This window comes from Lactuca saligna, chromosome 7 (assembly GCF_052625555.1).
Source record: "Lactuca saligna cultivar CGN05327 chromosome 7, ASM5262555v1, whole genome shotgun sequence".
Lineage (NCBI taxonomy): Eukaryota > Viridiplantae > Streptophyta > Magnoliopsida > Asterales > Asteraceae > Lactuca > Lactuca saligna.
This window is the reverse complement of record NC_136423.1, coordinates 182956280-183028368: the sequence shown is the minus strand read 5'-3', so window position 1 is coordinate 183028368 and position 72089 is coordinate 182956280. Positions and strand designations below refer to the sequence as shown.

Sequence of the window (72089 nt, the reverse complement as noted above, 5' to 3'; positions counted from 1 at the left end):
TGTGATTAAAAGTTTAATTTAGACAATTTAAATTTCAAACCCTAGAATTTTACAAGTTTAAAATACAACCCTATACTAATATAATATTACAAGATTAATATATATATATATATGTATAACTTAAATGCTAGTCTTACCGTTAGTAGGCCTCATTCACAAAGTCGGTCTATAAGGTGGGTATAAGGTTGCGGCCTATAAAATGACGCTTAATGGGTGTACACTCACACCCACCGCTCGCTTGATTGGTGGGGGGTCGTTAGCCGAACGGGTAGGATAGGGCAACCTCATCCTCTCATTAAAAGTATAATAAGAAATACAAAGTAACTACATGTTTTATTAAAATTTCCCAATCTTAGTTACTTTAGGAAAAGTGAATTGATGCAATCCCATGAAATTACACTTTGCACCTTGCTAAGAAGTTAGTGGAGCGTGTGTGGTTTACCGACACACTAATTGGTTCTAAGCGAAGGTGGCAAAGGGTGATTCATTGTTTATCATAGTTCGATGGAGCGTGTGTGGTTTACCGACACATTGAATAGGTGATCGTTACAATGAAGGCACCATGTGAATTTGCATGGTAATTCACACCCGCTTTGTGATCCTCGGTATCCCAATCACAAACAAGAGGGGCATATCGAGATTTAAACATGCCATTGAAAAGTTTCAATGAATCTCATCCGAACCTAGGAATTCTCAATACATTTAGGACTTAAAGTTATGTTTTTCATGGTGGAGAATTAGTGAATCGTCATTCACTTACCTTCAAATTGTTTGCATGTTAGATTACGACATCCCTTTTCTAATGTGTAAATATTGTTGTTGGATCCTAGCCCTAATTTTTCTTATTGGGTGATAATTAGGGATTCATATTCTAATATATCTTTGTCGTTTCTATTTATAAATGTCGAACGCCAACAATGCTGTTGCGAGTTCTTTCACTTTGATCAGCCTTTGTCAAAAGGTCACCTTTGATGGAACGAACTTTAGCGAATGGATAAGATACATTCGCACGATTGCTCGCTATGAGGATAAGGAGTATTTCCTCGATGAGAAGCTCGCAAAAATCAACCCCGAAATTGCTACTCCCATCGAAATCACCGCTTTCGAAACTCACGAGCGTGATGCAACGAAAGTACATTGCATCATGATCGCGACTATGAACTCCGAATTCCAAAAGTCCTATGAGGACATGTATCCGTACGAAATGCACCAAGACTTATTGGAGAGATACCATCAAAACGCGAGACAATAGCGTTATGAGATTTTCACGAACATGATTTCCGCTAAGATGGGTCATGGAGAATCTCTTACCGTGCACTTGCAAAAGATGCAAAGGTATGTCGACCACCTTCGCAAGTTAAATTTTGACTTTGGGGAAGACTTGGCAATCAACATGGTGCTTCACTATTTGCCTCCGAGCTACAATCAATTTAGGATGACCTATCACATGAACAAAGAAGAGGTCACCCTAAGAAAACTCCAAGGTCTCTTGAGGGTCGCTGAGAGTAACTTCAAGGACAAGTCTGTTGCACCAACTCCCAATCCACCCGCTGCTCCTGTTTTGGCAATTGGACAAGGAAAGGGAAAGAAGAGGAAGGCTTCGTCTAAGAACTATCGCAAGGTTAAAGCCCGAGATGGTGCCTCTTCTAGTGGGACCAAAGTTGATCCTGCTAAACCCTGCCCTAACCTAAAGGAGGCAGAGTGCCACCACTGCCACAAGATAGGACATTGGAAGAGAAGCTGCCCAGAGTACCTGCAAGCCATCAAGGAAGGAAAGATCAAGCCGTCTTTCGCAGGTATATACACAATTAAATCTAACGATTCATCTCATGATATTTCTTGGGTTCTTGATACCGGTTGTGGTTACCACATTTGTTCTAATGTGCAGGGACTAAGAAGAAGTAGAGACGTGGAGCATGGAAGAATAAATCTAATCATGGGGAATAGAAGATCGTCGGCTGTGACCAAGATTGGAGTGTATTCTTTAGTGCTTAGGAATAGTTTATCTTTAGATTTGAACAATTGTTGCTATTCGCCAGAAATGGCTAGAAACATCATTTCTTTTCATGGTTTGTTTAGACAAGGTTTTAGATTTTCTTTTAATAATGAGAATGGTTTTATTTTAGTTTATCTAAATGGCGTCTTTTACTTTGAAGCTATACCATGTAATGGAATTTATGAAACTGCTATGATTGTTGATAACTTAGGAAATGATGTTTTGTACTTGGATTCTTCCAATAGCATGGATAAGGCATCCTTATGGCATTGTCGTCTTGGACATGTCAACAAGAAACGCATAGCCCAACTCCAAAAGGATGGAGTGTTGGAGTCATTCGACATTAGGGAAGATGACACATGCGAGTCTTGTTTACTTAGAAAGATGACTAAGTCACCCTTCGCTGGTACGTACGAAAGGGGTGAGGGTCTAGTGGACCTCATACATACCGATGTGTATGGACCGTTTAGATCTACAACGAAGGATGGTAACTGCTTCTACGTGACTTTTACTGATGACTATAGTAGATATGGGTATATCTACTTAATCAAGCAAAAGTCAGACTTTTGAAAAGTTCAAAGAGTTCAAGAATGAAGTGGAGAATCAATTGGGCAGGAAGATCAAGATGCTTTGATCCGATCGAGGAGGAGAGTACCTAAGTCTTGAATTCCACGATTATCTCAAGAGTGTGGAATAGTTTCACAATTGACGCCACCTAGGACACCACAATTGAATGGTGTGGCAGAAAGGCGTAATCAAACCTTGTTGGACATGGTTCGCTATATGATGAGTCGTGCTTCAGTATTTATCTCCTTTTGGGGGTATGCCTTAGAGACAGCCGCCCATGTCCTTAACCGAGTCCCTACTAAGAAGATTGCCAAAACACCTCACGAGATGTAGATGGGGAAAGCTCCTTCGTTAGCACATATCAAGGTTTGGGGTTGCGAGGCTTTCGTAAGACGAGATACTCACGACAAGCTCGAACCTCGTAGTGAGCGATGTATTTTCATCAGCTACCCGCATAAATCCTTTGGATATCTCTTCTATAGACCGAAGGACAATGTTGTCTTTATTGCGAGGAGAGGAGTTTTCCGAGAGCGAGAACTCATAGGCCAAGGAGACAGTGGGATGCAAATCGATCTTGAAGAGATTCAAGAGTCGATAGATGAAGGAACCTCAACCGCTGGCGCTCAGCCCGAGGAGGAAACTCCGGTTGAACTGATTGACATATCATTACCTCTTAGACGTTCCGAAAGAGTTAGGTTTCAACCCCAGTTATATGGTTTTCATATTACTACTGAAGGGGACACGTATATTAGTGATAGTACACTAATAAATCTTGATGAACCTAATAGCTATAAGGAAGCCATGGCAGGCTCGGAGTCTGCAAAATGGAAAAAGGCAATGGATAGCGAGATCCAATCCATGTATGATAACCAAGTTTGGAATTTGGTTGATAATGTGCCCAGACGTAAGACCGTTGGGTGCAAATGGATCTTCAAGAAGAAGACCGACGTGGATGGAAAGGTACACACGTATAAAGCGCGATTAGTTGCAAAGGGCTTTACTCAAACTCCCGAAGTTGACTATGAAGAGACCTTCTCACCAGTTGCGAAGATAAAATCTATTAGAGCGATGCTAGCTATTGCCGCATTTCATGATTATGAGATTTGGCAAATGGATGTCAAGACCGCTTTCCTTAATGGAAAGTTGGCTGAGGATGTTTACATGGCTCAGCCAGAGGGGTTTGTGGATCCGAAGCATCCGAATAGAGTGTGTAACCTTGAGAAGTCCATTTATGGACTAAAGCAAGCATCTCGCAGATGGAATCTTTGCTTCGATGAGAAAGTCAAAGAGTTTGGATTTGTACGAAACGAAGATGAATCGTGTGTATATGCCAAAGCTAGTGGGAGTGTAGTAAGCTTTCTCATTCTATATGTCGATGAGATATTACTCATAGGAAACGACGTCCCGACTCTGCAGGAAGTTAAGTCCTGGCTCGGGAAGTGTTTCGCTATGAAGGACCTCGGTGAGGCTTCCTATATTTTGGGAATAAGGATAGTAAGAGAAATAAGTAAGAGGCTAATAGGACTTAGTCAGAACACTTACTTAAAGAAGGTACTAAAACGTTTTAGTATGGAAAACTCGAAGAAGGGAGGATTACCGATACAAAGCAATGCCAAGTTGAGTAAGACTCAAAGTTCGAGTACCGAAGCTGAGATAGCTGAAATGAACCGAGTTCCATACGCTTCCACAGTAGGCTCAATCATGTACGTTATGACTTGTACTCGCCCTGATGTAGCCTTTGCTTTGAGCATGGTTAGTAGATATCAAGGGAATCTAGGCAGAGCCCACTGGGTTGTGGTGAAGAATATCCTTAAGTACCTTGGGAGGACGAAGGAATGGTTCTTAGTCCTTGGAGGGAGTGATGACTTGAAGGTGCGATGGTATAGTGACGCCAGTTTTCAGACCGACAGGGACAACTACCGTTCGCAGTCGGGCTGGGTCTTTACCCTGAATGGAGGAGCAGTAACTTGGAAGAGTTCCACGCAGGAAACCATAGCTGATTCAACGTGCGAATCAGAGTACATCGCAACGAGCGAAGCGTCGAAGGAGGCAATATGGCTAAAGAACTTCATTGGTGATCTTGGAGTTGTACCTGCCATAAAGGAGCTTATGGAGATTTTCTGTGATAATGAGGGAGCGGTTGCCTTGACCAAGGAACCGAGAGATCATGGTAGATCACGACATATCGATAGAAAATATCACTTTATTAGACATCATGTAGGAGAAGGACAACTCGTAGTGAAGAGAATATCATCGGAAGATAACCCAGCAGATCCGCTTACGAAGGGACTAAGTAGGGTTAAGCATTTGCAGCATGCTAGGAGTATTGGGCTGAAGGATGATATTAGCATAGATTAGATAGTATTAGAAACGTGTAATAGATAAATGTAATTAACATTTGATGATTAAACAAAGGAGTTTTATTTATAAGTAATGTTACTGTCTTATGTTAATTGTTTAACTATTGTTTCACTTTGCATGTTTTGACTTCCAGAATAATTGAGTTTATTAAGAATAATCGAATTGTTCAAATAGTCCACAATCGTTCATATGTCGGAAGTAGATATGAATGAAGATTGTCATGAATAGGTATGTAGAGTGTCTAAATGGTGTTAGACATAGCAAAAGATTGTTGCAATGTTCATGAGTGCTTATGAACTAGGTTTGAGCATTGGAACAAACCCGCACTTGATGGAATCACCTTATGGAATGTGATAGTAAATGGGTGATCACAAGACGATAATATCATATAGTCTTAAAACCTAGATATATGGTTTGTCGTTGGTTAATTGATTGTACATTGATAATGTGAAAAACGCATTGGTAACTCGATGTTATAAAACGCATTGTTGTGTGTAGTTGGTTAATGAATAAGTAAATGCATATAAGTCGAAATTTATTTGTAACTTTTATCCTTGAAGGAAAAAGTGATATCTCGGCCGCTCGATGATTTGATTTGACTTGTGTGTCGGGCGGCCCGGTCAGAACTGAATTGATGTGTTCGATTAAGTTCTATGTCAAATAAATCGGAAATCGAGAAACCAAATGCTAGACTAACTATTCCATAGTATTGTTAGCATGATATCTAACAGAGGACTGTACGATCCCTTATCTAAAGGATAAGATTGATTAGATCAGAGTTTGACAGCGTCTTTGAGAGCTACGATTGCGAATCAGAGTGTACCTGCGCATATAGTTACTAGACTTATCCAAGTGGGAGACTGTTGGAATAGTGTCTAAGGCTGCAACTATATTAGGCAAGTATTTGACCCGATTGTGCATGGTCCTTTTGGGTTGCCTTCACGATAGCAACTTGGTAGGATGATTTATTATGAGAGAATAGATATTATTAATATATTATGAGAATAATATAAGGAATAATAATATAGTTATTTGATTAATATAAGTCATAGATTAATTAGTATTAATTTGGTGACTTAAGGAGATTAATTAAATAAGAGGGTATAAACTGTCAATTGTTTGATAGTTACACTTTAGACTGTAAATCCTTATGGGAAATAGGGTGGACGATTTCTAGGGCTTGGATAAGCCAAAATCGTCCAAAGGATATCTAAGGTAAGGATATGGATTAACTTAAAGTCTAAGTTATCCAACTAGGGTTTAAGTTGTAACCCTTAAGGAGTCTACAAGTATAAATAGGCCCTATGGCTGAAGGAATTCGATATATCTTCTAAAGTAAGGATACTCTGGTCGAATTCCATCCCCTCTCCTCTCTCTCAAATCATCCTCTTTGCTAGTTGGTGTTTGTAAGCCATTAGAGGAGTGACAATTGTGACTCTAGAGCTCCAAGACAACAAGATCAAACAAGAGAATCAAAGGTATGTTTCTAGATCTGTTTTTGTGTTGTTCTTACACCTAATAAGTCATTAGAAGCCTTGGATTCAAAGCATGTTTAATAGAGAAACCTAGATCCAAGCATTAGGGTTTGTATGCGCACTTAGGAATGTTCTTATGTACAAAACCCATCAATTGGAAAAATACTATTTTACATATTATGAAAACAAAATTTTTGGGACCATATTTTTGGATGTTTCAATTAGATTGCATGTACACTTAAGTGTTAAGTGATTTTTCGTATGTACATTGATTTTATAACATACAAATTCCATTAGCTTCATATTTTCGTTAGATTTCTTTCTAAAAATTTGATGAAAATTTGGAACAATTGAACTATGATATGGTAATTTATGTGTTCTACTCATCTTTACTGTCTTATTGATATTCTTAGCAGGCCCATCATACTAGTTGTTATTGATAGAGGTAGGTCTTTTATAAGAATATTGTTTGACATAAATCTATGTATTCACATTGAGGCCTAAAGAGTAGGATTTTTGGATGTTACATCTATAAAATTTTCAGGTGTAACATCTAACGTTCTATATGTGCCTTAACGTAATCATGTTCACCAGTTGTACTTATTCTTGAATCATACGGTAGTGATATTTTTAGAGAGGTTGCTAGTTTTGATCAGGCAAATCAACCAAATCATACTTGTGTTGCCGCTGAGCGACCGAGTTCTGTCTCTGACGTTCCGATAGTGAGCGAGTTTCCAGATGTGTTCCCCGAGGAGTTACCGGGAGTTCCTCCCGAGAGGCAGGTGGAGTTCCGTGTTGATTTAATTCTGGGAGCGACACCTATTTCCAAGGAACCTTATCGTCTTGCGCCGCCAGAGATGCAGGAGTTATCCTCACAACTTCAGGAATTGTTGGGGAAGGGTTTTATCAGGCCAAGTAGCTCACCATGAGGAGCACTGATTCTTTTTGTCAAGAAGAATGATGGATCTCACCGGATGTGTATTTGTTGGAATAGTGTCTAAGGCTGCAACTATATTAGGCAAGTAATGGACCCGATTGTGTATGGTCCTTTTGGGTTGCCTTCACCATAGCAACTTGACAAGATGATTTATTATGAGAGAATATATATTATTAATATATTATGAGAATAATATAAGGAATAATAATATTGTTATTTGATTAATATAAGTCATAGATTAATTAGTATTAATTTGGTGACTTAAAGAGGTTAATTAAATAAGAGGGTATAAATTGTCAATTGTTTGATAGTTACACTTTGGGCTGTAAATCCTTAAGGGATGAGGGTTGGACGATTTATAGGGCTAGGATAAGCCTCAAATTCATCCAAGGCCTATCTAAGGAAAGGATTAGGATTGCTTAGAGTTTAAGTTATCCAATTAGGGTTTAAGGGTGAAACCTTAGGAGCCTTACAAGTATAAATAGACCCCTTGGGATAGGGAAATCGGCACCTCTTCTACAGCAAGGAAACCCTGGCCGATTTCCTCCTCTCTCCTCTCTTCCAAATCATTCTCTTTGCTAGTTGGTGTTTGTAAGCCATTAGAGGAGTGACAATTGTGACTCTAAAGCTCTGAGAACAAGAAGATCAAACAAGTGTTTCAAGGTAAGCTTCTAACTCTGGTTTTGTATTGTTCTTATACCTAATTAGCCATTAGAAGTCTTGGATTCAATGCATGTTTAATTAGAGAAACCTAGATCCAATCATTAGGGTTTGTATGTGCACATATGTGACAACCCAAGTTGTTTCATTACATTTCCCCGTTACCATTAACGAAATATTCCACTGTATAAAAGTTCCGTTACTTAGAGGGCGTCAACTTAGTAAACATTCCATTTGGTTGCAATAAGCATGCCGTTAAGTCGTGATAAAAGGAAATAAAAACACAGGACACACATTTCCATTTATTTGGAAAATGTCAAGTTTTATTATTACGATCATTAAATCGGGTGCGACCAAAAGCCCCGTTTAACGGCAGTATCGGGTAAAATCCCACTGAGCCCCGACTCAAAACCCTATATAAGAGTGAGTAGAGTCTATTGGAGACTTTTTACACTCTCTCTCTATACTCTCTCTCTAGACCCGTTTTCGCCCCGAAACCGCAACCAAACGCTTCCAAATTGTAAATCCGCTTACCCTAGTTTGTTCTAAACATTACTAGTTGTAATTATAGCCCAAAAACCATCCAAGAAGGCATGGAATAAGGAGTTTACGGCCCAGGAACACTCTAGGGCCGTAAACCCCTAAAATGGTGCCAAACATGCCTTTAAACTTGCCCTTAAGCTTGGAAACTAAATAGGGATCTAGCCTAGGAGTGTTTAAATATCAAAACTCAATGAATTGGGGCATAAATGTGAGTTTACGGCCCAAGCACATGCTTAGGCCGTAAACCCCTCAAAACATTGTCTAAATGCCCCCAAAACACTCCCAAACCACACTAGGGCTTAATACATAAATTAAGAGCTTATTCCTTTGAGTTTAGAGCACTTAAACACATCAAAATGAAGGATAAAAATGAGTTTATGGCCCAAGTCTATACTAAGGCCGTAAACTCCCCAAATCAAGCCAAAATGTTGGTTTTTGTCCCCCAAATGACCTTAGACTATTTTTATAAAATGCTAGGAAGGATTTAAGGGTTTAAACACAAGAAATAGAGGGAATAAAAGGAGTTTACAGCCCAAGAAATTGTCTAGGCCGTAAACTCCCCAAAACTCATTCAAATGATAGATTTAATCCTCCAAAATAGCATCACACTTCATTAGAAATCACTAGAAAGGCATTAGGGGCTTGAAACTTCCCAAAACTCTAAAGGTGAGATTTTACGGCCGCAAACTCCCTTAGGAGTGTCCCTAGGCCGTAAACTCCCATATAGAGCCCTTAGAAGCCTCAAACCCATTCATGCCTTTTATGAAAAATACTTAGAATAATTCAATGAACAAGTAGAAGCCTTAAAAACACCCTAGAACCCATCACCATGAGTTTACGGCCGTAAACTCATGGTGAGAAGTCCCTGGGCCGTAAACTATGTATTAAGGGGGTATTCTTGGATAGCAAACTCCATTCCTTAGCCATTCACACCCTTAAACGCTACCCGGGACACCCAAACACTTAGCCAAAGTGTTTTCCGCTCCTGTGAGCGCGTATATTTGTTTAAGTAGTATTGAATGTGCTAATTACATGTAAACATATGTTATCATATGTTAAATAGGTCATTGTGTGTGTTCAAGTCCTTGCGGGACACCGAACGCCCAAACGACACCTTCGTCGGACCTACTTATACCAGGTGAGTTCATACCCCTGAATGAACCTTTTTAATGTTTTTAAATGTTTTATAGGGGGGGATACAAGTTAAACATGCCAGTTATCATGTCAATCACATGTGATTAATAACCCGCATGCACAAGATTTTACGACACTGTACACTGTTTTACCGAGTAGGACACTATAATGGTTTTCAAAAAGGTTTTCATTTGTTTCAAAACTTTTACTTGTACTGTTTTATCTAAATTCATTCTAAACTAGTTTATGAAGGATTTCCAAAGGCTTTCAAACATGTTTTTACAAAAGAATACAAATTGTGATTTTCCCGAGTATAAAGGTTTTTCATCAAAATTTACTTTCACGACGTATACATTTACTTGCTTGTTACTGCTGCTTCACTTTTACTTATTTTAAATTCCTACTCGATAACGCTTTCACTTAGCGATACGCTTATACCGGATTTTGTCTCTATATCGCTTATACTTGTAGCCTCTTATACTTGATAGACGTTCTTACTTCACTTATTGTCGTCTCTGCTTCGTGATACACTTATACTTCACGATTCGATTATCCCACCCTGTACGTTTATACTTCACATCTCGGATGATCCACTGTACACCTATACTTCACAACTCGGATGTTCCACTGTACGCTTATATTTCACGACTCAGATGTTCCACTGTACGCTTATACTTCACGACTCAGATGTTCCACTGTACGCTTATACTTCACGACTCAGATGTTCCACTGTACGCTTATACTTCACGACTCAGATGTTCCACTGTACACTTATACTTCACTGTATGATACACACTCAAGAGTAGTTAGATGTATGTTTATGCTTGTATAGATGCATATAAATAATGCTAGTTAGGAAATAATCTTGAAAAAGAAATTTGCATGTATATAGAGAAAACATAGATTCAAAGTTATTAGGGTTGCATGTACACTTAGGAAGTGTTAGAATGCCCAAAACCCATCAGTTGAAAGTATGAATTTGTACCTATTTTCGTATGATTAGTAAATCTCATGAAAATAGGGTTTTTTACCCTCTTTTAGTTGAAGATATTAAGTATAAGAGGTCCCCTTGAGGCTTACACTACAAATCTAGACCCTAAGAGGTCCAAAGAGTCCTATAATTCAAGCTTTATGCAGTCACATAAGAGTATTGAGCCTAAAACACCATTTTGAGGGTTATTTTGACAAATAAAGCTAGATGGGCGATGCATGGACGTAAAGATCGAACCTTTACGTGATTATTGGATGTTAGGAGGTTGGATCTATAAGTTAGAGCTAAGGATCTGACCTTAAATGGCAGAATGAGGATTCAATGGGATGAACTCGCTGAGTCTGTTGGATGACTCGATGAGTCGTAGCGGGTTTGTCCCGATATCTTTGACCCAGTATGAACTCGTTGAGTCGAGGGGCAACTCGACGGGCTAAGTGGACTCTAAGACGGAACTCGAAGAAATGCGACTGGACTCGTCAAGTCACAGGAGTGCACTCGGCGAGTCAGGTCGGCCTGGACAGATATTAAGTAGACTTCGGTTAGCTTATGAGATGGGTTAATAAGGGGCATATGAGACCATGGAGGGGTAAAATGGTCTTTTACCCAATTCCAAGAGACAAAAAGAGAAAAAGGGCTTTAGGAGTAAAAAGGATAAAAGGATGGACAATGATTAAGATGTTTGTCTATTATGATAGGCTGAGGCTAGTTTAGGATTCTGAGAGCTTGTCTGCTATCTTCTAGTTACGAGGTGAGTCTTCTCACTATACTTTACCTAGAATGGTAACTATGTGTGACCGGAAGGTATTATGTGCTTGTATGAGTTATATGATTTGATATGATATGTATATGATGTATGAGTTGGACCGAAAGGTCAAGCAGGATTGGACCGGAAGGTCAACAGGGTTAGGACCGGAAGGTCAGTATGGTAGGACCGGAAGGTCAGTATGGTAGGACCGAAAGGTCTACCAAGATTATGGGATCGGAAGATCCAACTGAGACACAATGATCGGAAGGTCTTGTAGCTTAAGGTGGCTAGTATGTGTATGTGGTATTTTGGGGAGCTCACTAAGCACTTATGCTTACCGTGTTATGTGTTATGTGTTTCAGGTACTTCCGAGGATCGCGGGAAGGCTCCGACACGATTGTACACCTGCATAGAGATAGAATGGTGGTCCTGGATGAATAAATTGTTTTGAAAAACTTATTGATTGATTTTGATAATTAATGTTATGACATTTGTTTTTTTGAAATTAAAAGTGAAATTTTGGTTGAAAATTTTTGGTTGTTACATTATCGCTGCATAAATTACCAACCGACTCATTTCCACTCTGACCTCCCTCCGTAACCGCATCACCTTCATCAACCACCACAAACACTTTCACAACCCTTCCTCCAATCGATTTGATTACATTAATAAACATTCTAACATCCATGTCTTCAACCATGGCTATGTAATGATTAAATTCAGGATGATGGAAACGAAGACTAATTTTATATATGTCTAACAAACCGGTTTTCTTTCTCACCAAAGATATAGACTCACTGTAAGTAATATACTCAGAAAATATCAAAGTAAATCCAGAAATACCTCCCTGTGGACATACGTATTCAAGATTTGTGTAACGACCCGTTCCCGGTATGTTGATTTATTGGTAATTATAGTGAGTTTTTCAAGAGGGACTCGGCGAGTTCTAGCCTGACTCGCCGAGTAGGGTCGCGCCTGAGGGCACGCGTGAGCCGGGGACTCGGCGAGTCCATCTGTCTGGGTGAAACCCTAAATTCCCCGGGTTGCCCACTATTTAAACCACCTTATAGCCCCCATTCTCGCCTCCCTCACCCTGAGAACGCAGTGTTAGAACCCTAAACCTCCCTTGAAGAGCTTATATGTGTTTTGGTGCCATTTTGTGAAGGTGTGAAGAAGGAGAAGAAGGAAGAAGCAAGGAGAAGTGTTGTAGTGCAAAGATCCAAGGCCAAATCAGGGTTAATTGAGGTATTTTCGGAGTTCCATCTTGTTATATGCTTTAAACTTCCATTAGAGCTCTCCTAAGAGCTAGTTGATGCTTGTTCCAAGCCTTACACTTGCATGAACGTCTTATTAAGTCGGAATATCTATGGATCTGAATGTTGGGGTGTTGTAGAGCCCAGATCTACTGTCTTTTTGGAGTTATATTGCATGATAACCATAGATCTACCCATTTTATGCATCTTTTAGCCTTATTTCCCTTATTCATGAGGTTGTACACGTAAAGTTGGAAACTTTACGTGGTAAAACAGCTTATTGGACTCAGATCTATCAATTGTATGCATTGGATTCAAACAAAATCGAGTAAAAATCAGTTGCATGGCGGCAACTCGGCGAGTCGGAAGAACGACTCAACGAGTTGGGTCGCGAGTCCCGAAGTCCTTCAGTTTTATCAGTGTCGAGTGGACGAGGTGAGTTAGAGAGTGGACTCAGCGAGTTGAGGGTGAACTCAGTGATGGAGGGACTCGGCGAGTTGTTCATCAACTCGGCGAGTCCAAGGCAATCTTCTTGGGATCAAGAATAACTCGTCGAGTCTGTTCATCCGACTCGGCGAATCGGATGAAGATTGTCTGAGTTCTTGGATCAAGAGGGTACTCGTCGAGTCGATGCCAGACTCGACGAGTAGCAGTGAGTAAGAGTGAAAAGTGAGAGTGGGACTTGGCGAGTTGGGTGGCCCAACTCGGCGAGTCAGCCCAAAAGAGAATTGACTTTGACCGAGGTTAAAAGAGTCATTTTACCCCAAGCGCAGTGTTTAGTATTTGATTGAGTGTGTTTATGGACTTGTAGCCGAGGAGGTTCAGGAGCAGCCGCCGTTAGCTTTCTGAGCCACACACTCAGCAGCCAGCTTACGAGGTGAGTTTCCTTCCAGTAGGAACGGGTCTAAGGCCACAATGTCGGCCCGTTCAGTTAGCAGTAGTTTCCGGATTTAGGTCCGATGCAGTAGTTAGTATGTTCGATGCCTTCGTGGCTCGAACAGGATTTGTGTGCTATGTTTTATGTGTTAAGTATTATGTGTTCCGGGCCACGGCCCGATGTAGCATGTCGTATATGTGTTATGCTAGTTGATGTGTATTGCTATGCCATGTTCAGTCAGTCAGTTCCGGACTTCGGTCCGATGCAGTTAGTTCCGGACTTCGGTCCGATGCAGGGGACAAGGTCCCAGTCAGTTCCGGACTTCGGTCCGATGCAGTTAGTTCCGGACTTCGGTCCGATGCAGGGGACAAGGTCCCAGTCAGTTCCGGACTTCGGTTCGATGCAGTTTCCGGGCTTCGGTCCGATGCAGTGGGCAAGGCCCAATATGTGTTTATATGTTATTGTATGGTATGTGGTAGTTTGGGAGAGCTCACTAAGCTTCGTGCTTACAGTTTCAGTTTGGTTTCAGGTACTTCCGCAAGCAAAGGGAAGAGCTCGGGGTGACAGCATCGCACACACCACAACATAGCTTTTATCCTGGGGATGTCTTTTGATGTTTTGGATTGATGTTGTATGATACAGTTTTCCACACAATGTTTTATTATGTTTTGGGGATACATCGCGTATGTTTTATGTTATGATACTTATATTATGGTTTTGATTATATTGAAAAACGAAAATTTTTGGGTCGTGTTTTTGGGTCGTTTCAATTTGCTTCAGAAACTTTCCACCTCCCACCAGTTACAACGCAAACCAAATATTCATACATTTTTTAGAGAGGGTTTCAACAAATTTTCCAAAAAAATAATAACAAAAATGAAAATTTCTTGAAAAGGTTTATATTTAATAAGGTTGTTTCGTAGTCGAACCATATCAATTTCGTAGTCAAACCCTATCAATTTCATAGTAAAAAAAAAAAACAACTAAAATCGCAGATGGTAATCAGAGGAAACCGCAGATGGACATAGTCCATTTGCGATTTTAGGGTGCAAAATGTCCTATATATACAACGAAATTAAAAAAAAAAAAAACAAACAAACCACCTGCGAATGTACAAGTGCCTAAAGCACAACCGTGCTTCAAACACTTGTACATTCGCAAATAGGGTAGGAAAATTGCAGGTGGCTTCTTTCCATCTTTGATTTTGACGGATAAAATTGCAATTTTGGTTTTTTTTTTGGCAATTTTCCATAAAGTATTTAGTGTATTTGGCTAAATTTGAATTTTTTTTTTTTAGTTTTTTTTTCATACCACTAAATAAATAGAGCACAAAGGTAAAATATTCATTTTTAATAGTCAACACAACCTATCAGACGCATAATTAAACAACATGGTTTCAGTCAGATATAGATATAGTCAGACTTTGACTCAATCATAAACTATAAAAGAGTTGAATTAAAAAAATCATATTAGAAACCATCACATTTTTATAAGCACATCATAAAGATATTCTAACATCTCAACAATCCGTGAAAACAAACCAACCGGTAACAATAGTTTTTTTAAGATAGAACTTCAAAAATGGTCCATGTGGTTTCTGAAAATATCAAGTTTAGTCCCTAAGTTCAAAAAACCTCACAGATGGTCCCTGTGGTTTCAAAACTTGTACCAAATGATCATTTTCGCTAACTCCGTTATCTTTTGACCGTTAAGTGAAGGACATTTATGTATTTTCACTATTATAGGGACAGTTTCAGTTTTGCGTTAGTGGTCTTCATCGACGATCAATATGGGTGGTGGTAACTAATCTTCATCATTAAGTGGTTCAAGATTGTTTAATGGCACCTTACAGTTTATCCAGATGATTTGATTATAAACTCATACATAAGAAACTTTGTAGATCCCCTTATGATGAAACCATGTAAGCCAACCTAGTTTCGATGATGGAATTGTGCAATAGATGTAACTTATGCTCTTAACCACCCTTTTCCTTCAAACATCATTTTCAATCGATAATTCACCGCCAGTGTAGGTTACCGAGTGAAAAAGAGAATCAAGAGAGAGAGAGAGAGGGGAATTAGAACCATAAAATATAGACATGGTTGATGCAAAATAGAAGAGGTAGAAGCCGATTTAGAGATGGGTTTGTGAGTTGATTCAACCACCATAAAGGTAGCCAACCAAGTTTCGAGATATATTTTGCGGTATAACATACGTTGTGTTTCTTGATCTTGTTGATTGGTTGCAGAATAAAGATGAATAGAAAGTGATGAACGGAAAAGATCATTTTCTCGTCGGAGGAAGAATCACTTTGGGATTTCAGGGGATTAAGCAACAAAGACACTGATTGGGGAAACAAGTTATTATTCTTACCAACTTCCAGGATCATGTAAGTTATTCTCATATAATCAATTCCATTTAATTCAGACGATTTCCCCATTCTATACCCTACTTACTTCCATCCATCAAAAGATTATGATGTTTTCACTTGGCAAAACCGAATGATGAAACTTGACCAGAAATGGCTGTTCTGTTTAGCCGGAGCTCTACATCCAGGTAACCCAAAATCAATTCGAAGTCTTTTAATCGATCAATGCAATAATTCGAACTTCGGGAAGCTTTTAGACTATGGAAATGGTGGTGATAGTTAGTTTTGTTTACTTCTTTTTTTTATAGTTTATTTTAGCATATTTCATTCATAATTTAGATAATTTCCATGCATATTTTTCTTTTTGTTATTTTATGACTATTTCGGGTACTTTCGAATCTTGTGAGCATAATTGCAGGTTTTCGGGTCTAGCGGAGCGAGAGTGTTCGGGGCGTATGGGAGGCGATGAGATTTGGTAGACAAAAATGATGTTGGGCTTGATGGGTAGTGGAGATGATGCATGGAGTGATCTTGATGATTATTTGAAGGCTTGGAGAGAAATAAACTTTAAATTTGCAAGATGCGGGGGAATATTCAAGCGTACGTAGATTATTAATCGGGCGAGTTCACGAGCTTTGGAGGATTTGGAGAGGTCAAATTGGGCTTAAAATGAAGAAAATGGGCTAGGAGGTGATTGGATTCGATCTGGGCTAGTGGGATATGCTTCGGAGGCCCAAAATCTCAAAGAAGCCCATGTCAGGCACCACCCGCGCAGCAGCACGCGGGTCGCGCAAGGCTCTGCAAGGGTAATTTCGGAAATCCATTTGGAAGGATATTTGAGGAAGGTTGGTGCCCATCTTTTGAAGACTCTTAGACATCCGAATTTTAGAGATTCTCTCTGGAGTTTTGAAGACTTTTGAAGGCCAAGAACCCTTGAAGAACATTATATTTTTACCTCTTGATTCTTGCTTAATGTTTGGTACAATTTTCTCTAACTTTGTTTCTTTGGGTTTAGCCATGCTTGGCTAAGCTAATCTTGGTTGACTTTTGGTTAATCCTTTGAACTTTTGTTGAATGTTGAAGAATCCATCAACATGTTCTTGAATCTTTATGGGAATGTTTTGTGTTTTAACATCTTATCGTTACTTGTATGTTTTAGCTCATGAGTTTAAATGTGTTTGTGGTGATTAGTTGGCTAATTTCTTGATTAAGTAAAGGATCCTCAAATTAGCAAGCAACAAATGATTTTTGTGTTGTTTTTGCTTCACACAATCATAAAAACATTTCCTCCAACATGGTGGTGAAAGCATTTGACCCCTCTTGGATTTGGTGACTTTTTAGTTCTTAATGCTAGTTGACTTTCACTAATTACATGTTATTTGGAATTAGTGACTTTGACTAAGGAAATTGTTATGAGCTTCTCTAGCCATTTCAACAATTAAGAAAAGTCTAGGTAATATCAAACTCCTTGGATTACTATAGCCAAATTAAGGATTTAAATCAAAGTATTGCACCATTGGATTATAATGATATGTTCATCAAAAGTCAAAGTGAGAAAACTTTAAGTCAACCTTCTCTCCCTTATTGATTTTACATCAAACTCTTATTTTTGTTGCATTTGTCTATTTAAATCATAGTTAATTATAGTTTGTTTCAAGTGTTTCAAAACACCAACCCCCCCCCCCCCCCCCCCATTTTATATTTATTGTCATTGTACATGTATTTTTACAAAGAGATTTTTTTTCATAGAGTTATAAATTGAACCAATCTCCGTGGATTCGATCCCTTTACCACTATACACTATTTTAGTGTGTAATATTTAGGGTTATTATTTGTGTTGGCCTCGACAACCACCAAATTTTTGGCGCCGTTGCCGGGGATTGGTTTTGATTTAATCAGTTTGTTTCTCTACGCCTACATCTCATTGTGCAGGTACTCTAATTTAAAACCCGGAAATTAAAAAAAAGTATGATTTGGAAATGAACACTCCTTGCACTGAAGACCAACTTTCTGAGCTAGCTCAGTTAGTTATGATGATTGAAAGTGACCAAAGTGTGCAGTCCACACCTCTTCTTTGCGATTTTTGTGCCCAAAATGGACATCATTCCGACACGTGTCCATATTTACAAGGAGAATAGGAAGAATTTCAAGATAAGGGAAGCTACTACCGGTCAAACCAATGGAGTTATGATAAGCCTCAACATGATCAATGGTGGGACAACAACCAAGTTTGGGAAAATAACCATTACCAAAATCCATACCAAACATGGGGAAATAACCAATACCAACCAACTCCACTGTTCCTAGCACCCTATCCTTACCCTCCTCAACAAACTGAAACGCCAAGCATGTCCTTAGAGGACATTGTGAAAAGCATTGTCACTTCTACCCAAAATTTCCAAGAAACAACTCAAGCTAGCCTCAAAAGCTTAGAGCAACAAATAACACAAATTGCTCAATCATTGAGTACAGTGGAAGCTCAACACAAATTACCATCTGAAGAGAGCCCATGTCATAACGCATGTTGCATTCCTTTGAAAGATGAGAAAACTTTTGATGGCTCAAGAGTGTTATATGAAGAAGAGGAAGAAGAAGTAGAAGTGGAAGAAGTTGTCAAAGAGGAAGAAGAAATTGAGAATGTTGTCAATGAAACTATAAACGAAGTAATAAGGGTTAACGGAAGAGAGATTGAGCCACCCACTACGAATGAGAAACTAACTCTAGTGGTAGAACAACCACAAGGTCCGGAAACGATAAATCTGCCAGACCCTTCAAAGGATACCTATTCCGAGAAAGAAGACGCCCAACCGGTCACCTACTCAACCACCATGTCAAAGAGGGAAGAGTTGGTCACCTTACTAAACAAGTACAAGAAAGAATATGGTTGGATGATTGCTATTATCAAAGGTCTGAGTCAGGTATGGTTCTCCCATAAAAAGAAAGTCAAATACAAGAAAAGAGTCTCAATGGAGGCGCGGAAATTAAAAAATGTCGACACGGGGAAAATTTACAAGGTTAATGGACATCGATTGAAGCCATTAAATGAATTTTTTGATTCAAATGTCCAAGATGTTGTCCATTTGGACGCCCCAAAGTGTTAAAGTGAAGTTTGGAGGCGTCTCGCCAAAGACGTTAAAGAAGGGCATTTTTGGAAAGCATTGTGTTTTCGTGTTTTTAATTTGAATAAATGAGTTTGGAAGATATTTTTGGGATTCAAAAGAGTTGTTTTTGAAGAAATCAAGAGTTTCTAGGTGTTTGGGGCCTTCCAAAGCAAGAACGGGTGAAAAACGAAGAAAAATGAAGCAAAAATGAAGATCAGGATCAGGGGGTTGCGCGACCCGCGTGCTGTTGCGCCGGTGGGTTGCGCGGCCAGGTGTGATGAAGCGACATTGGCCCAAGACTTAACTGCAAGGTCTGCGCGACCCGCGTGCTACACTGCGCGACCCGTGCACTGTGCTGGGCAATTTGGGTTATTTTTTGCTATTATTTGACCAGGTGTTGACCAAAGGTTTTAATGAGTTGACCTTTTGACTTTTCTTGACCAACATTGACCGAAATTGGCCCTTTTTGACCCATAGATTAAAATGTTCAGCTTCCCTTCTTCTTCATTTAATCATCTTGACCTCCCACTCCATTCCTCTCATATAACCTTCCAGCACCCACCTCACCGGAAAATTCAAGATTAACGGAGTTCTATCGGTCATAATTTCAAGAAACCACCGCCACAAACATCTCCTGTCATCCAATCCTCCGATTTAGGTCATTTTTGCCCTTACCTTAAGCATTGAGGACAATGCTTGTTCTTAAGCTTGGGGTGGGGCATTTTATTTTCCTTTTATTTTTTCATGCATTTTTAATTAGGTTGCATAACATTTTAGTTTTAAGCTAATTTTCATTCATTTTTTTTAATTCCAAAAAGATTTTATTTTCTTCTTTTTCACCTTTTATATTTTTGCATAACATTTAGATTAGGGCATTAACATTCATGCATTTTTGTTGTCTGTTTATTCTCATCTCCTTGGATGCCATGGAACAGGTTCATAGTTATTGTATCATTATTGGTCCAGGATCTTGTTGCTATCTCACCCATCGAACTGAGACCACTAGCTGTAGTTTGGGATTTCATACTTGGGATCAGATGTTGGTAACTTAAATGGGTAAGTGATCATGGCCAGGTAGTTTTCATGAAGAATTATGCATACAATACTAATGACTGTAGGATATACTATAGCAATGGATGTCTTAGCCTTGCGGTCACTACCGCCGAGAGGATCACACTTGATCATGTTTGAACCGTTAGGATGAAGCACTAGTGCTTGTCCCCGAGTAGAATCCATATCCAGTCTTTTTACATCACCATATCTTTTTGCGATTTTCTTAGGATTTTAGAGAAGTCTTTTAGTCCGTATGTGGACAATTTCGTTATTTTTGAATATATATATATATATATATATATATATATATATATATATTCACAAATTGGAAGAGGAGCTTACATTATATCTTTATGCTCCACACATGGTCATTTTCTCGCTTAGACCATTCGGATTATATTACTACCCTTTCGGTTCCACTTACACACTTTAGGAACCAAATGTTGAGTCAAAGGGTTGTTATTACATTACCTTCAAGTATGGTAGCATTTAACAATATATATATATATATATATATATATATATATATATATATATATATATATATATATATATATATATATATAATAAATAAAATAAATAAATTAAAAAAATTAAATTAAAAAAAAATAATAATAATAAATGGTGTGCAGACAAATTCCCAGCTGCATAAATCTGAGAAGGGTGACCGGTTCAATTATTGAACTAAATTTTCTAACATTTTGGTCACCCGGCGTTTGATATTCATTTATTTAGGTATGTTTTATTGTATATAGATCGAGTTGTTTTTCGCAAATTGGTGATGTTAGGGAGACTGTCGAGTCGGATACTACGGGAGGTTTGGGCCAACACCAAGTGAATCGATTCCTACAACGGTGCCCGAGCGATTAAACCTAGTTACACATGAGAGAAACCGGCAAATGTGAGATCAGAGTGTACACTTAAAGAAGAGCTCCACCCGAGCCCATCCAGCTGCTTTCTCCCTACTACAGATATTCTTCATTGTATGCATGTTCCATTGAGGCTGCGACTGCTCATCCCTCCTTACTCACTTAAAGGAGTTGTCTTGGGTGTGGTTTATAGTTCCATTGTCATCGGATGAAAAATTCGTGAGGTAATAGCAAGATCAATTCTGACCATGTTGACTAACGGGGATCAGGTTCTACGGTTCTATCAATTCTTTTTATTTTCTTAGGATAGTTCATCCCGAGTTCATTTTAGTCTTGTCTTACTTGAGGACAAGTAAGGTTTAAGCTTGGGGTGATTTGATAGTTAGTTTTGTTAACTTCTTTTCATAGTTTATTTTATCATATTTCATTCATAATTTAGATAATTTCCATGCATATTTTTCTTTTTGTTATTTTATGACTATTTCGGGTACTTTCGAATCTTGTGAGCATAATTGCAGGTTTTCGGGTCTAGCGGAGCGGGAGTGTTCGGGGCGTATGGGAGGCGATGAGATTTGGTAGACAAAAATGATGTTGGGCTTGATGGGTAGTGGAGATGATGCATGGAGTGATCTTGATGATTATTTGAAGGCTTGGAGAGAAATAAACTTTAAATTTGCAAGATGCGGGGGAATATTCAAGCGTACGTAGATTATTAATCGGGCGAGTTCACGAGCTTTGGAGGATTTGGAGAGGTCAAATTGGGCTTAAAATGAAGAAAAACTTGAAGATAATGGGCTAGGAGGTGATTGGATTCGATCTGGGCTAGTGGGATATGCTTCGGAGGCCCAAAATCTCAAAGAAGCCCATGTCAGGCACCACCCGCGCAGCAGCACGCGGGTCGCGCAAGGCTCTGCAGGGGTAATTTCGGAAATCCATTTGGAAGGATATTTGAGGAAGGTTGGTGCCCATCTTTTGAAGACTCTTAGACATCCGATTTTTAGAGATTCTCTCTGGAGTTTTGAAGACTTTTGAAGGCCAAGAACCCTTGAAGAACATTATATTTATTACCTCTTGATTCTTGCTTAATGTTTGGTACAATTTTCTCTAACTTTGTTTCTTTGGGTTTAGCCATGCTTGGCTAAGCTAATCTTGGTTGACTTTTGGTTAATCCTTTGAACTTTTGTTGAATGTTGAAGAATCCATCAACACGTTCTTGAATCTTTATGGGAATGTTTTGTGTTTTAACATCTTATCGTTACTTGTATGTTTTAGCTCATGAGTTTAAATGTGTTTGTGGTGATTAGTTGGCTAATTTCTTGATTAAGTAAAGGATCCTCAAATTAGCAAGCAACAAATGATTTTTGTGTTGTTTTTGCTTCACACAATCATAAAAACATTTCCTCCAACATGGTGGTGAAAGCATTTGACCCCTCTTGGATTTGGTGACTTTTTAGTTCTTAATGCTAGTTGACTTTCACTAATTACATGTTATTTGGAATTAGTGACTTTGACTAAGGAAATTGTTATGAGCTTCTCTAGCCATTTCAACAATTAAGAAAAGTCTAGGTAATATCAAACTCCTTGGATTACTATAGCCAAATTAAGGATTTAAATCAAAGTATTGCACCATTGGATTATAATGATATGTTCATCAAAAGTCAAAGTGAGGAAACTTTAAGTCAACCTTCTCTCCCTTATTGATTTTACATCAAACTCTTATTTTTGTTACATTTGTCTATTTAAATCATAGTTAATTATAGTTTGTTTCAAGTGTTTCAAAACACCAACCCCCCCCCCCCCCCCCCCATTTTATATTTATTGTCATTGTACATGTATTTTTACAAAGAGATTTTTTTTCATAGAGTTATAAATTGAACCAATCTCCGTGGATTCGATCCCTTTACCACTATACACTATTTTAGTGTGTAATATTTAGGGTTATTATTTGTGTTGGCCTCGACAACCAGCAGGTGGTTTTATTGAAAAACTTAATTGGAATAATGCGTTGTTAGAAGAAGAATAAGTAGAGGAGACTGTGGGTGCTCATGAATGGGATCCTTTTTTCTCTAACCCAAAACAACAAACTTGATCATAAGTGCACAAAGATATAAATTGGGTTATACTTCTTCTCTTGAAGAACTATGATTCTTGATTACTAGTTGTTGATTTTTTGAAATGACGAACATGAACTTAGACATGAATTGGAATGGTGGGTTTTTGATTTTTGGAATGGAGAGAGAGAGAGAGAGAGAGAGAGACCTTTAATATTAAATAATATATATATATATATATATATATATTTAAATAAGGGCAAAACTTCAAAAATGGTCCCTATAATAGTGAAAAGACATAAATGCCCTTCACTTAACGGTCAAAAGTTAACGGAGTTAGCGAAAAGGACCATTTGTTAAAAGTTTTGAAACCACAGGGACCATCTGTAAGGTTTTTTGAACTTAAGGACTAAACTTGATATTTTCGAAAACCACAAGGACCATTTTTGAAGTTTTGTCTTTTTTTTTTTTTAATTATAATTTTAATACATATGTTTATAGGTATTGTTAGATTGTTAGAAAAAAATATGGTAAATTACACCATTCGTCCCTTGTGCACATGCCAGAAAACGTGTTTAGTCCCTATTTTCAAAAATTAACTCGGACCGTCCCTCGTTCGTTTAAAACGTGCACGTTTCGTCCATCTGGACATAAAAAGACCATTTTGCCCTTATTTATTTCTTATTTATTTTTCTTCTTATTTGTTTATTATTTTTAGATTAAAAAAAAGAAAGAAACAATAAATAAACATACATGAACCCACTCCTCCCCGGTTCCCCCTCCTACGTATTCCTCTACCTTTTGTCCCCCATTCTCGGCCACTCCCAACGCCGACGAAGCCCCATCAGCCCCACCTTCACCTTCACCCAAATGCGATAAACCAAAATCGGACCAGTCGATCTTTATCCTCCTCCAATCGCCTCTATCAAACCCTAGAACTCAAGAAGGAACTGTACATGGAATCATCAACAGCACCACCATCACCGGTGGAATCATCAACAACACCATAATCACCACCACCATCTCATATCTCCACTTAACCCTAAGTCGCCTCTCGTTTTAATTGTTCTCAACTTGCAGCAAATTAGAAGATCGAAAAGAGAGAAGTAAGTTGCGATTGATCCTTTCCCCAATTTCCTTTCTACTTCTTTGAATTTAATCGGTCATCTCTCTCACTTTGTCTCATAGACTACTAGCACCTCCTGCAATCACCACCGGTCATTACTCAAACCTAAAAAAATGAAACCTGAACCTGCAAATGAAACCAAACTAAACCGTAAACTTATAAATCGAAGATGATAGAGATTTAGATCGGAGAAGCGGGTTCTGATCGAACCAAAAAATCTAAACACAATTGGTGCAAATCAGAATTTTCATTCTTATCATACCTTGTTCGAATGGTGCAGGTTGTACGAAGGTGGTTCCGACTGTGGTGGGTTTTCCAATTTTGAAGGTATGGTTTAAATTGGGTGTTGGTTGCGGTTTGTGATGATGAACATGGGTGCAACAAGGGTGTCCGATGGTGATGTAACCCGAAAAAGGAGGAGGTAGGAAGCTGGTGGTGGGTTTTAAGGTGTTATAAGGTATATGTTTGATGAAGAAGGGTTGAATTAGGAAGTTGGCGATGGATGTATGGTGTTTGAGAGATACAAGTGGTGTTCATCCGATGATTTGTTGGGGTGGGGGCTTGAAATGGGGCCATATTATTTTTTCTTTTATTTTTAAATTAAAAAATATTAATTATAACATTAAGTAAAATGGAAAAGAAATATAAAAGGGCATAATTGTCATTTTAGGTCTCGCAAGGGATGTAGCTCGCAAATTAAAACTAATGACGGATGTAGCATGCAACTATTAACCAAATGAGGGACGTTCCGAGTTAATTTTTGAAAATAGGAACTAAACACGCTTTCTGGCATGTGCACGAGGGACGAATGACGTAATAGTTCAAAATATACTCATTCCGAACATATTGTTCATTTAACAAAACGCAAAAACTTATATAAGTTTAATTTTATTAATATCCCTAATTTTTTTATAAACATCTTGGAAGGCCAATTAAATTGATTACATGTTTTGTATTAAGGGAGGATTGAAAGTTTGAATTCGTATGATAAATATTCATAAATTCAGGATCTTAAAAGATATTATTACCCTTTTCCGAGGCAGTTTTGATTTAGGCAAAACCGCCAATCTTCCCAATATCATTCCCCTTTCAGTCGCCCATTATTCCCCTCTCTCCTACGAGCGCCTTGTTGGCCTCGCTTTTTCACCATGAGCGGCGGCGGCGTCACTAGGGTTTCGATTCCGCACAACGCTCGGAAGGTAATTCAAGAAATCAAAAAGACCATAGGATCCAAACACAGCGATGAGTTCGTGTACACAACGCTCAAAGACTGTGATATGGATCCTAAGGAAGCTAGCCGGAGATTGAAGATGATTCATGATATCATAGAGATCGCTGGGAAGCACAACGTAGAGGATGTCTACACAATGCTCAAAGACTGCAACATGGATCCTAACGAAGCTGCTCAGAGGCTCTTATATATCGGTAAAAAAACCCTAACAAACTGTTTTATCTTTCTTTCAGTAACTGTTTGCATGTCTAAGATAGAAGTAACATAATCACTGTTGTAGTGTCTGTTTCAACGTATGCAGCTGAATCAGGGTTCTTATATTTGATCGATAGGCAGTTTTGGACCTATCCGCACTGCATTGTGTTTTCAATCATTTAATTCATAACTTGTTTATGTATTTTTAAACTAGTTATATTCGATGTTCTATATTGCGAGACTTTTGACCAGCTTATTTTGCTGAAAGTTATAGTTATTGACTTATTGCTTTGCCTTTGCAGACACTTTTCATGAAGTTAAAAAGAAACATGATCGGCGTAAATCTGTAAGTTATGCAATAGATTGGGCTTTCGATACAAAAACCTTGTAGTTTTCTTGATGAAACGACAACTCATTAAGTTGTTTCTGCTATTTAATTCAGATAAGCAGTGATACGTCTGAAGATTATAAACGGACACAGGGTAATCAATGGCGGAGAAACTTGAGTTCAGGGAAGGAATATGGTGTTACTAATCGCCAAGAGAGGGTTTCAAGGCAGATCATTCCAGTTGATTCTGGAAAAGTAAACAATGGTGCACATGTGGCAAAGTAAATTTCATCCCCTGCACCTATTTGTTGTTGCTATTGATACATTTGCAGTTGTAAATTGTAACTTTCTTTACTGTTTTTGCAGTTCTGTTGCCAATGGCAATGGTACATTGGCTGTATCTAATGGGAGCTACAGTGATAAGGTTGCACTTGCACCTGAATCATCTTCTACTTCAGATATTGTGGTGGTTTCCTCTAAGAACACTTGTGCTGTTGGTACTATACAATGTGAGATTGTAAAACGCAGTGGCTCTACTAAATCAAATTCCAGACTTCCAGCTGGAACTGGAATTAAGGTCAGTGCTGATTCCATTCCGGTCATTGTAGAAGCTGCAGATTCTGACAAAGTAAGACAACTAAAGTCTGATGTAGTTGAAGGAATTGAGATCTCTGAGTCTCTGAAGCCTCTTTCTTTATCAGCTGTCAGTCCCAATCATGATAACCAGCCTCCTCAATTATTACATGAGCCTGTAAAAGGTAATATTCTTGGCTGAGTAGCTTTTTATTCCTTGATGGTGTTTCCAATTTTTTTCTTAAAAAATTCATGCTAAATATGTATGGTAATATATGTTTTGAACTGGGTGTAAACATGAATCATATAGTTTCAGATAGTATTAGATTGAATTTGCCTTACTTGATGTTGGGTCCCACCAGATAACAAAACAAAATCAGTAGGAACCCAACTGTTTTAATGGCTAGTTAACAAAATCACAATTAGTGAATAAGAGTAAGTTGCTGAAGGGTATGTCTAAAGTTACAGATTGAGTTCCTTGTGAGAAGTTTCAACCTTTTTCCTTCCCATGGTTTCATATAAAAAGATAGAAAAATCGTAAGCAGACAAAAAATGATAAACAACAAAGTAAAATATTTTACAAGTTATTGAATGGTGTTATAAGTTTGTTACAGTGAATGGGTGTGAGCATAGGGACAATACACATTGGATCCGTGAAGAAAAATCAGAGTTGAAGGTATCTGGTGGTGGTGAAAAGGCAAGCTATCAGGCTGTTATTTTCCCTGATCATCTCCAAGTCCCTGAAAATTTTAAAAGTCAGTTCACATTTGGAAGTTTGGATGTTGTCCCAGAAGCTTCTTCTTTAAAAGAGGATGACATCTCATCTGCTTCTGCTTTAAAACATGATGAGACAAAAAAGGTGGAGGTGAAGATGATGATGCCTCCGTTAGGATTTCAGAATCCAGTGTTTCAAAGGGACTACAGTTTTGGTTATATGCCACATCTGATGGGCCCGGGCCCACATTTTGTACATGTTGATGTACCTGAGCTCCAGGCAAGTGGCTTTTCATCTCTGTGGTTATTTAATGACATAGATTTCATATAATATATGCAATGCAACAAAACAAACTATCTAATTAATAGCACTAAATTTCAAATGTTGAGCTGAACCTTTTTTACCGATTCATGTGTTATTTTGGTGTAGATATACATGTTTTTGATCCTTATTTTACATTGTTTATAATAAATAAATAAATAAATAAATAAATAATATATATGAATGCATGCATGCAGAGTCAGAGTGGGAGTGGGGGCTCTGTGGTTACATCTGGAGTAGGTCAAACACAATCTGCAACAGTAGGAGTAGGAGTAGTAGCACAGCTTCCAATATCATTGTCCCCACCACCTCCTCCTCCTCCTGTTTTTCCCTATTTCAGACAAGTATTTCCAAGTTATATCCCTTATAATCCTTATTTCCCACATTTTTATTTACCACAAAATGCTCACTTGTTCAACCATGCTCATGCTCATGGTGTATTCCCTACTCACCAACCACCACCTACATCAACACCACCACCACCACCACCACCTACAGGGATCAAACTCCCTGTTCCTCAGCTCAAACAAGGAAGTAATGATGAAGATGTTACTGTTTCTCAATCTCAACAAAAAGACAGCAACCTTCACCCACCACTTCAACAGGTTATTTTAGTCACTTTTCTTGTTTTAATGAAAAAAAATTGACCGGTTACTTAAATATAACAAAACCCCCCCTTTTATTTATTTATTTATTATTAATCAAGCAATATAATGGGTGGTTTGGTTGTTATGTTTACATACAGATACAGGGTGAAGTTTGGGGTAGAGAGGTAGTGCCGAATTATTTTTACAACTTTGTTCCTCAAGCTCAAGCTCAAGCTCAAGGACATGGGGGTGGTGGCATATATCAATATCAGTATCAATCTACTTCTACTTGTAATGTACAGCCAGGGATACCACTTCCACTGATGTATCAATCTCAGTCGTCTGCTACTACAATCGAACCACCACCTCAGCATAACTGGAACAACAACACATCGCTGCCACTGCATAGAGATAGAGACAGACAAGTTGATGGATGATCAGCTTTTATTATTTCGTCATATTCAGGTTTATTTTTGGAACAACTGGAGGCCAAATAGAATTATATTTTCGGGGGATGATGATGATTCGACTAAGACTAAGACTAAGACTGACTGAGTGTATATATACAAAAATTCCCTGCCTGCTCTGTTTAGACTTTAAGACTTTAGACTTTAGACTAGACCATGTTCCATACAGACTGAAAATTTACAACTTGTCACCCGGATACACACCCACCATTACCATTACCATTAACATCAAAATCTTTTTCATTTTCTTTGGAAGGTCATCATAATATTATATCTTGTTGCTTTTTCTTTTCCTTCATCCCACATATTTATTGCAATCCAACCAACACCATTTAAATACCCTCCAAGGAGGACCACACATGTCTTGAATTCACATAATAGCTTCTACTTGCCAATGTAGCTCTTCAGACCACCTTCAAGGCTTGAAAAACCTTGATTTGTAGCACAATGTGTGTGGCTTCGCTACAATACCAACAAAATCAATGGCAAAGACTCTCCACCTTAGTTCCACATAGGATAGTGGTGTTGCATCTATTTTTAAAGTATGGACAAGAATTGAGAGAGAGAGAGAGAGAGAGAGAGAGAGAGAGAGAGAGAGAGAGAGAGAGAGAGAGAGTTTGCCACGGTTGAAGTCGCAAACAGCAACCCTTACCACATCCACACCTACTAGCTTACTAGGAGCTACACTCATTTTTTGGATTTATTGTATGTGATGTGAGTTGGTTGGTGGAAAAGATTTTGATTTTTGGCTCACCGCATAGCTAAACCTCCGGACCTATGAATGGCATAGATGAGAATTGCATTTGCAGTGGAGTTGTTTTAAAGGACAAGACACCTGGTGACATTAAACTTATCAAGAAAATTATAGTTATTGGTCACATTTTCCAGATCAACCTACCATCAAATTAAAAACAACCCTAATAACAAAACATCATAAATTGTATAAAAAACAACAAAATTGCAAAAATGGTCCCTGTAGTTTATTGAAATCTGTTATTTTTGTCCAAAAATTTTGTTGCGAGTTTGATTTTATTTTTTTCTGAAATTATTATTGTTATTATTATTATTAATGATGTTGAGTTTGCCCTTGGTATTTTATAATTTATTTATTTTAATATTTTTCAAACTAAAAGAAAAACAAAAAACAAATATTCCCAACCCACCATTCATTCTTAAGTACATTGTCTACATATCAGCCAACCATTATTGTCGGATCACTACCATTACATACAAGCTCCCTCAGCCTACCAGACCACCCTATTCATCGGAGATGCCCCTTTTCGCCAGACCATCAACATTACCACTGATGACATAAATCTGAACATCCGACACTGGATCTTCAACGTTCAGTTGCATCTACGTCGCTGTCGACGACATAGATTTGAATGTCGTCGTCGGAATCTCTGTGTCGATTTGAACTTCATTGCCTTTGTAACGTGTTTACTGAACTCCGCTAGAAAAATATGAACCACTACCACCACTTACCGAAACGTCGATCTGAAAACCCTTGCCGGAACATTGTTGTTTTCACATGAACGCCACCCTTTTTCATTCTAAACTTTAGAAAAAGCAAATATCATCACCACCACCACCGGTCGGATGAAAATAAAATCCACCAATTTGTTTGTTGAAGATAACCATCACCGACACCACCTTTTTCGTTTGATGAATCATACCATTCTCCAAATTCGAAGCGTAAACTCTTCCCATGTCATTGTCTCCATCTCAATTATTGTAACTAACTGAGCGATCCGATCCTACAAATCCTTTGTAGAGTCTCGTAAGAGGTTCATGACGAACCGTACTCTTGCCTCCTCCGAGCAAAAGCTAACGTGAAAAGCACCTTCCATCTCCGAAATCTATCATGTGCTAAACACTTGATTCCTTTTCTGACATGCATTTATGACAATGTCAATTATGCTCTTAGATCTTGACTTTCCAGGTCCTACAACTAATTGTGCAATTTCACACATCTCGTTGGGTACTACAACTAGTTCCTCCCTAATCATTGTAAGAATATCCGACATCACTTTGCGTATTATCTGCGAGACCCCTGAAACAATCACTTCACACAAGCATGAAGCATGAAGCACCTACACCTGAGCCGAAACCAAACCCCGAACCTCCTTCCTGAGTGCTCATCACTAAACTGAAAAACCACATGAAAATGATCAGAACATACCCAAAAATCCTCATCCTATAGGATTCCTAGATCCTCCAAGACTCTCCATGATTCGAGTATGGATCCTATGCTTTCAGTAGTACCGACCCAATACTACCTTGCACACCTATCCATACTTTCCTCAAGAATTATCCCAAATTCTCCAAGTCACATTCTCAAACTGATACTCCAAATGACCGCCAAACAATGCGACTAAACCCATTGAAGTACTCCCTAGGCTCCCTGACCTCACCTTGCCATCAGCTGCTAAAAGACTCCCACCAATGTTGACCAACTATCCCATGAATATAGTCACATGCAACAGAGATCAAATAATCCTTCGACTAAAAGAATCAACCATAGAACGGTTGGACTCAAACGAGAGCTGCACAATAGGACCAAATCCATCACTTTGAGATTATTTAACTTGTTCAACATGTGACTTAACATATTCACTTAGTGGCTGGTCCACATCACTAAGAGTCTCACAAAGCACAAAACAAGCAGCATTCGGGCAACGAAAAATGTAATCAGGATATCACTAATCAAGCCGTTGTATCCACTTATCTGAAAACCATACAAGCATGCAATCCTAAAAGTTCATACAATCAAGCATATAAAGGCATCTCTCCTACCATAAAATCCTGAGCAGATCCTTAGCCCTAATCTAACATGCAATTCTCATAGTCATAATAAACATGTATGGGTATTCTGGGAATCACTTACTTGAGCTCGGCCGATTGCAAGCATCATACCCCTTTCTTTTATTAGAAACCCCCTTTATAAAACATTTATTTTATGAAAACTTCACCAAACCCTTAGTTTGAGTTCAGACACAACCGAGAGTATGCCCGAATTCCTCAGACCAAGGCTCTGATACCAACTTGTAACGTCCTAAAATATCAAGGTAAAAATTATATTTTCAACATGATCATAACACCGATTATCTTTTACTCAAACATTTAAAAGTAAATCATAATTAAATAGTTATCAGAGTAAAATCCTAAAATCACTAAGTTGCGGAAAAATATGGGTGTATGTACTACGATCAAGCCGATCCCTTCCCTTTTAAACCAGAAGTACCTGAAACCATAAACAACAAACTGTAAGCACAAAGCTTAGTGAGTTCCCCAAAATAGCACATACTATACATATCAAATGAATCATACATGCGATAAAAGGTGCTATGTACCAACCATAGTCTTGCCATTATGCCACGAGCCGTATCACGATATTTCCTTGCCAAGCCAAGGCCAATACCCTGGGTCTTACAGATAAGTGCCAGGAGCCACCTCATGGTCTTCCATGCAAGCATCACAAAGATAACAAACATACAATCTACAACTAACTATTTACTTAATTGCTAGGGTCCGAACCCTGGTCTTGCATACATATTTTCTAGGAGCCACCTCTAGGTCGTTCATACAAATTCCAAGGGCCACTGTGACATCCCCAAATTGACGGTCATTTAAAAAAAATTTATTTATGCTTATTTGAAAAATCAGAGTATCCATTTTAAAGAAATGTGTTGCAAAATTTGTTCCTAGAAAAACGTGATAAACATATTATCAAAACATTTCCGAAGAAATGTATTTTGTTTATACTAAAACTTTAGGATGTCATCCTCAATACAGAAACATAAACATAAACAGACATTACTTTCATTTACACTAGTGATTTTCATCTTCTTAATCTCTCGGTGTAGTATAGCTTTTTATTGACACCTGTGATACAAATAAACTGAGTGGGTAAGGTTGGAAAACCTGGTGAGTACATAGGGTTTTCAACCCATAATAATGTAATTATTATATTTAATCATCAAACAATCAACCTAATTATCCATCCCCATTGTCTTCTTTATTCTTAAGGATCTATCCTACGAATCATCTATCATTCACTTTTTCATTCCTAAAGATTCTCCTAAGGAATAGGCACGAAGTCCATCGTTGCCTATGACACAAATGCTAATATTATCATTTAGGCGCAACTACCAGGATTATGACGTTCTCTATTAGGCGCAACTGCCGATATTATCCTTTAGGCGCATTTGCCAGGATTATGTTGTATCTATTAGGCTCAGCTGCCAATATTATCCTTTAGGCGCAACTGGCAGGATTATAATGTATCTATTAGGCTCAACTGCTGATATTATCCTTTAAACACAACTGTCAGGATTATGATGTATCTATTAGGCACAACTACCAATATTATCCATTAGGCGCAACTGCCAGGATATTTAGAGTACATCTGGTGAACACGTAAATCAAAAACATCTACAGGTTATGGTGCAACTGTCAATATTCATCTATATCATCTTTCATACTTCATTATTTATCTACCCATGCTTTCTACCCAACATATTCATAGATATAAAATACATATACAACTTAAATCATTTAAAACATGTATAAATCATTCATCCAACATAGATATCAGGAACACAAATAATATGCATACATAACACGTAATTTATATTAAATACTTCATATCCATGTGTAAGATTAAAGTAACTATGCACTCACTTGACTAGTTAGTGCATACTAACTATTGTCGTGACATCAAGTTTAACACAGATTTCTAACTTATTATCTTGCCGAAACCTTATCTATTTTTATACGTATTGGTCTCTCGAAACTTCTTTATGATATATTTATTTGTTTTATAGAAACTATTGATCGTTTGCCTATTTATACTCAAAATTTGATTATCCTCCGTACAATCTAAATGCTTAATCATCGACACTAGTGACACGATATCTCAAGAGTTAACACATGTCCCTCTAAATAAACACGTAATGCATTTTTATTGTACGATCACATATTTAAACAACACGTGTTATTTTTAATTAATAAAATATGTACGACCTTTCTTATATTTCTTACACTTATGTTGGTTTGCAATTTACAAATTATAGTTACATTTATGATCCCTCAGTTATTCTTGTATTAACACAATATATCATTCAATTTACACTATAGCCCCTTAACTATTTATTAATAAAATCATTATACCCTTTATAATAAAATTTTATCAAAATTATAATCAATAACTAACGTCGTAAAAAGTACCCAGTCAATTATTATCGAGAAACGTCTGTAACGGAAAAATTATTGTTTCACTACTTAGGTTCACCCTTAAATGTTTTTAGACTAAATGCGTCTTATATAGTTTGAAATTTTACAATCGTTACAATTTTTGTTAAGATTATTCATCTTAAATAATATTCTATTTAAAAATATTGTTTTATTACTTTTCGATAAGTTTATAACAAAATTTCTACAAATATTACATACCCATAATATTTGTCCACATAACACATATATAATAAATAAGTATTTATATAACCTCTAATGCATACGGAGAAAATTTATCCTATTTGAGGATTTTAATTATTTGATAAAACAAATATTTATTATTATACTCTTAACGTCTAGCCAAACTCTCGGGCATTACAGCCACCCCATGAGTTTCCAATAAAATAAGCCAATGTGCCAACATTGGTGCCTTCGACCCACAATACAGTGAGGAGATTCACATCAGACAGCCGAAACCCACAGATAATATCTGACTGCAGATCCGCTAAATCCCCGCGCTATCAATTACCAAAATAAAATCCAATTAATAACTGTGTTCTGACTCACACTAAGAGTCCAAATCAGGGTAAAATACCTTTTTACCCCTCCTCTAACTTGGCCTAAGGCGAAGGCCTAATCCAATTGTCCAAAAAGCCCAAAATCCAAAATAATCATCCAAGCCCAAATATAGCCAAAATTTCCAAATTGGGCCTAATCCCTTTCATGGGCCTCCTAAGAGATTCCAACAAAACCTCAACAACCCAACTAAAGAACTCTGATCGCCCAACATGGCCCAAGACAACCAAGCCCACCTTAGCCCAAAATCGAAGCCCAAACAAAAAAAACCCACCTTTCCGAGTACGCGGGGCGTACTCAGCATGTGCACTCAGCGTACTGCTTAAAGGGCTTGTACGTGCAACGTACATGCTTTTACGCCCCGCGTACTCATCAACTTGGCCAACTTTCCCATTTAAGCTCTTAATCGATTAAGACCATGACCCAAGCTCAGATTTGTCTTCCTTTAGTTGGTTAAACATTCTATATGATAGCATGTTTTTATATAATTAACTATGAATCTGATTGTTTGACACCATATACTCTTAGTTATTTTGAAAATAAAAGAAAACACCTGAGGTTGTTGCTTGCTAGCACATCCGGGATGGATCTTAATCGATGTTGTTTTATTTGTTATGTATTTTGAGAACATCAAGGATGGATTGCTGCTTCTTATTTGTGGCCGGAAAAAAAATATGTATACGAACAATGAAATCTTGACAAATCAAGTAGTTTTTTCAATATAAGCTTTTTGTTTTTTTTGATCAACAAAAACCATCAAATCAAAGGATGTACAATAAGTAATTGAGGGGGGCGTACATTTAATAACATGAATATTAAATTTTTTAAATGGAAATGTATATTTAGTAATAAAGTGAATAACCATTTATAATTCATCATTTATACTTTTTATATTTTATAAAATAATAAGTATAAGTTTACCAACTGTTTAAAAAGATGAATATATCCCCAATTTTTTTAAAACAAAATAACACCGATTTGTACTTTCATGTTTTTTTTGTCAATTAAATGTTGTAAATGAACAATCTCATTGTAACCCTTAAATACTTTGATCCTTCCATTTGTTTTTCCAGAGAGATACCTATTAACATCCTACAATTTGTTCAAAGATTAATAAAACATATGGTTGGTTCTTGGAAGCAACATGAGATAATTGATTGGTGCATAAATTGTAAAAAAGATGAAACATTGTTACATTATTTAAGCAATTAACCCAAAATTATAAATTCCAACTTATTTCCTAAAAAGTGGGAAATCCTTGGGGTCAAATAGACAGAAAGAGATGACGACAATAAGAGGTTATTAGAAAGTTTTTGGGTCAAATAACTATTGTCATCATATAAGTTTGCTTGTGAATTTACAAAGCTCTTCATAATTTTGATTATATTTTATTATTTAAAGCGAGGTTTGATTGTGTAGGTCATGAATAGTAGTTGAAAAAGGCAATAAATGGGCTACCAGAAAGGAAACTAAAGCGATATAGAATTGATGAGAACAGTGTTGAAAAAAGTAGACTGAGGAGGTTTGAAGATTTAAGATTGAGATTGAAGGTAGTCGTTTTCCTTCCTTATGGCATCAAGATCTGCCTGTAGTTTGTGGATATTTAAAGTTCGTGTAGCAATACTTGAAAGCTTAGTTTCAAGGTCTGTCATTTCTCTACGAGCTCTGTCAGTTGCAAGGATCTTTTCAGATATTTCTTCAAAACTCTCGTGGATACCTGTCACCAAAATGTGTGCTTGTTCCCCCACTTGATCCTTCTTTGCTTCCCTACAAAACAAAACGGACAATCATTTCACTTTCCAAATTCATATCACTAGAATGTTTTCTCTTGCAATTTTGGTCTTTATACCAAAGGTTTTTCTCCTTCTGCCAAGTAAAATGACTGGCTTTGGAACCAAAATTCAGCTATATCCCAGGACAAAAAACAGTTATTTTACTTACAACAGTGACCAAAAAAGTTACAATAACTTCCAAAATTGCAAGAGAAAAAAAATGCAATTTACTCTTGATATAATTAGTTAAAGAGTCAAAAAGTTCTCTTGCCCTCAAATAAGTACCGGATTTGCAAGAAGAAACTTTTTAGCACCAAAGTTGGAAATTTGACAATACTTGTGGACCAAATATCTAATTTACTATAAAAATTAATTAATTATAAGTTTATAACATATGATTACCTGAGTAGTGTCTCATCCACCACAGCATAAGTTCGATGCAGGCGTTCTTGAATGATGTTACTTTCCAACTGAAGCTCTCGGGTCTCTTTTAAGATACGTTCTATGTCAATCTCCTGTTTCCTGCTATTTTTGGTGATCTCTTTTATCCGTTCAATGTAAGATCTCCTTGTTGCCAATTTCGCTACTTTCTCAACTTCTCTCGACACCTTGGAAATTTCCTCTTCCCTAAGTTACAACAATACTACTAAGTTACATTTTTGGTCCCTGAAGATAGCTTGTTTTTTCAATTTTGGTCCTTATTTTGAGGTTTTTGTGCATTATTCCAAGTAAAATTATTTACAATAGGGTCCAAAATTGAAAAAAATCAGCAATACACAGGCACCAAAATAGTATTATTACTTGGAACAGCAATAAAATGAAGGATACAATAACCTCAATTAAGCACCAAATTTTCACCAGAACTTTTTGGAACCAAAATGGGAAAAAAATAAAAACTATATCCAGGGACCAAAATTAGTAATTTGAGTTGGAATAGGTACAAAAAACATTACAAGAATCTCAAATAAGGAACAAAATTGCAAAAGAACTTTTTGGGACCAAAATTGGAAAAAAAAAAATCAGCTATACCCAGGGACCAAAAATGTGATTTAATCTAACAAAATATCAAGAGTGCTCAGAAAGGCCTGTTGAGAATTTCATACAAACAAGCACAAGCACTGTAGTGGATGTTACTTTACCTCTGCTTTGTTTCAAACAATATGGACTCCAGGTCTTGAGACTCTGGCTGATTTGCACATAGAGCTTCTTCAAGATTTCTTTTTTTATCTTCTAAAGGCTTTATGATGGCTTTCCTGTAGTAGATAAACACTCTATTATAATTAAATCAAGATCATCATGAGAAACAAGAGTGTTTCTCTGTTACCATTTTGACTCCAGTTTTGCAAGATTGGTTTTCCTTGCGTCTATTTGCTCATTTAGCTGTGTAATGTGTGAATCGATGTGTTGTTCATCACAAGCCATTTCCACTGCTGCTTTCAACAAATCATGAGCTCCAAAATCTTCTTCAGGATATTGAATTGAATTTGACACCGCTTCTTCAGTTCTCAGTTTTACGCCTTCGAATTTGGTATGCAAATCTTGTTCCTCATCATTGGATGATCTTTCTGATTTTTCATCATTTATCATTACTTGTGCATTATTATCCTTTGTGTTTAATAATACTGCAGTTGTAGATGATTCAGAGAGCTTCCCAACCAAAAATCTTATCAACCTATACATGTCTTCTTCGGATGGATACAGGAACTGCCGTAAGCAAGAGATATATTCTCTTTCTAAGAATATTTCAGAACAATAATTATATAATAATATACTTATCTACTTTCATTAATAACATCATTATAAACTAGCAAAACCATATGAGCATACATCCATACTCAAATTTGGGCGTTTCTATCTCTAGTATCAACAGGTTACTTTTTTGCCTATTATTCCACATGGTTTACAGAATCAACAATCATATATTGTAATGCTACATGATATGAAAACAAACAATTAACTTCTTTGTTTATTCTTTCACATTATTACAGAATCATATATCATATATAGTAAGGGTACATGTATATTATATTCACGACACCAATGATTGAATTATTACACTGAATCACTTTCACCTTTAGGATAACACTATCAGCTTCTATGATGCAAATTGATATGAATTTTGTCACAAATTAATTCTAGAATTTTCTGGAAGTCGTTGACTAGTTCTAATGAGCAGTTAACTATGAATTTCTTGGCATTGTATATTAATTTTGAAGTCGACGTCAAAATCTAATTTGTAAATTTTTTCTCACAAGTCACAAGGGAAAAAAATAGGAATACTGCCTCTAGGAATCTCTTTCAAACGGAACCACTCACAAAACTTGAATTAGTACGTAAAACATTGAATAGATCCAACACAACAATGAATAAGAGAAAAAAAACGAGTATTCAAAATGCATCCAGTAAAAAAAGTCAAAGAGCAATATAAATCGGATGAGCTTATAGTTAGCTGCTGAGAGGATGGATAAGAGAATAGAATAGTACCTTATGGAAGCTCATGTCGCCGATGTAACCTAGGTCTTTGACGGATGAGGCAAGATCGGTGCAGATTTTAAAACGATCGACCATAGAATCCGGCAAAGTGATCGGAAAGGATTCCGAGCTCGAAATTATACGAAGAGAATGAGCACAGATCGACACCAACGCTTCCGGTGTTAGATCTCCAACTGACAAAGCCTCCCGCGGAATCGCAACCCCAGCTTTCGCCAGCGAATTCAACAAAATCTCTTGCGATTCTTCCATATCTCTCCCACTCTCTCAGAGGCAGATTACGATTACACACTCAACAATCCAGGAATCATCTTGTTTCCATCATCACTCTATGTTATTGACTTATTCTGACCTATTTACCCAACTACATTGTTTTTACGATTCAATATTGTCAACTCTAACCCCTCTACTTTTTTTTGGGCAAAAAACAAAATTATATTGAGTTCTTGACACGGTCAGGGTCTTCAAATGATTACAATATGCAAATGAAGCTTACAAAACGTACTTTATACTCATAACATCAACATAATTACATTTATTTATTCATAATAACAAACTTAATTTTCTATAGCGTTAATAGCATTATATAATCAACCATACTAAAAGATTTCACAAGTTTCATGTTACATATTGCTATTATCAAAAGGTCTATATTGACAAAAATAAGAGTAATAGATAAAACAAGGTTAAAGTCATAAACGAACTTTGGTATGTTTTTTGGACAAAAATACTTTGTTAGCCGTTTATAAAATTAACCCTACAATATGTTATTTCCCTCCATTTGGCAAAAAAAAAAAAAAAAAAAAAACATTTGTGAAGATCATGTTCTTGACATGATGAAGTTTAAGTGTAGTTGGTCAGATTGGTGCGCCAAGGGTGTGTTACAACTACAAATTCGCAAATCTTTTTGCAGCTAAAAATTGTTGACATGCTGTTCAACAGCGAAATCGAAGAGACTATATAGGATTGATCTTGTTATGTTTTTAGTTGAAAGAATTTAGATGTACAAACCCCATTAATTTAAGAAGACACTCGGTTGCATAATCCTATCATGGATTCCGGGAGCCAAGATGAAATCGAGGATTTGTCATGTTTATCTCCTCCTCCAGTAGGTCCCATGCACATAACAGGCAACAATGGGTTTGTTCATAACTTGGATTTAATGGCTGCTCAGACTTACCTTAGAAACAGATCAAGCTCTCAGATCGATATCCAAGATGACGCCTTCCCTATCAAAGATCGTCCACTTCCCATTTTCCTAAAGGTGTTCCACGAAATGCATCATCAGTGAACTTCTCTAACACAAACACTTGTAATTTGTTATGATCAGATATGAGATATGTGAAGGTGGTTGTTATTTTGAATGCAGTTTGAAGATATCGAGTTTAAGGTGAAAGTGAGCAAGGCGACACCTGGGAATCCAGTGAAGGCGGTGATGTCGAAGGTGGTTTTGCAGGGGAAGAGTGAAGAAGACAACAATTATAAGCAGATTTTGAAAGGCATAACTGGAAGCCTTGGCCCCGGTGAAATCCTGGCTTTGATGGGTCCTTCCGGTAGTGGAAAAACAACGCTGTTGAAGGTGATAGGCGGGAGATTAGGTGAAAACGTCAAGGGAACTGTCACTTATAATGATGTTCCCTACAGCCCAGCTCTTAAAAGAAGGTGTTACCCTATTGTTCACTATCTTATTCTACGCAGCTTTTAAAAAAAAATAAAATAATAATAAGTATATATATTTTTCCACATCCACAATCAGCTAAATCAAATCTTTTAACGCCTTAACGGCCTAATCTAATCCCAACAAATTTACATTTTTGGTAGTATAATTGGTTTTTACATTTTTAGTTTCAAAAAATTTTCTGTTACCATTTTGGTTCTTGCTTTTGTCTATGATCCAAGTAATTGACTATGTTTGTCCTTGGGTGTATAACTTTGGTAAAAACATTAGTCATTTCTTGCAAGGACAAACATTGTAAGAAAAGTTTTTTGGAACCAAAATTGAAAAAATCATCTATACTTGGGAATCATAAATGTAATTTACTCTAAATATTGTCTATAGTTAATTTTTATTGTACAAAACATATTTTATTACAAAACAAACTAAATCAATATTTTTTAAATATGAGAAAAAGTTGAAATAAAATACAAAATTATAGTCGTGCCTATTTGTACAGAAAATAAAATAAATCTGAATTTCATACGTTTGTTTGTTTGTTTTGTGCTTTTAAAAAAAAAAATATTAGCCGAATTCATATTGAGATGGGTTCACTTTTTTGGTTTGGTTTGAGAATTGAGATTGTAAAAATTTGTTATCTTTTCTTTTTATTAAAGAATTAATTGTATCTTGTCGGCAAACTACAGCATTGGTCATCAATAAAATGAAGATAATCTTAGACTGCTTAATTATTAGGCTTTTAGCTATACCCAATATAATAACTCCATTGAAGTAGAAAATTAAAAATTTGATATATGTTTGCTGAGTTTATATACAGGATTGGATTTGTGACACAAGATGACGTGCTCTACCCGCAATTAACAGTGGAGGAAACTTTGATTTTCGCTGCATTTTTAAGGCTTTCGGGCAGCATGAGCCAAAGGCAGAAATACGAAAGAGTGGAGGTCATTCTTAAGGAATTAGGACTTGAAAGGTTGGTTTATACTTCCAATTATATAAATAATACCAGCGATTATGAAAAAATAAAAAAGGAAGGAATATACATATACGTATTAATGTTTTCCTTACTAGTTAATTTTGTTATCATCTGAAAAATGAATAAAAGATGTCGTAAGACACGAGTAGGAGGAGGATTTATTAGTGGCATTTCGGGGGGTGAAAGGAAACGTACGAGCATAGGATACGAGATCCTCGTTGATCCTTCACTTTTGTTGCTTGATGAACCAACTTCAGGCCTTGATTCAACATCAGCAAATAAACTTATACAGATTCTCAGAGAAAATGCCAAGGTACTACGAGCCTCCACATGGCTTCTTTCAAATTCAATTGTTTCAATTTATTGCAAGACACGTTGGATTGGTCTTTCTATATTTGAAAGCCTTTCAAACACAATTAATGATTGCATTTTTTTTTTTTTTTTCACTCTTTTACTTTAAATTTTATTAACATACGCATATGTAGATTTTAACAGATCAAGGCTATAAAAAGAAAAGTTAATATTACACTTTTTTACTTTAAATTTCATTAACATATTCAATTATATAAATATAAATACTACTACGATCAATAGGGATAAAAAGAATAATTAACTGTATATATGATAAACATGCATAATTATGTAAATTTATTATTTTATAATTAAATTTATATTTATTTATTATTGATTAACTATTAATGGTTAATATTTAAGATATATGTTGAAAAATATAAAGTAATTGTTAATGTGGCAATGAGGATCATTTTTAAAAGATGGGTGGCATTTCATTGATGGAGAAGTAATTATAAAAGCTAACGTGATATTTTTATGTTTGAAAGATAAGTGACATTGCATTATTGATCGCCTAAACCACTGCTAACATATATTATAGGAATGTACATTCATGTTTCTTGCAATTTTAGGCTTATTTGAGCTTCTTGGTATATTATAGTAATGTACATTCATTTTACTTGAAAAAGTGACTAAAAACCTCAAATAAAAAAGCCAAAATTGCAAGATAAAACTTTTATGGACCGACATTGAAAAAATTAGTTATTCTCAAGAACGAAAAATGTAATTTATTGTAATATTGAAGATTTTTGTTAATGGCATTCAGGCAGGGAGGACAATCATCACAACAATCCACCAACCATCAAGTAAAATGTTTCACATGTTTGACAAAATCTTATTGATATCAGAAGGCCATCCTATGTACTATGGAAAGGCAAGAGAATCAATGAGCTATTTTTCATCTCTAAGGTTCATCCCCGATATACCCATGAATCCCGCGGAGTTTTTGCTAGATCTAGCAACCGGTCAAGTAAATGACATTACTGCCCCTGACGATATCGTCACTCCTAAAGGCACTAGTGAATACGAGAAGGCCGTCATCAAAGTAAGACCTATTTTTCGACTAAGTTACGTTGTTGGTCCCTAAATTACAGCTGATCTTTTCAGTTTTTGGTCCCTAATGTTTTTGCTTGGAATTGTGTTCTTGTAACGTTGTGTCTCTTTTCCAAATACAGTGACTGTTTTTGTTCCTCGGAGTTTTGCAATTTTTGTGTAGAAACTAGAAAATGTATGGTCATTTTACTTTGAAAAGGGGGACCAAGGAACGTTGCGAAAAATATATAACTTACCAAATAGTTTTTGCAAGTAGTATGTTCAAAACAGGTATAAAAGTGAACTGGAGACGAAAGAGAAAGAAGCACATCATAGAACAGGGAAGGCACCAGAACATCTTAGATTAGCGATTCAAGTGAAGAAAGATTGGACGATAAGTTGGTGGGATCAGTTTTTGATATTGTTCAAGCGAACATACAGAGAAAGGTGGAGAGATTACTTTGATATGCTAAGAATAGTTCAATCTCTTGGAGTTGCAGTCTTGTTAGGGCTTCTATGGTGGAAATCTAGCTTTGCCACCGAGGCCCACCTTAGAGATCAGGTCAGTTAAAAAAGAGTAAATTACATTTTTGGTCCCAGTTAACTTTTTTTTTTTTTTTTTTTCTTTTGTAATGACTACTTTTGATCCCAAAAAATAGCACAAAAGAAGAAAAATGTAATTTACTCAAAAAGAAGCCACATTTCCCTTTTTTTTTAAAAAAAAAAAAAAAAAAAAACTGTTGTATGCAGATTGGGTTGTTGTTCTATGTGTGCATTTTCTGGACATCTTCATCGATATTTGGAGCGGTGTATGTGTTCCCATTTGAGAAGTTCTTTCTGGTGAAGGAAAGAAAGGCTGATATGTATAGGCTGAGCGCCTACTATGCGTGCAGCACGTTGTGTGACATGATTGCTCACGTTACTTACCCAACTGTTTTCATGTCCATTCTTTATTTCATGGTTGGATTCAAGAAAACCCTGCAATGCTTCTTCATGACATTGGCAGCAGTCTTATTAATAGCCATAACAAGCCAAGTAAGTTTAAATTTAAAATATACATCCATCTCCATTCTCCAATCCGTTACACCCACCAAAAATGATTTACTAGTATTTTTCTGCAAATAATGATTCATCTCCAACCCAATGTATCTCAATTTTTAATAGCAATTCAGTTTTTTCTAATTCATATTAGACTCCAACCCAATGTTTCTCAATTTTTAATAACAATTCAGTTTTTTCTAATTCATATTAGATTTTCAGTGGTAAGACTTAAGAGCATCCACAATAGCATAGTTTTTCCATGTTATTGCTTTTTCCTCAAAATATATCCACAAAATGTATCTCAACAATAGTTGAGATTTTCAGTGGTAAGACTTAAGAGCATCCACAATAGTATAATTTTTGTTGTATTTTAAAGCTTTTAACAAGAGCTTGCAACTTACGAGGCTTGTAATTTCACAAGTTCTATTGAGTAAGCGTTGGTTGAAAAAGCTCTCACAATAGGTGAGAAGCTTTTTCAAAAAAAAAAAAAAAGCTGCTATTGACGATACCATTATGTATTTTATTTAAATAAGTATTATGTTTTGAATTACTACATCTTGTGTAAAAAATAGGATTTTGTGATGCCCTAAAAAAAAAAAATCTGAGTAGGGTGCAGGGGAAATGTTTGGAGCTGCAGTGATGAGCATTAGAAGGGCAGGAATGGTTGCTTCTTTAATACTCATGTTGTTTCTTCTAACAGGCGGTTACTATGTTCAGGTATGGACTTAAAATAATAAAATAGCCTTTTGATAAAAATCATGGTAACATATATATGTGTTGATATATATATATATATATATATATATATATATATATATATATATATATATATATATATATATATATATATATGTATGTATGTGGTTTTGTTGCAGCATATACCCAAATTTATGCAATGGATGAAGTACATATCATTCATGTACCACGGATTCAGGCTGCTAATGAAAGTACAGTACTCGGGTGATGATTTATACGAGTGTGAAAGCATCGGGGGATGCAAGTCACTGCAAACTTCACCCTCTTTTGACACAGTCAACTTAAAAGGAGGCTGGAAAGAAGTTTGGATACTGCTAGGAATGGGTCTCGTGTATCGTGTCATGGCTTATATCTGTCTTCGTCAAAAGATTAGCCTAATTAATCTTTGATTAACACCTCAAATAAGATTTCATTAAGCATCCATTACCATTTTGTTGTATGACTAATCACACAAGTTACATATACATCTACTTTCACAACTCACAACCCATGTCCTTTTATGGGCCTTATAAAATGGATACCATATATATATATATATATATATATATATATATATATATATATATATATATATATATATATATATATATATATATATATATATATATATATATAGTAAGTTTTGGGATACTTCACTTCATTCGGTTCCTAAATTTGTATTTTAAATTAAACATACAAAATAAATCTCAAACATATGTATTTAGGTTGTATACAATATTACAATGCACATACTTAAAACTCAATTGAAAAGCATAAACATCAGTTATTGTAGTTCACTGTAACTTTGACAATATATGCCGTAATTGTTTCTTTTTTACTTAATGGGTTATCGTGTTAACCACTTAATCTGACAACTATACATGTTTGTTTATTTTTCACTTGATCCGGATATAATGGCTTAATGGATTAAGCTAAAAAGAAAATTCGCACGGTATATTATTAAGACTAACTTTTTACTTATTTTCCCCACTTTTTTCCACCAAAACTCCTCTCAAGTAATAAATTATGAATATTGTTAAAATTGATGAATATTATAAAATTTGTTTTTAGAATGTAAGAATAAAATGATCATTAAGATGATTCACTAGGCAATTGAAAAAAATAGCAGACATATAAGGATGAGCTTAGTTCCAAACCGGTTAGAACCAAAACCGAAATAGCCCAAAACAAGATCAAATGACGTGGTGTCCATGAACTCCCTCAAGCTTGCAAAATTTTTCATTGTTTATATTAAAAATATCAAGACGGACACCTATTAACAATCTAGGTGGACACTTGTGATCACAAAACAAACAATTAAAGATTGTTTTGTATTTTCTTATACAATATAATCAAATAAATAAAGTTCTTTTTGCCATATGTCAGATTCTTATTATATATGACACATGTCATTTTTTAAGATATTTTGATTTATTTTTTCCGGTTGTAATTTTAAGGGTTTTTATTTATTTATTTATTAAATTTCACGTAATATTAAACTGTAATAAATGTAACAATAAATGTATATTAATTTCATTAATGCAATTTTCTTTTAATTTCTAAATATCTAAATTGGATCTAATTGTTTTATTTATTTAAATTATTTATTTATATTTAAAAGAGAAATAAAAAGGTTAAAATAACAATTAAACATTACATTTCAATAATTCAATAATTTTTTTCCTTATCAATTCATATTTCCTAAATTTTTAGATCTTCGTATTTATTTTTTTAGAATAAATTTATATAGTGCATAGGTTTCATAACTACTAGTATCTCATATATATTTAGGAGGTTAAGAGATAATATGCAGAATAAAAAATCAAATATAAGAGGAAAGAAAAAAAAAAGAGATTCAACAAAAATAAAATCATTTTCATAATAAAGTCCTGCGAAAAAGAAAAAGTTAACAAATATAAAATAAGTTTTTTAAGATACATAATCTATTTTTAAACCTTTTAAATTTGTAAACTATAGGATAAATTAATATGTAAGATGAGAAAAATATCTTAAAAAAAGTAAAAGGTAGCATATACTATGCTTGTTTTAGATAGTTTTATGAGAAAATGACAAATCTAGCCAATTTTCCTAATTACTTCTCTTCTCACTTAATAGCCAAATTACATATAATTTTTTTTTTTCACTTTTACATATGAATATTTTGGTGAAAAATTCACCTACGGTATGACCTATAACCTTCGGTATCCCAAACCGTAGGTGAAAAAAAAAACAGAAACCATAGGTTTTAGAAGTCACCTAGTGTACAAGCTTTTAATGCACAATTTGTACATTAATAACTTGTATACCGTAGGTGACTTATGAAACCTAAGGTTTCCGTTTTTTTCAATTTTTTTTTAACTATTGCTAATAGATTTCATACTATACAGTTAAAACAAATGAAGAATGCTAGAAAATACATGGTTGTTGTTTGGAGTCGAAGCCGCCGTGGTGAGAGTTTTTCTAGTTTCAGAGAATGAAGAATGATCTAAAATGAAAATTTCAACTTTATATATTTTAGGTTAATGGGCCGTCAAACAGTAGAGCCATCGAATGCCTCAAATAGTAGTTCATTCAAACAGAGGGTTGTGACCAAACGGTAGTTTCTCTTTAAAATAGTAGTTTTCGCTAATTATCCACGGTTTTGATAGTTATTTTTGGCTAAGGGCTAATTTTTGATTATTAAGTGAAAGTAATTAAAGAAAATGACTAGATTTGTAATTGTCTCGAGTTTTATTACAATCGACCCGTTTATTTTGTCATTTTATTCATGTTGGACACACTTCAATTTAAATTCTAGATTCGCCATTGCGGACCACCATATGATAATCGGGTTTTTCGGTTCCAATACCTGCAAACCCGGTTTTCGCATAACGACCTCCATATGTTACTCAATTTTCACATCAAAAGTTATGAACCATAAAATGAACTGTAGCATAGATTCTTGATCATGATTTAAGGGTTGACACTAACACATTTTGGTTTATACTTTGGAGATCAAACAAAAAGTATTTTCTTGATTTGGTTTGTTTGGGGTTAAGGTTTCACTAAAACTCTAAAAGGAATTTGAACATATTACAGGATATAAATTTTGGTTTATACGTTTTTGGGTTTATAAGGGTAGTTTAGTCCACGAACAGGGAAGGAAAGAAAGATTCTTGATCATGGTTTAGTCCTTTTCCAGCAATTTATTCCTGATCATTATGCGAAACTACCCATATAAATTGTTGCATGATGTAAATTTTGGTTTATACTTTTTCAGTATTAAATTGTCGCAAGATTGGCGGAATAATAACTGAAAAAAGCAAAAAAGTGCGTGACGGAGAAATTGGTACAAGATTGAGGATAACTTTACATCCCAGCATAAAGTTACATGGGTTAAAAACTAAGGTTTCACTAAAAGCAAGAAAATTGAGGTTTTGGAAGTCGACGTCGACAACAGGTGGCACAAGGGCTTTGACGATTTTTTTAAAATTAGCGGGTCACAAATCTTGTCTTGGTTTAAAAGTTAAATACCTTTTAAAATTCAGGTCCTGTAACGGGTAAAAACCAAACCCGGTGGAACCGAAATCCAAAAGAAAGATATATTAAGTTAAGAAGCAAACAAAATTTGAATGAATGATTGATTAATCTCTATAATAGTATATTTGTATTTAATTAATAAATTAAAAAGATTAAGGGAAAGAAAAAATCATAGAGTGTAATTCGGTCCGATCCGGTTCTAGTACGGATCGGATCGGTCCACTTGGTTATTATGCTCAGTATATGTAGCATTTTATCGATAAATATATCACTAGTATTACCTATTCAGCCATTTATTGGTTATTGATGAAAGAAAGCGAAAATAAACCACCCCTAGAAGTTGCATGTCCTTTACATGGATTTGCTCTAAAAACAACAAAAGCTTGGTTATCAAAATCAATATAATAATAATTTTGTTTTGATTTGATTATCATTAAGTAAATTGTTTTCAAATCTTATCTATCTAAAGAAAAAAACATGGACCACACTGTACAACATCGACTTTTCCCCACTCTTAAAAGGTATACTAAATTACTTGATGTATGTTTTCCACGAAAATCATCACTTACATATGAACCAAAACAACTTTTAAGATTTTCTCAAGGCTTAAAATGCAATTATTATTTCTATATCCCCGTTTAGCACGTGTATCGTGCGTTTAGAAGTCAAAACTTTCCAACTCATCCCGTTCACTGTAGCTTGGGTCATCTTCACAATATCTGTGTATCACAGATTCCAACTTTAATTTTAAACTATAAAAATGGAGCTGGTGCCTTATTCTGATCCTAACACCAACGCCAACTCCAACTCCAACTCCTCACCACCGTGGCAAGACATGTTCCGATCAGCCTCCACCCGTCAACCAGATCCATCTCCCGAACCCCAACCTCAGTTACCGCCGGAATCCACCACCAATCCGGATAGGGATGACTCCACTTCTCTCTCCGGCGACTCTCAGGTTCGTCTCGCACTATACATAGCCATGGCACACGCCGGCTTAGTTTTTGCTATTGTTATTATCTACGGCGTTTCTAAATTACTTGAAGAATATCTTCGCCCGATTCTCTGGGCTGTTCTATGTTCGATTCCTCTTCGAGGAATTCAGAAATCCCTAGTTTCGTTTTGGTCTGAACCTTTGGAATTAGGTCTTACAGAAACTGTACTAGCTATACCTGTATCCGTGTATAGAGTTTTCACCGGGAGTCTCGTTGAGATCAGAGAATTTTTATATGAACTAATCCTTCGTAAGAAGAAGACAAGAGATGTTGCGAAGCGAAAACGAAGTGGGTTTTCAATTTTATTGAGATGGTTGGTGTCGTTTTGGGTTTTTGTAATGGCTTACGAACAACTTGGTGTTCTTGGTGCCATCACTTTGTTAGCGTTAGGGTTCATGTTTACATCCAGGCATGCCAAATCCACCATGGCTGCTGTTTCTTCGTTTGGAGGTCGTACTTTGAACCATAATCGGCATGCAGCTTTCCTCACCAGCCGGATTTTGAATCAATTGGAGACAATTGTGGCAATTGGATTGATTGTTGGTATGATTGTGGGGTCTCTAACTGGGACCCTGCTTTTCTCATACAAAATTGGAGTTGAAGGAAAAGATGTGGTTTATTCCATAAAAACCCATGTGGAAAAAAACAATATAGCTGAGAAAATCGGGTTAAAAAAATGGATGGATGACAACAACGTGCCATTAATGGTGGATAAATACAGCACTCAGTTTTATGAAACTGTAAATGTACAAATCGATACTTTAGCAATGCAGTATAACGTGACTGAAATCGTTCAAGAAATGAAACATATCATCATACCACGTATTATAAACCCCTCAAATTCATCCACACCTTCAACTGCAATAGCAATCCCAAACCCGTACACAGAAAAGATACAAACTTTGACAAAAAAAGTTGTAAACCGCGAATGGGCAGAGATTTATCCAGAAGTAAACGGATTGTTCAAAGACGCGCGTGTGCGTGTCAATAGGGAAGATATGATCAAGAATGCAAAAGCAATTGCTTTTCAAGGAAAAGATATTCTTCAACGTGTTCTTTCTAGTAGTAAATCCATTGTTGGTGGTAGTACAAAGCTTGTTTTTGTAGTTGTTGAATCCATTGTTTCAGGGGCAGCTGGTATTTTAAATTTTGTATCCCAATCGATGGTTTTCACAGGGGTTTTGTACTCTTTGATTACATCGGATGCAGGTGGGGTTACTGAACAAGTTATGTACATGATTCCTATTTCAAGATCTGCTAGAACAGGAGCTGTTGAGGTTCTTGATAAAGCTATTTCTGGGGTTCTTTTAGCTACAGCTGAGATTGCGTTTTTTCAAGGCTGTCTTACTTGGCTTTTGTTTAGATTGTTTAATATTCATTTTTTGTACATGTCGACATTTCTTGCGTTTATCAACCCTTTACTCCCGATATTCCCAAATTTCTTCTCCACAATTCCAGCTGCATTGCAATTGGTTTTAGAAGGGAGATATGTTGTTGCTGTTTGTTTGTCCATTATTCATCTTTTGCTTATGGATTATGGTACTACTGAGATTCAAGAAGACATACCTGGTCATAGTGCTTATCTTACTGGACTTAGCATCATTGGTGGAGTTGCATTATTCCCATCTGCATTGGAGGTAATATTAACAAACAACAATTAGAAATTTAGAATATGCTTCGTGTTAATTTAATATCGCTTCTTTACTGTTGAATTTTGATGATGCAGGGAGCGATAATGGGGCCTTTGATAACAACTGTTGTTGTTGCTCTTAAGGATTTGTATGTAGAATATGTTTTGGGTGAACCAGAGAAAGGGAAAAAGGACTAAAGGAGTAGGGACGATTGACGTTTTTATGCAGGAGAATTCTTCTTTTCAAGAGCAATGTGTCAAGTTCCCTAAAAATTGGTCTTTTGGATGGATTATAGCGTAAAGTTGATGGGCACTGTACCTCTTTTGTTAAAACTTGCATTTTATTGCTTGATTCAACTGATTGTTGATATGTTTATAAGAATCTGCTTTTTGCGTTTCACAGCTAAACGATTATTGTTGAAATTCTGAGATTGAAACGAATTGAATATTTGCATTCATTCAGCAATTTTAACCACACTTATCTCAGAAGATACGGATCTTAGAAGATCCTATCAGAGTCTCGTGTCTACCTACCACCTAATTCATCAATTACATCGACTCCACAACGACCAAATCATCGTATCACAATATGCAGAAATGGAAATAAAATGCTAAATTTGAAATTCAAATAGAGAAACAAATCTAACAATGTAGGTCTGGCACCATTCATCACATATCGTCACAAAACTTTCTACGATTATTTCTTACAAATAAAATATTTATAGCAGAGGATGCATTGAAAAGATATATGCACGGCATTAAACCCTAAGAAGATCTAAGCATGAATTATATGAAATCAGAACATGTAACGAAAACTTAGAGGAATCTTCAGTCAGGATTCAAGTACAATTTTATATAAAAACAAAGAGCGAGACGCTAGATATTACCTTTTGTCGACGGCGACGCACTTCGACAGGAGATCGTTGGAAAGGAAGGGAGAGATAAAAACAATAACTGCTCAGTTTTTTAACAGCATGCTCAAACCCCTCCTCAACTTAAAACAAGAAGCACTCTCGTGCCCTGGGTTTGCTAAATTGACAAGTGTACCCCTTAATGTTTCCGATAGTTTTATGGAAATCTTCAATAATAAAGTCTTAATATTTTGGTTCAGGTTGGTTTAATTCCAACATCTATTTTTTAAATAGAAAAATCTTGATTATCTAAATATATACGATAATTTATCATTTTCTGTTGAAAAAACAATAAGTATTGTTTCATTAAATATATATGAACTTTTATGTTAAGTTATACTGTACCCGTAATAATAATCATGTTTTGAACTTACGATAAGTATACATAAGCATAGATGATAAGTTTTACCTTTTTATTTATGAATGAGCCAATCCAAATTATGTTGCATCTCTTGCAAAAATGATAACTTTATTATGGATGTTTGGAGTAAACAAGAACTGAATAGTCAACACTAATCGGAAGAAGGTGGAATCGATACTAAAGTTGGTATTTGTGACAAATTTCCCTGAATTGGTGAATGTAAAAGACATGCAAACATGCATTTAAATTGAATTCAAAAGCATAGTGTGCTTGCAAAAAGTTTATTCAACATGATGTAAACTCCCAAAATTCATGACCAAAAATTTCGTTTTGATTTATTTAAAATTGCTTAATAAATTTTGCTCAATCATTTAATAACATTCGTAATATAACAATTATCAGAGTTTAAATCCCAAAGATCATCTAGTGCGGAAAACATGGTGTGATGCGTTGCGATCGCCCCGAGCTCCTTCCTTGGAAAAAGCATTAGTACCTAAAACAAATAGCTGAAAACCGTAATCACGAAACTTAATGAGTTCCCCAGATACCACATACCATACATATCAACTGATCCATACATGCCATACATAACCATGAGCTATACATAACAAACATATCCATAATCAAGTAAGGTGTTATGTACCAAACATAGTCTTGCTGTTATGCCACAGGCCGCACGTGGTCTTCCTTGCCAAGCTTGGGGCTACTCCCTGGGTCTTACAGACAAGTGCCAAGGGCCACCCACTGGTCTTCCATGCAAGCATCACAAAGACAACTATACATACTACTCTACTAGGCTACTCAGCATATAGTGTGCCATGAGCCACCTCCTGGTATTTCATACATAATAGCATACAGTGCGCCATGAGCCTCCTCTTGGTCTTTCATACATATTGCCTAGGGCTAACCCTCGGGTCTTCCTACCATACATAATAACATATTGTGTACCAGGAGCCGCCTCCTAGTCTTTCATGCATAATGCCTAGGGCTAACCCCCGGGTCTTCCTATCGTACATAAACTAAATGGGCTGGCATTGTGGCTGTAGACCCATACAAACAATGAGGAAACTCACCTCACACTGCCGAAGATTCACTGAAAACTTTTGACTGCTAACCAATACTTCTGAACTGCTAACCCTTCGGCTTCCCGAACTGTCAATATCCATAACAACATTTAGACCATAATAATCCAAAAGTTAACCCTGGTCAAAGTCAACATCCACTTGACCTGACTCGCCGAGTTGGTCTACTAACTCGCCGAGTCTATACTCCTCTAGTCCCAAAACAACCCTCGACTCAACTCGTCGAGTTTGGCAAGAACTTGATGGGTTCTCCTTCAACCATACTATCGGGACCACCTCGCACCGACTCACCGAGTTCATCATCCACATATAAATGTGTCTAGTTTGTGACTCGCCGAGTTGTATGAACAACTTGTCGAGTCCATCTTCATAACTAAGGAGATTGCCTTAGACTCGTCGAGTTCTTCCTTGAACTCGTTGAGTACGATGAACTTCATGACCATTATGGACTCGGGCCAACTGAGTCCCTTTCCAAGCTCACTCATGGAAAAGAGACTTACCGATCTAGCACAATGCCAGACTGAGTAAGACTCAGAGTCCGAGTACAGAGGCTGAGATAGCTGAGATGAGTTGATTACCATATGCTTCCGCTGTTGGCTCGATCATGTATACTATGACTTGTACTCGTCCTGATGTGGCCTTTGCTTTGAGCATGGTCAGCAGATATTAGGGAAACCTTGGTATGGCTCATTGGACAGCGATAAAGAATATTCTCAAGTACCTACGGAGGACTAAGGACTGGGTTCTTACCCTCGGTAGGAGTGATGACTTGAGAGTAGCAGGGTATAGTGATGCTAGCTTTCAGACTGATAGGGATGATTTCCGCTCTCAGTCAGGCGGGGGCTTTATCCTAAATGGAGGAGCAATTACTTGGAAAAGTTCGAAGTAGGAGACATTAGCTGATTCTACTTGTGAATCAGAGTACATAGCAGCGATTGAAGCGACAACGGAGGCTTTATGGCTGAAGAACTTCATTGGAGACCTTGGAGTTATACCAGCTATATAGCAGCCTATGGAGATTTTTTGTGATAGCAATAGTGCAGTTGCCTCAGCCAAGGAACCAAGAGATCATGGCAGATCCAGACACATTGACAGAAAATATCACTTCATAAGACACAAGATAGAAGAAGGACTCCTCGTGGCAAAGAGGGTATCGTCAGAAGAGAACCCTGCAGATCCCCTCACCAAGGGACTGACTAGGGTTAGACATTTGCAGCATGCGAGAAGCATCAAGCTGAAAGACGATATTAGTTTTAATAATTAGATAGTTTTCTGAAACTTGTAAAATATAATTGACGTTTGATGATTAAAAAAAGTTGTTGTTTATTTATAAGTAAGGTGTTACTATCTTATGTTGTAACATCCATAAATTTTACGCCAAATTTAAACTTTCAATCATAAATAAAACCCAAATATCATTGTTTACAAAAATGTTTTCAAATCATTATCCATCAGAGTGTCCCAACATCATAACATAAGGATGATGAGCGGTATGGTCACGCCTTCGCCTTGCCATGATCTCCTGAAGTACCAGAAACAATAAAATGAAAACTGTAAGCCCGAGGGCTTAGTGAGCTACCCCCAAAATACCAATACCACACCGACAATACCATATCAGTAATAATCAAGCAATCAAGATGCATACTGGGCCATCGGCCTGAATGGACCGCCCTATAGGGCCTACAGTCTATCTGGATCTATCCCGAGTCTTTTACATGAACGGTCTGCCACGTGAGCCTACAGTCTCCCCGGACCGCTCATAGGGTATGTTGGCCTTCAGCACAAAGCAAGACCGCCTCAACCCAACCCACAAGCAAATAACCATGTGCGCATAACTATCATTGAAATATATATATATATATATATATATATATATATATATATATATATATATATATATATATATATATATATATATATAGGGTTAAGTTCAAATGAGAACAATATTTAGTGTGAGAATGTGAGAACACTACTTTATGTTACTATTCTACTATGAAATTTGTATATACAACGATATGACATTATTCATCAACAAATATACGAACAATCACACATTAATATTCACATTAAAATTTTGTATGTACAACTTTATGACATTATTCATCACCGAATATATGAACAATCATATATTTAACATTCACATTAGAATTTACTAAATTACTACACATATATATATATAAATTTTATAGTAGAATAGCAATATAAAATTGAATATATTCATATTATAATTACTATAATATATATATATATATATATATATATATATATATATATATATATATATATTAAATTCATAGTAGAATAGTAACATAAAATAGTGTTCTCACGTTCTCACATTAAATAGTGTTCTCATTTGAACTTTTATATATATATATATATATATATATATATATATATATATATATATATATATATATATATATATATATATATATATATATATATATATATATTTGTTTGGGTTATGACATCAAAATCCTAGCAGTTCTAATATCAACTAACCCCACCCTCAAGAAAGTGATGGTGCAACAACTTAAACTAAAACCCGGACATATTTCAATATGTACAGTCATTTGATCCAGACCCATGACGAACCCGGTAAATATTCAAGCTGATGGCTGGATACCTAGATTAGGTGGCGCAACATCGTCTCGTTTACCCGCCACATTTTAAAACCCTATATATATTTTCTGAATTAATTTCCTCAATGATTCGTATTCTTAGGTTATTGTAAAATTTCTTACTTATAAACAAATCCAACTAAGCCGTATTAAAGATTATTATGGCAGCTAGCTGTTCACTAATTATTTTACATTTTAAATCTGAAAAAAAAAAAAAATACTAAAGGCATTCATAGTCATGGTCTTTGTATTTGTTGGTTTGGTATGTCACAATACAAATATGAGTGTGACTAACATAAAGTTATGCTTGAAAAATCAAAATTAATTTGAAAGAACGAATGTCTTAAACCATACCCTAATTCAATTATAATCCAAGAATTAGATTCCGTGGTTTGCATTTGAAGTAGCTTTAATTTGCTTAATAAACACAACATAGCAGCAACGAAGTTAGGCCAACCGTTGCTCTTACTTGTTATTTTCTTTCATATCATTGCCTTTGATTCAAAGCAAAGCAGTTGTGTTTCTTGGCCACCATCTCCAACCTTCTTCTCTTTCCCTCCCCTATATTTCTTTCTTTTATTTCCATTCCAGTGTCATCATGTCATCTACCCTAGTTGTAGCTTGATTCATCCCTCTTTTGGTCAAAACAATGACTTTTTAGAAAAAAATTTCCCGCCTATATATATATATATATTATCGTTTTCTTGAATATCTAATCTATTTCTTGAGGTTTCAATCATACCACATCGGTTTCTTGACGTTCTAGTCCACCCATATCAATTTCCTAAAGTTCTAATTAAGCGTACGACATTTCGACTTCTTTTAGTTTTGTTCTTTTCCATATTGGTTTCTTGAAGCTATTGTCCCAACAATATCAGTTTCTTAATGTTTGGTTCATGTCCACATGATCCAATTCTTGAAGTTCTAATCATGCCCATCTCGATTTCTTGAGGTTTAATACCTATCCAAATTGGTTTCTTGAAGCCGGAACTTTTTTGAAGTTCTAATCATACGTATATCTTGTTCTTGGACTCTTGGTCCAACCCCACGTTAGCTTCTTTAATTTGGATTGAAAAAGTTCTAATCATGCATGCCCACAGTTTCTTGAAGTGTTGATCATAAGTACATTGGGTTACAAGCTAATTGTTTATTCTCATGGATATAATCAAGAAAACTTGTTCTATAAGTTTCTTGAAAGCAAAGATTCATGGGTTTAGGTTAGTTTGAAGGTATATTAAAGCTTAAAGTTATCTTTTCTCACAATGAATACGCGGTACTTGTTTACACCGGAATCATTATGCAACTCTGCGGTGACAGTTACATTTTCATTGATTCCATCAACGGGACCCGGGGAAGAGAGGATGACAGAAAATATGGGCCCACGAAGCAGGACCTCGACTCGGGCTCCTTCTGCCATCCCTTCTTCTTTCTTGGTAAGAATGGCAATTAGGATATCAAGGGCAAGGTGGTATAGTTTTGCAAGAAGGGTGTTTCATTACCAAAACGGGTCAAGATCAGATGATATTGGGTCGAACCCGTTTAATTCGGCTTCTTGGATGTATATGGAATTGATGGGTTTGGTTTTCCAAATTGTGGTTATAGCGTATACTCTTTCGGTTTCCAAAGAAGAGAAGCCGGTTTGGCCCATGAGAACATGGGTTACCGGGTATGGAATCGGTTGTGTGCTTAATTTGGGTCTATTATTTTGGCGATATTGGCTTTTTTGCTTGAACCAAATTGGAGCAGAACTTCCTAGTAACATTGAAGAATCTAGGTAATAAAAAGCTTATACGTTCATACAAAAATGCAATACTTTCGATTGGGTTATGTAAGAAACACAACGTTTTTTTATTTACAAAATACATAATTTACTATATGGGAATGGTTAATATCATCAAGCCCATATTGGATTTTTTTTAAGGATTAAACCATAACTTAAAAAAAAAAAAGACAATTGCATTTTTTTTCTGATTTGACCATAATATATTATAGTTACCGGTAGTCTTCCGGTTTAAACAACTGTTTTCGGAAAAAATTTAACTTTTTTTACCAAAAAGTTATCAAATGTAAGGTTTTTTTTTTTTTTTTTTTTTTTTTTTTTTTTTTTTAATTTTTTTTTAATTTTTTTAATTTTTTTATTTAAAAAAAAAAAAGTTGAGAGTATTTTCGGAAATAAAAGTTGATGATTTTTCCAGAAAAAAGAAATCGTATAAATTGGAAAGACGGTAAACTTGTTAAAAGGGTCGAATGGAGAAAAAAAAAAGTTTTTTTTAGAAAAATAAAATAAAATTTAGGTTTAATCTTCAAAAACTATATATATATATATATATATATATATATATATATATATATATATATATATATATATATATATATATATATATATATATATATATTGCTGAAAAAAAATTAAAAGAAAAATGATTTTATTTTAATTTTATATATATATATATATATATATATATATATATATATATATATATATATATATATATATATATATATATATATATATATATATATATATATGCGATTTTAAGATTTATAAAGTCCAAAAAAAATTAGATACTTCAAAGTATCTTTTTTCCTATGTATGTCTATTCATTTTCTAGGTTTTAGGGTTTTCAAAGGTTTATGTATTATCTATTTATAAGTCCTTATTACAACATTTAATATGAGGTTTTTCAATAATATGTTTGTAATCGTGAGGATTTTTCAATAATGTCTCTATAATAATAAGGATTTTTTTTAATAAAACATTAATAATAGTTGTACTTTTCTTGGATTAAACATATACAATATAAGAGTTTATTGTACGAATTGAAATCATAGAAAGGTTTATATAGTTACAAATTTATTATAAGAGGTTTTTATATAAAATAATTTTTTTTCCGTATTTATTGAAAATGTATGAAGGTTTGAATAGATGCAAAGTTAATATAGTAGTTTGTCATTAGTATATAATAAATGGTGTTTTCCTATCATTTGATTTTTACAATACTCAATCTTAGGTCATAAGTCTTTTTGTTTTCAATAAGAAATTAATTCTAGCACTTAACTATTAATAAAAAGTTTAAATCATGTATCATATATATCAAATGTGAATTTTAAGAATTATACATGTTGATTAGTTACATAAATAGAACTACATACATGTATATTATAAAAAATAAATAAAATATCTAATAAGCATGTACAACCATACAAATAAATCATGGAAATGAAGTTAATTTTGTTTTATTATAATAATATACAGGAACTTGCAAATGATGAACAAATCTCGAACATTTATGGAACTCTTCTTTGCAATATGGTTTGTGATGGGGAACGTTTGGGTTTTCGATGCTCGATTTGGGACCTTTAGGAAAGCTCCTAAACTGGATGTGCTTTGTATCTCACTACTAGCTTGGAACGCCATTACCTATTCATTCCCTTTTATATTATTCTTGTTTCTATGTTGTTTTGTGCCAATTATTAGCAACCTACTTGGATACAACATGAATGCCGGATCAATCAATCGTGGTGCATCTGAAGAACAAATATTGAAGTTGCCTAGTTGGAAATACAAACATATTATAGAACCCGATTTGGAACAAGGGAAATTAATTGTGGATAGCTCAACCACTGTAAGTTTAATTATTACATGACATCGACATTTGACATTAAACTTTATTATATGTAATGCTAATAAAATATCTATATATTTACAGGAATGTTGTATATGTTTAGCAAAATACAAGGAAAATGAAGAAATGAGACAATTGGGATGCTCACATAACTTTCATATGAAATGTGTGGATCAATGGCTCAAAATAGTATCATGTTGTCCCCTTTGCAAAAAAGAATTAGAAAGATGACATGGGCATGGACACCAACATGTCATGACATTTAAAGAACAACATATACACAAACACATGTACACTTATTTTGTTTTTGCTTTGATTTTTAAAAAGAAAAAACTTTGTATTTGTAAAAATACGTATAAGTTTGGTTACTAGAGTGAGGAAAGTGGATATAGATTGTGTTCACTAGTAATCATTACGTTTGTAACTATTAGGTTTAGTTTTAATTGTACTTGTTATTTTATGTATGTTTTTGAGTAAACACATGGCTTCTTGAATCATTTTAATGTACAACCTTTATATGAAATACTTAAATATATTCATTTATATTTTTATATTTTTGTTATAATGCCTATAAAAGTATTTAAACCCTTAAAACATTTTTATTTTTGTATTGTACCTAAACACACACACCACAATATGAAATTCCAACAAAATGAAGTAATCAGAAACAATGTGAGTGAAGATGTCCACCAGTACAATGGTTTTTCAGCTTAACTCATTAAGTCATTTCCAGATTTAGTCAATAAGAAACAACCAATGAACAATCGACCAGAAAAAGAAGCTTTTCCCATCAAATATTCACCTATTACAAATACACCTTCATTTATTCATTTTCTCAAATACTTTTTAATGTCATATATATATATATATATATATATATATATATATATATATATATATATATATATATATATATATATATATATATATATATATATATATATATATATAGAGAGAGAGAGAGAGAGAGAGAAAACACTACCTACCTTGTTAGTAAGTATATAAAGTCCAACATTTGCATTATAGGTGTTGAGAAAACCCTGGGCGCCTAGAAAAAACAAGAAGAACACATCATTAGAGAAAAGGTAAAGGGAATTTATGTATGATAATGTTTTATTCTATAAACATATAAAAGGAATAACATACCTCCAATATAAGAATACAATGTTTTCACTTTGCTAACCATGTATTTTAAAAAGCTCTTCTGGAGGTTCCATTACCATCACACCAGAGTTGAGCCTCTTGGAATGCTTTAAATTGGCACAAAATTTCCCACATTTGAATAAATCATCCATGTTTTCAGCATGAAGGTACATCAACAACATTCAATAAACAATATGCATATTATAAATCACGCAATCATAAAATCTGACAGATTTGATATTTATATAAATTGAAGATACTCAAAAGTTGTTTTGCAAAGTGGGGTTTTGTATAATCCAATGTTGACATTGCATTCAGAGAAAATCAAAAATACAATATGAAGTTTTTACCTTAAAAAGGTGTAACAATGAATTAACATTGTGGACATGTGACCTTATTAAGCTATAAAGCATACACAAAAGCACAATATAACAAATGTAATTATGCCCTACGTGTTCAACACAAGCAACACTTAGGTATTATAGAAAACCAATTCACAAAGAGAGACAATCAAATACTTAAAACTTTCAAAAAATTGCATATTTAATAGAAGCCTAAAAAATCTCTATATGAAAGTGCAATATATAACCATATGGTGCGCCAAAGAAATGCTCCTTTATAATGAAGATGCCTTCGAGTTCCATGTAAATGAACAACAAATATCAGAGATTCAAGTAAAAGCAATTACAACTAAAAAGGCAATGAGAGAATATTAGATATAGACATGAAAAGAGTCAAAAAGATGTGTTCTTGTGTAATATAATATACTGATTGTTGTGACATGTTCAACAAAGGTTTGGATGCTGGATGATGGATCTGTCATGGAGGCATTCCTGAGAACACAAACACAAAAGAATCATTAAAGGACGTCCGGGTGTTTTCCCAGGACGTCGCTCCAACGATCAAGTTAGTTTTCTGGGAGAGATAATTTTAGGGTAATGTTTTTGAGAGAGAAGATGGATCCATTCCTTGAGGCGGAAGAGATCCTTTTATACATGTTTCTAACGGATCGTGGGGACCTCATCCGATGAGTGTGAGACGTGGCATCCTCTGAATGGGAGGATCATGCCCATGTTAACTAACTACTTGGTGACGTCAGTTCTGGGCGTCACCTAAGCTTCTTGTCACGCCTGATTGGTCGTGAGTGAATGAGAAGATCACGGGGGATATTCGTCCCTCATGGAGGGAAACGAACTGTCACCTTGGTGTTGGACTGCCTTGGCCAAGACCGGGCCTTGACCAAGGTCCTGACAAGATAATGTCTCGTTTATGCTTTCTGTTGCATTTAACGTGGCCGTTCATGGTAACGTTAACAAGTCCCTTAGACCAGTAGACCTCTGCGTTCGTGACATAGCGGAGTTGTTTTGGTCTTCTCACAAACACATGGCGGGCTGCTATTGATAGCTTATGCAGTTGGCAGGCGAAGTCGCCATTGTTCGGTGGTTTCATCATGAAAACGGTTCGCTGCCCCTTTTGTGGCATTTAAACCTTTGTTCCTCTTGGCGTTTCCTCCTTACTTTCTACCTTTCTCTATTTGACTTCTTGTTTCTAAGAAAACCCTTTCAACCCTTTCTTCATATTTTCCATGGCTACCACTCACGCTTTGGGGAGAGATCTTACCACCGAAGAATGGGAATCTTTTGAGTTCCGATTTGGGTTAGTTCCTGAACATGGAGTGCAAACCCCCTACCCAATGCATCACTTTACAGTCCTTCCGAGGGAAAAGTTGGCATACCAATCGCCTTGTTCAAGGCAGGTCTGTGCTTGCCCACCACTGATTTCTTTAACCTGATCATCCGAGAATACGAGTTTTCAGTGAGAGAGTTGACCACTATTGCTATAAATAAGATAGTGGGTTTTGAAGTCCTCTTCCATGACCTAGGCCGCTTGCCAACTGTTCTGGCTTTCAAGTACTTCTTTAATGCCTCTACTCATTTGAGGACTCAAACCCTTTCTCGTCGGTGGGGAGTCCCTACTCTTATCCACGATAAGAAGTCCAAGAAGAACTGGCAAGGGAAATTTTTATGGATGAACAATGATATTGTGGTGCTCAGTTACCTGAGGGCTCAGGTGTATGTCAATCGTGCTCCCACACTATTTGGTGCTGACAAGGAACTGACTGATGTCCTAGAGAAGATCAACATCAATGGTGAAGATTGGCTTGACTGCTTCTTGGCCGCCGTCGGGATGAGAGCCGTTTGGAGGGCTCGTAGGAAAATGCCTGATTTCTTCGTTGAGAAAGAAGGTATTTCTCTTGCTCCTCTTTCCCCTTTTTAATATATATATATATATATATATATATATATATATATATATATATATATATATATATATGCAAGACATGTTTAAATCGGTGTTTTGGTTAACCGACATTGTTTTTTTTGTTGCCAGGTGTGGAGGAGGTTGTTTCTTTATAGAAAGCTCTTCAAGGTCTGTTCGACGGTGAGCTTAAGTGTCGTTACGTCGATTTGGCGGAGGCTCTTCCACCCCCTTGTTTTTAGCCAAGGAATCAAGGTGATTTTCGGTTCTGAAAGTGTTACCGGTGTCAGCGAGGATCCACATCTGCAAGACATTATTGTCATTGGTGTTTCTCAGAAGGATCCTACACTGTACGGGTTCCCGAGGAGTCTTCGTCGGGGCAAGAGGTGTTTTGCTTCCTTGGAAGCCTTTTTCGATGGTCGAACTGAGACAGCCAACACCGAGCCCCCTCTTCGTAAGAAACATAATATGAGTTTCTTACTGGAGGGTACCAAGGATTCCAACCGTGCCCCCGATGAAGGTCTTCCGAAACTGCCGGAGGAGGCACAAACTGTTGGATAAGGTGTCTAAGTCCATAACTATATTTGGTATGTACTTGACCCAATTTGGCATGGTCCATTTGGGTTGCATGGCATCGAAACAATTTGGATAGACTTTTGTGAGAAGAGGATATTTATGGTTTATTAATATATTATAAGTTCTAATATATTAATATGAATTATTTAATTAGTATTGATCAAGAATTAGTTTGGAATTAATTTTTTGATCAAAAGAGACTAATTAAATAAATGGGATTGATTTGGTAAATCATTCATTCTTATATAGTGGGTTTATGATCCATAGTTCTTTATGTTGGGCTAAACCCATGTGGTTACCCATGAATACTCCATGGAGGTTTAAACCCATGTATCACGAGGAATATGGAAAGGCATGAGTTACATGGTGTAACCCTAATGTGCACACTATATAAAGGAGCCTCATCCAAGTTGTTGAGTCTATGGGTTGCGCCATTGGGCTTCATTAGTTTAGTCCAATGTATTCACAGTTTGGGCCTGTCCAACAATGTATTTGTTTTTAGGGTTTAGTATTTATGGTGGATGCATGCATCACATTAGAGACACTTCTTGAATATTATCTTTGATAGTACTGTAACCCTAGCACACCTCTACAGTAGAAGTTCTTCATCGAGCTCTTATGAGGTGTTTGTTGTTTTAATCATTCGACATCCGTTTGATTCATTGTGTGTTTGTTCTTTGGTTTACTTTCTGTTTTATTGGTTAAGAATCTTATCTATCTTAAAAGAGTTTTTCAACTCATCAATTGGTATCAGAGTTGGAGGCTGTGTAAATCATACGCATCTCTTCTGTTTGAAGAATTTTCTTAGGGTTTCTACTTTTATTGAATCTGCTGAGCCGTCATTCCTTCATTGACGTTGTTCATAGATCTCGATATTACCCTATTCAGTCTTTATAAGTCTGATTCTTGACAAACATTCTAAACATGTCGTCATGTCTCTCGATGATTCACAAACCAACCCCATCAACATATCCAACATCATCTGATCAACCACAAGAATCCCAATCTTGTATACTCAAGATTATAAAGTTTGGACGCATCACTTTGAAGATTATGTTCTTGGTTCAGAAGACAATGGCTATCTAATATGGGAAGCGATCATTGTGGGTCCTTTTTCTCATACTGGAACCGAAAGAGTCATCAAGACTCAAAAGGAGTACAACCAGCTAATGATTGACATGAAAGATGTTGCTAAAGATGAGAAAGACAATCTACTTTGCAACATTAAAGCTATGAGAATGATCAGATTCCCATTGCAATCAGATACCTTTCGTTTGGTTAGTATATGCACAACAGAGAAAAAAATATGGGATAGGCTTAAAGAGTTGTATTCTACAGATGAAGGTTTAGAGCATTTAATACAAACTCTTTTGCTCTTAGAGTTTGGTGATTTCAAGTAGAAGCCAGAAGAAAAACTCATTTAGGCCTTTGATCGCTTTAATCATCGCCTCAGCAAAATGATCAAGCATGGAATTGGCAGAGAAGTGATAGAGCAGAAGGTCACTTTTATGAATGGCCTAAGACCCGAATGGATGGTGGTGGTTTCTACTGTAAACGCCCATGAACAGTTCAAATCCTATTCATTGGCGAAGCTTGTGGGAATACTTAAATCACATGAAAGCATTGTGACTAAGGAAACGAATGTGGTCTCTGGTATGGGATCGTTGGCTCTTCTTTCTAAAGGGAAGAATGTGGATGATGAAGAAGAAGAGTTGGATCTCTCTGAATGTGATCTGATGAATGATGAATATGCTTTAATGGTCTCCAATCCCAAAAAGTTTGCTCGCAAAAAGTTCCCTACCACTAAGAACCGAAACTGGAAGGGGAGTTATAGCTCCGAAAAGGCGAAAGAGGAACCTAAAATCGCTCCTCAGCATGAAGAAGCGAAGAAGGAGAACAAGCTTGTTGGTGACTCCGGTTATGATTGCAATTTCTGCCATGACAAAAATCACTTTGCCAAAGATTGCATGTTGAGAAAGCTGGCTGAGAAGAAGGAAGGAGAAGACGATGAAGCATACCATTCACGCAAGCTGGAGGAAATAAAGAAGAAGAAAACATCTAACCATACTATGAATGCTTTAATTGTGCAGGGAAACATTGCTGATGATGAATTCGGTGGTCTAGAAGTCTGGTTTATAGACTCTGAAGATGAAGAAGTTCGCAAGCCCACACATGGCAGAGCTTTTGTGGAAAAGGAGGGAAACTCTGAGCTTGGTGGAAGATGTTTGATGGTGACTGCTGGAGTGTCACAGATGAGAGGCTATACAACCGAAGGCGAAGGTGAGGAAGCGAAGGAAAGAGAAGACAAGTGCTTCGCAACCAAACCAATGGGAGAACAGATCAACGAATGTGATAAGTTGATCAAGAAGGTACAATCTATTCTTGAGTCTCTGAAAATACCAGTTAATAACTATGAAAAGGAATTAAATAATTTAAAATTCAACTTTTCTAGTTTAAGTGGTAGTCTAAAACAAAATCGCCTAGAAAATTCTAACCTAACTGATCAAATTAGTAGGGTGTCTTCAAAGAGTGAGGAAAGAAGAACTTGGATAGAGCAGAAGGAGGTGGAGTTAATTAGGGTGAAAGATGAAGTTATTTATTTGCAATGTGATAACTTGAATCTTTTGAAATAAAGAAACATTTTTTTCTTAATTGCTAAACGTTTATATACTAATATTACTCAATTGCATTTAGACTGTGAAATCGGAAAAAAGATTCACATAATGATTTTGCCCTTCCTAGAGTTAAATGAGGACGAAGTTGATATTGATGGTTATAACTGTGAATCTATTATTTCTTCAGATGAAATCTCTGACGCCTATAAGATTGGTCTGGAAAAAATCGAGTCCTTTGTTAAGTCCACAGACCATAAGGACATGCTTAAAAACCTTTTGGACAAAAATGATAAATTGAAAATAAAGACCGAAACCATGCAAAAATTTGACTCATTGAATGCCAAGTTGAGTTCAGAAAACAAAATAAACGTTGAAAACACTTCTGGATTTGATGAGGATGGTGATATGAGTGAAATATCTATAGAGGATGAAGTTGACTATTCAGAGTTTGTCAAAAGCGAAACTGAACCTACCAAAGGTCTGATATCTGAAAATTCGGTTGAGTTCGGCCGAATGTCCCAAGATATCTCCAAGGTTCTGAAACAGGAGGCTGTGTTATATCAAAAGATACAAACTGTACCTAATCAGGTATAGACGACAACATGGGTCACTTAGAAACAGACAGTCGAACTCACAACCTTGGTGAACGAAGACAACACCGGTGGCTGCGATGATCATTTTTGGTCCACTCCAATCGACAATGCAGATGAGACTGTCGGTTTATCAGAGCGAACCTCATGGAGGGTTAAAGGCAGATACGTGGTAGTACCACTTAATAAGCCTGCAAACATTAATGTACCAAGCACAAGTGGTACTAAATAAATTCCAAACAAACATGCGAAATTGACAAGCGAAACCTCTTCAATGAAGAGTGAATCTCATGCTGAGAGACCAAAGGTGAAAGTAAATATTCACAAGTCTCAAAAGCAACTTGCTGAGCAAAAACGCCTGCGAAACAGGAGATATCAAAAGAATCTCAATGAAAAGAAGCAGTTTTGGCAATCCCAAAAATCCAGTTACGTTCGCACAGAAAAGGCATCAATACTCAAGGCGAAAGCAGGATCAAAGGATAATTCTGGTCCATGAAATCATTGCCAATCTTACAGTCAGATCAACCGAAAACGAAGTTTCGATCCCAAATCAAGTGGTGACAAGAACCGAAGCCCAACTTCGGTCCTAAACCCCATCCTCCTTATTCTCGACCAAAGCATAATCGTAACAAGGATGTCAAGGATGGAAAGGGAAAAGGGAAGCTCATCTCTGATTACAAAACGCAAACAAAGAAGACGTCAGCTAACCCTAGGAAACACGAAAACATGTTTGTTAAGAATCAAAATAAAAATCCTCAACGTGACTGAAACAAACCAAAGGATAACAAAATCAAGGTCTTTACAATCAAAAGGAAAGATGAAACCACTCTAATAAAATAACTTATATGGTTAATCATTCAATTGCTATTCTCTGTTCTGTAAAAGGCTCACGTGGACCCAAGCAACTTTGGGTTCCTCAATCTACTTGATTTTTGTAGGTTATCAATGACAAACATTTCGACGACGAATGGTACATGGATAGTGGTTGCTCACATGACAGGAAGAAGGGAAGAACTGAGAGACTTTTGGGTTTTATCCATAAGAACACCCTATGTGCTCATACAAACCCTAATGCTTGGATCTAGGTTTCTCTATTGTACATGTAATTCATCCAAGACTATAAACCCTAATTCTAGCATATGATAATCGATATTATATATAATAATGGGTTTAAGATATTACCTTGATTGTTATGTAGCAATAACAATCACAATTCCTTCTTGTAATGACTTTAGAAAGCTTAGAGTCACAAATGTCACTCCTCTAATGGTTCACAAACACCAAGAGCAAGAGGATGAAGAGGAGAAGAGAAGGAGGCTGCCCAAAATCATCCAAAACCCTAGAGAACCAGTTCCACACGTTTTTGGGGCTTAAGGGTGCTATTTATACTTGTAGGCTATTAGGGATTTAAACTAGGAAACCCTAATCTGAATGCTTTAGCCCTAAGCAGCCCATGGATTCCTTTCTTAAAGGCCTTGGACAACTTCTTATGGGTTTCTCCATAGAATTCGTCCAACCTTATAATATAAGGCAATCCATAGCCCAATTGCAATTATCTTATAATTACAATTCCAGTCCCTTAAGTTTAATTAATCTCTTTTAGTCACAAACTTAATTCTTATTAATTCTTGACTAATATTAATTAAACAATATGATTTCTCCTTTAATATATTATTCCCATAATATATTAATAAATCATATTTAATCCTTTCTCTCCATAATTCATCCTATCAAGTTGTTTTGGTGAAGGCAACCCAAAAGGACCATGCACCATCGGGTCAAGTACATACCAAAATAGTTATTGACTTAGACACTAATCCAACAGTCTCCCACTTGGATAAGTCTAATAACTATTCTGCATATGACTTCAGATCCCGATCTGCAATCGTAGCTTTCCAAAGCCGCTGTCAACTCTGATCCTATCAGATACGCGTGTCCTTTAGATAAGGGATCATATATTCCTCCATTCTAGATATCGTATAAGACATGATTTCCAATCATTCTCTCTGTACCATTTCTCGACTTCCGATTTATGATGACTGACTAATTGAACAAATCATATTAGCCCTAGCTCGTCCGAGCATTTACGTTTGTCATCACTAAATCATCGAGGGGCCCAAAGATATCGCGTTTATCCTACTTTGTATAAAAGGAACGGATAAACTTTGACTCAAAGTTCGCTTGCACCCACTTACCGAATCACAGACAACAATATGTTTTATAACACCGAGTTACTGGTGCGTTTACATATTATCAATGTGCAACCGACTCGCAAGATACAACTCACACATCTCGGTTTCAAGAATATAAGATGTTATCGTCTCACCAATCACTCGTGATAAAATCCATGAAGTGATCCAAGTGAGTGGGTTTAATCCAATGCTCAAATCATATTCATAAGCACTCATGAACATTGCAGCAAACATTTGCTTATGTCTAATACTCTTTAGACAATCCGCACACCAATTCACGATAGTCTTCATTCATACCTACTTCCAACATATGAACGACTGTGGCCCGTTTGAATAATTTGACTGTTCTTAACCAATTAAATTATTCAGGAAGTCAAAACATGCAAAGTGAAACACAAGAATAATACTTATCCCATATGGCCTCAAACCTTTTGAGTATAAATAAAACACCTTTTATTTATCACCATATCGATTACTCATTATTTTTTGTTTCGGGTAATCAACTTCTTACTTGAATTACAACACTTGTCCCATGCTCTCAGCATGCACACAATGTTTCCCTATTGTTCTTACTTTGTGAAATAGATCAAATGAACACATTTCCAATCATACTCATTCCACAACTCCCAATCCTTATCACAAGTGTAAGAATATCAAATTCTTGCCACTTATAGAATATGTTAGATTCTAACATTTTTGTAACACCGTAATTTTCAAAACAAATTTTCATTTAAATATAGTGATTTAATTCTTAAAAAAAACACTTTTCTTAAAATCTCATTCATAATCAAATTACAAAACATAACTCCATTTTCACTTGCATAATAAACCAGGATCCTCAAAACGTGACTCTTTCGCTGGTGTGTACAATCAAGCCAGTGCCATCCCGTGATCCTGAGAGAAACTTGAAACACATAACACAAAACACTGTAAGCACGAAGCTTAGTGAGTTCCCCAAAATACCCCATATAACACATATTAGCCACTCGAGGCTATAACTCTGTGAGTCCGTGCACCCAAACTCTGTGAACCCTTAGGTTCTAACTCTGCAAGCATGCACAACATAAATCACATAGAAGAATGCAGTACAACAAACAATATACATAAAGCATTGTATCACATAACTCTATTTACCTACTCAAGGAAAAGTATAGTGAGAAGACTCACCTCGCGTATCTCGGTAACTCGTGAATCCCTGAAATCACTAGTGCTCGATCTCCCGAGCTATAGTCCTCCTATAACACAATACATCTCTAATTAACACTTTCCCAACTAAGGTTGACTAACCCTATTAAGTCAACACCGGTCAACTCTGGTCAATGGTCAATGGTCAACCCCAACTCACTGAGTCTGGCATGGACTCGCCGAGTCCCTACGAGGACCCCATTTCCTCTGAGTTCCTTCCGACTCACCGAGTCACTCAACCAACTCGGTTACTCAACCCCTGGTTTGAAATCTATGAACAACCCGCACCAACTCGTCGAGTCTACCAATGGACTCGGCGACTGCATTCCATGCACAACCCCAAACGACCTTCTGAGATCAGATCTGTTCCACTAACTCATAGATCCAGTCCTTCCAAGCTTATTTATCACGTAAAGTTCGTGTCTTAGCACTCATATCACACCTAATGACTCATAAATGGTGTTTTGACCTCAAACACAAAGATCCCAAACCAAAACCTCTATGGATTCATAAAAAGCTTGGACAAAGGGACACTCTGGACCTCCAAGGGTCCAGATCCAGAACCTAAATCGCTTAAGGGACCAAATGGGCACTAGATCTAGCCACAGAAGGGCTCAATAAACCGTAAATCAACATGAACATCACCTCAACAGAAAAGGGTTCGAAAATGGTACCTCAAATGTGATGTTCTGGACCTCAAATCTTCAACAAGTTGTTCCTCTTGCTTCCTCTTAGCTAAAACTTCCTTTCCCTTGCTAGACAACACCTACAAGGTTGATAATAGCTCCTTCTCTCACTCCAAATGCTCAAGTGCACTAGGGTTTCGCTCTGGGGGCTGGTGAGCACAAATGACGGCCATAAGGCCCTTTAAATAGGCCCCAAACCCGATAAATTAGGGTTTCATTAAACAGCGCTGACTCGCCGAGTCCACCAATGCGACTCGTCGAGTCCAGTCATTAATTCGGATGAGAAATCGCGTCTCTACTCGGCGAGTCTATGCACCAACTCGCCGAGTTCTTTCTCAAAACTCAAAATAAAATGAATAAATATAATACCTGAAATTCCGAATGTTACAATTTTATGCAATGATCTTTTCATAATGTCACTGCACTAAAGTCACAATGACTATTGCCAATGAAATTACAAAGTCCTCTATCGGAGATTGTTACAAGACAATTCCATAGATGTGATGTCTCTCACTCAAAGTACATTTCTTTGAACATCCTTTTGCATAAAGTTTCTAATCTAGACATAGATTCTCAATATCTAACTCCTAATATGGAAACCTTTCCATACTTACCATATGACAACTTATTCTTAATAGAATCTTATCTATTCATAATAATGTCGATATACTCCATCCAATACTACACTTCCAACTACTCACAAGCGACCAATCCTCGACGAACTTTGGATTGTCCTTTGATAGTTGTTTAATTATCTTAGTCAAAACCGATTCTTGTACTTTTTTCCTCTAAATGCGCTAGACATTTTGGAAAATGTTAGAATGGTCAAATTTTATAGCATTTGCAATTGATCCTATACCCGAAGCGTATGAGACACGATTCATAATGTCTTACATAAAGATTTGATACTTTATCAATCTTCTACCATAATATTCTATGTACTATGTTCTTACAATTCGAATTATGAAGAGGAATCTCGTAATCATAATCGAAATTTAAGAACACACTATGTATCCTTGACTAAATTTATTAACATTCCACAACCTAAGCCTTTAGTTTTGAAATGAAGCATAATATTCTCTCCCTTAATTATAGTAAAACAACTATTCAACCCTTCCAACTTTGCAAAGTATGACTCTTGTTTTCTATAATTAATATTGCTGACTTGCAATACTTGCCTTAATAATCATACAATCATAACATTTATGCTCCCACCATCATGATGATTATTATAAACATAAAACTTATGCTCCCACTAGCTTTGACATGTATTCAGAAAACAACTTAACTTCCAGAAAAAACAATACTTATTGAATTTCTTAAGTTCATGTTTCTAATACCTAATGCTATGATAATCCTTTATCAAGGCTTCTCAAACTTATACACCTTTGCCTTAGATAACTCATATGTGTTTCTAAACAATTAAGACTAATTGCCAAATCTCACAATTCAAATCATGGAAAGGGATACCGTAACCATAATCGAATTCGAGAATACAATTTTGCAATTCTTGTCTTCTTAAAATCTCTCTTAGTGAAAGCATTTTCTCACAGTCATTTTCATGAAGGAGGGAAACTTATGACACTTATATTTTAAAGGTGTATGTGTTCCTATCCATGTGAATTTGTCAAAAACAAGGTTTACGACAAATTCAAACTCATATGGACCGAACTTTCTTAATCTTGATCTCT

At 36.0% G+C, this 72089-nt stretch overlaps 5 protein-coding genes across 6 annotated transcripts; 4 read left to right on the top strand and 1 right to left on the bottom strand.

The window, feature by feature from the left end:
• Positions 1 to 25151: 25151 nt before the first annotated feature.
• Positions 25152 to 28813, top strand: LOC145004965 (uncharacterized). Its single transcript, XM_078964000.1, has 7 exons — positions 25152 to 25532; positions 25836 to 25879; positions 25976 to 26142; positions 26228 to 26619; positions 27049 to 27428; positions 27668 to 28075; positions 28216 to 28813. Exons 1-7 carry the CDS (start codon positions 25256 to 25258, stop codon positions 28492 to 28494), a joined length of 1947 nt encoding a protein of 648 aa, XP_078820126.1. The 5' UTR covers positions 25152 to 25255; the 3' UTR covers positions 28495 to 28813.
• Positions 28814 to 35800: 6987 nt separating this feature from the next.
• Positions 35801 to 39373, bottom strand: LOC145005728 (coiled-coil protein). The gene is made up of 5 exons (XM_078964839.1): positions 38592 to 39373; positions 37432 to 37811; positions 37247 to 37360; positions 36510 to 36734; positions 35801 to 36102 (listed from the first exon to the last, which is right to left on the bottom strand). Exons 1-5 carry the CDS (start codon positions 38847 to 38849, stop codon positions 35868 to 35870), a joined length of 1212 nt encoding a protein of 403 aa, XP_078820965.1. The 5' UTR covers positions 38850 to 39373; the 3' UTR covers positions 35801 to 35867.
• Positions 39374 to 39648: 275 nt separating this feature from the next.
• ABCG26 (ABC-2 type transporter family protein) lies at positions 39649 to 44907 on the top strand. 2 transcript variants are annotated; one of them, XM_078964836.1, is made up of 9 exons: positions 39649 to 39861; positions 39967 to 40259; positions 41090 to 41245; positions 41378 to 41561; positions 42366 to 42644; positions 42909 to 43193; positions 43382 to 43666; positions 44282 to 44389; positions 44548 to 44907. In XM_078964836.1, the coding sequence occupies exons 1-9, from the start codon at positions 39649 to 39651 to the stop codon at positions 44815 to 44817; spliced, it is 2073 nt and encodes a 690-aa protein (XP_078820962.1). In that variant the 3' UTR covers positions 44818 to 44907. The 2 variants fall into 2 exon arrangements, with proteins under 2 accessions (XP_078820962.1, XP_078820963.1); XM_078964837.1 differs by lacking the exon at positions 44548 to 44907 and having other exon boundaries at positions 44245 to 44389.
• Positions 44908 to 48597: 3690 nt separating this feature from the next.
• Positions 48598 to 50959, top strand: LOC145005727 (uncharacterized). Its single transcript, XM_078964838.1, has 2 exons — positions 48598 to 50558; positions 50648 to 50959. The coding sequence occupies exons 1-2, from the start codon at positions 48687 to 48689 to the stop codon at positions 50747 to 50749; spliced, it is 1974 nt and encodes a 657-aa protein (XP_078820964.1). The 5' UTR covers positions 48598 to 48686; the 3' UTR covers positions 50750 to 50959.
• Positions 50960 to 56019: 5060 nt separating this feature from the next.
• On the top strand, positions 56020 to 59616 carry LOC145006420 (RING/U-box superfamily protein). Its single transcript, XM_078965508.1, has 3 exons — positions 56020 to 57300; positions 58783 to 59152; positions 59237 to 59616. Exons 1-3 carry the CDS (start codon positions 56789 to 56791, stop codon positions 59381 to 59383), a joined length of 1029 nt encoding a protein of 342 aa, XP_078821634.1. The 5' UTR covers positions 56020 to 56788; the 3' UTR covers positions 59384 to 59616.
• The last annotated feature ends 12473 nt before the right edge of the window (positions 59617 to 72089 follow it).

What these genes read in the sequence shown, in the direction of transcription:
- ABCG26 (XM_078964836.1), top strand. Translation starts at nt 39,649, where the DNA reads ATGGATTCCGGGAGCCAAGATGAAATCGAGGATTTGTCATGTTTATCT. An exon ending in AGCCCAGCTCTTAAAAGAAG is followed by an intron (nt 40,260 to 41,089) that starts GTGTTACCCTAT and finishes GTTTATATACAG; the next exon opens with GATTGGATTTGTGACACAAG. An exon ending in ACGAGAAGGCCGTCATCAAA is followed by an intron (nt 42,645 to 42,908) that starts GTAAGACCTATT and finishes TTTTGCAAGTAG; the next exon opens with TATGTTCAAAACAGGTATAA.
- LOC145004965 (XM_078964000.1), top strand. Translation starts at nt 25,256, where the DNA reads ATGAGCGGCGGCGGCGTCACTAGGGTTTCGATTCCGCACAACGCTCGG. An exon ending in AACATGATCGGCGTAAATCT is followed by an intron (nt 25,880 to 25,975) that starts GTAAGTTATGCA and finishes TATTTAATTCAG; the next exon opens with ATAAGCAGTGATACGTCTGA. An exon ending in ATTACATGAGCCTGTAAAAG is followed by an intron (nt 26,620 to 27,048) that starts GTAATATTCTTG and finishes AGTTTGTTACAG; the next exon opens with TGAATGGGTGTGAGCATAGG.
- LOC145005727 (XM_078964838.1), top strand. Translation starts at nt 48,687, where the DNA reads ATGGAGCTGGTGCCTTATTCTGATCCTAACACCAACGCCAACTCCAAC. An exon ending in TATTCCCATCTGCATTGGAG is followed by an intron (nt 50,559 to 50,647) that starts GTAATATTAACA and finishes TTGATGATGCAG; the next exon opens with GGAGCGATAATGGGGCCTTT.
- LOC145005728 (XM_078964839.1), bottom strand. Translation starts at nt 38,849, where the DNA reads ATGGAAGAATCGCAAGAGATTTTGTTGAATTCGCTGGCGAAAGCTGGG. An exon ending in GCAAAACTGGAGTCAAAATG is followed by an intron (nt 37,361 to 37,431) that starts GTAACAGAGAAA and finishes TATCTACTACAG; the next exon opens with GAAAGCCATCATAAAGCCTT. An exon ending in TTGTTTGAAACAAAGCAGAG is followed by an intron (nt 36,735 to 37,246) that starts GTAAAGTAACAT and finishes GTTGTAACTTAG; the next exon opens with GGAAGAGGAAATTTCCAAGG.
- LOC145006420 (XM_078965508.1), top strand. Translation starts at nt 56,789, where the DNA reads ATGAATACGCGGTACTTGTTTACACCGGAATCATTATGCAACTCTGCG. An exon ending in AGTAACATTGAAGAATCTAG is followed by an intron (nt 57,301 to 58,782) that starts GTAATAAAAAGC and finishes AATAATATACAG; the next exon opens with GAACTTGCAAATGATGAACA. An exon ending in TTGTGGATAGCTCAACCACT is followed by an intron (nt 59,153 to 59,236) that starts GTAAGTTTAATT and finishes ATATATTTACAG; the next exon opens with GAATGTTGTATATGTTTAGC.